At 37.5% G+C, this 62300-nt stretch overlaps 3 protein-coding genes and 1 pseudogene across 3 annotated transcripts; 1 reads left to right on the forward strand and 3 right to left on the reverse strand.

The window, feature by feature from the left end:
• Positions 1 to 867: 867 nt before the first annotated feature.
• Positions 868 to 15827, reverse strand: LOC127176981 (alpha-2-macroglobulin-like; annotated as a pseudogene).
• Positions 15828 to 19061: 3234 nt separating this feature from the next.
• Positions 19062 to 24117, forward strand: LOC127176977 (tripartite motif-containing protein 16-like). Its single transcript, XM_051128891.1, has 6 exons — positions 19062 to 19661; positions 20080 to 20175; positions 20270 to 20503; positions 22359 to 22515; positions 22618 to 22665; positions 22889 to 24117. Exons 1-6 carry the CDS (start codon positions 19089 to 19091, stop codon positions 23401 to 23403), a joined length of 1623 nt encoding a protein of 540 aa, XP_050984848.1. The 5' UTR covers positions 19062 to 19088; the 3' UTR covers positions 23404 to 24117.
• Positions 24118 to 26378: 2261 nt separating this feature from the next.
• On the reverse strand, positions 26379 to 34761 carry LOC127176973 (alpha-2-macroglobulin-like). The gene is given in 36 exon segments (XM_051128888.1): positions 26379 to 26540; positions 26637 to 26742; positions 26816 to 26899; positions 26973 to 27054; positions 27204 to 27328; positions 27412 to 27624; positions 27705 to 27898; positions 27983 to 28145; positions 28227 to 28301; positions 28394 to 28550; positions 28684 to 28759; positions 28837 to 29013; positions 29098 to 29181; positions 29260 to 29311; positions 29416 to 29537; positions 29609 to 29735; positions 29806 to 30031; positions 30178 to 30325; positions 30582 to 30672; positions 30788 to 30904; positions 31097 to 31206; positions 31209 to 31245; positions 31334 to 31546; positions 31633 to 31854; positions 31938 to 32108; positions 32198 to 32307; positions 32578 to 32698; positions 32783 to 32897; positions 32986 to 33070; positions 33164 to 33329; positions 33461 to 33481; positions 33610 to 33662; positions 33752 to 33908; positions 33986 to 34166; positions 34529 to 34660; positions 34743 to 34761. Coding segments are annotated over 35 exon segments (4305 nt in total). The 5' UTR covers positions 34612 to 34660; positions 34743 to 34761; the 3' UTR covers positions 26379 to 26499.
• Positions 34762 to 48572: 13811 nt separating this feature from the next.
• Positions 48573 to 60012, reverse strand: LOC127176979 (alpha-2-macroglobulin). The gene is given in 34 exon segments (XM_053825510.1): positions 48573 to 48797; positions 48889 to 48981; positions 49146 to 49227; positions 49449 to 49567; positions 49690 to 49902; positions 49984 to 50177; positions 50260 to 50422; positions 50499 to 50573; positions 50673 to 50829; positions 50987 to 51062; positions 51183 to 51359; positions 51446 to 51529; positions 51610 to 51661; positions 51749 to 51870; positions 51945 to 52071; positions 52145 to 52370; positions 52681 to 52804; positions 53019 to 53076; positions 53078 to 53122; positions 53273 to 53398; positions 53674 to 53823; positions 53911 to 54120; positions 54236 to 54469; positions 54553 to 54723; positions 54814 to 54923; positions 55021 to 55141; positions 55250 to 55367; positions 55502 to 55574; positions 55694 to 55850; positions 56045 to 56065; positions 56176 to 56239; positions 59313 to 59473; positions 59578 to 59758; positions 59916 to 60012. Coding segments are annotated over 34 exon segments (4380 nt in total). The 5' UTR covers positions 60002 to 60012; the 3' UTR covers positions 48573 to 48587.
• Positions 60013 to 62300: the final 2288 nt, after the last annotated feature.

The following is a 62300-nucleotide window of genomic DNA, read 5'->3' on the forward strand; positions in this document are numbered from 1 at the left end:
TTATTTCTGCAAAGATAAGTATATTAATTACTTAATATATTCATCCTATTAATTAACATTTGCAACTGCTTTTTATCACTTACTTAGAAGAACCACAACTGTCATTTGTTATAGAGACCACTGTACAGATGTTTAGAAGTTTATTTTTGAAGTTGAAACTAAAAATAAATCTCTGCAAACATTTGCATTTTACAACACTATAAGTCCCATCAGGTAATGAAATGTTCACTTGTGGTCTTCATGCCCACTTGAACACTTGGGCCAAATACAGGAAATACATCATATACATATAAGTAGTCAAGTGCAAAGACTGCAAGTGTGGGTATTGGACAGAAATAGAATAAAATACAAACATTATATGGAAAACTAATAAAATAATATATCCTCATATAAGTGTGTGTATATATATATATATGTATATATATATATATATATATATATATATATATATATATATATATATATATATATATATATATATATATATATACTGTATATATATATATATATGTGTATATATATATGAGTGAGGATATATATGAAGAGTTCAGATGCAAAAACCAGCTAAAAGCCATCTTGGTCAAAAATGAAATAATGATACTGAGTGAATGCTCCTGACACATAGTATATGTCCATCAAATACTTTTACTTCAAACTCACTAAATTCCAGCCTCAGCCCAATCAGAAGTACCAGTACTTACATAGAAACCTATACAAAGTAGCCAGAAAGAAATGCTCATTTTAAAGAAATATATCAGATCTGAACTCTTCATATACGTACATATATATATATACACTTTTCACAGTCTATATTTGTTCTTTTCATGAATAAAGAGTTGTCTATTCACAATTAATACAGAATAGGCAAACAGTAATCAATGCATTTTATTTGCTATGAAGTGTTATTGCATGTTAACAAGTAATTTCTCTAAAATAATAGCCGATATGAACAAAAGCTTATGTGCATCTCAATCTTAATGTGGTTTATAATGATAAAACACAAATGAAGAGAACATGAATGGCAGAAATGGCAACCTACAAGACAATAAGAAAATTAAAGCCTTCAGCTGCATAATTGTTTACGCTAATCCAATATAATAACACAGAGTTATATGCTGAATTTATGTGAAGACATCTGTTGTTTCTTCTGCAGCATCACTCTTTAGGAACAGCGATTAAAGTATTCTGCTTCAGACCGTTCACCTGCACATAAGATTGAAACAAGCTATAAAGGTGCCAAGACTTTAATGTGTAGAAATAAGTGTGTGCCGAGTAATTTAGTCTTACTGGTCTGGTAGTAATCGTAGACTTTTATAACAGCTGGCTTGAGGTTTTTAACAGAGAATATCTGTTTAATACGTAGTGTCTGGCGGAAGACCTTGGTCTTTTGAACCTGTAATGCATAAATGCATTCATAATAAGTTAGATTAATCAGTGCTATGCTATTAGGTTTTAAAACAGATTTTATAGTTAATTGTCATTTTAACCGTCTGTCATTATTAAGCACACATGTTATCATTCCCACCTCTTGAAGATACATGATCACGTGGTCGTTGTTGGATTGGACTATTTCTTTAGCTGTGGAAATAAAAAAAAAAAAACATTTTTTAGCACAAACTAAAATAAAAGTAAAACGAAAATTGAAATTAATGTGGATGCTGATTCAAACTGCCTTACCGCATCCAGAGAAGAGGGCTCTAGTTTGAAACCAGACAAGAGTTTCATATCTACAATGACCATGTTAGAACTGTCTTGTGTCCCGGTATACCTGAACAGATAAAAGTATAAACACAGAGATATACAATAATCAAGTAAAGAATTACATTCCAGCACTGCAGGTGTAAATCAGAATCTCTTCTAACATAACGTCTAATATGACATCCAGAATTTGTCCGGTCATTCTCTGACACACTTCTCCAGTCCTAACAAATATTTGTAATGCCTTAGACTCCCTGGGAGTGGGGATGTTGTAGAAAAGAGACATCTAGAAGAGAGTCACAGATAATAAGAAGTTTTCTTTAAGCAGGATGTGATTTTAATTTGCTTTGCTGCACTTCACAAACCTGCACAGACACACAGGTTGATCCCTTCACTTCAATGCTGTATTTGGCTGGAACATTCTGCAGCTGCTTCTCCTGGTACAGTAACTTGTTGTCCTGATTGACATCAAAGTGGTGAGTGTCTCCTGCTGACTGTACAGTCACTGTGCTGGAGTCGTCAGAGCTGAACACTTTGGTGGCTTACAAAGACAGAGCCTGAAGAGCCACCACTGTGTCCTGAGAAATAAATGTGTTCAGTAATGTGACTTTAACCCATTATTCATCAATCATATGTTTGATTTGAGTAGTTTGAGTCACCTGTGTGGAGGAGAATCCTCCATAGGCATTCTGCTGCTCCACAAGCCAGCTGACAATCCTGTTAGCAAAACCCAGATCAGCTGGAGTGACTGGATCTGTAGTGAGAACAGCTAGCAGCACATATGAGCTGATCTCCACTGCCAGAGAATCAAAGTCATCAGCAGATCCAGACTGAGACCAGTGGAGACGAGACCCTTAAAAAAATTTGGGAACCATTATAAATTACATCTACAGTTCAAAGTGTGACAAGCACAGCTTATTACAGAGCTCTTACCTTCTGAAATCCCAATGTCCATGAGCTTTTTTAAAAGGTAGTCTCGAGTCACTTTGTCTTTAGCCAGACTGAAAGTATAGGCGAGCAAAGCAGTGGTGTAAGTGTTTCGGTTATTGCCAACAAAACGCTTTAAGTATGAGAGACCTTTGCTCAAAGCAGGATCCTGCGACAAACACAGTGTAGGTGACAAATATATAATAGCCTTATAAGATGCAGTTTGTGCTTTATAACATTGAGACCGTACTGACTGTAACTGATGTGTCCAGCTCGTGTAGTGATGCAGTTATATAGGCAGTGATGGTCACATCATCACTTACACCCCCCTAAAATACACAGATAGCAAATAAAGGCATGTATTATGAACATGCAATTTTGGCATTTTGTGACAAGACAAATGAACTTAAGAAGCAAAATTGCTCATTTCAGGCAGTACATTTTATTATTTTATGTTATGTTTTTTAAAACTATTTTGCTCTGCTTTATACTATGCAGTAAGTATGAATAAATACACTTCGTTAAAAACAGCTTATATTAACAATTTGTATATCAAATAAATATATCGTGTTTTAAGAATGTTTAGATATTTGTGATGGTCAACCTGTTAGGATTTTATTTTTTTCACAGAAAACAAATGTTTAGTGATTTTTATCAACATTTCTTATATACTTTGCAATATTTTTACCTTTACCTGTTATTGAAGAGTTTTCCCCTGCTCTCATATGAACCATCTGCTCTTTGGTGGCGAATCAGCCATTGCTTTGAATTCTGAATTTTTTGGGGGTCAATAAAGATGTAACGCTGTGCTTTCCCGAAAGTCCTCAGCACAAATGCAGTCAGCCTGTTAGTTAAATTCAATTTAATTTCATTCACATCTGGAGATGTGGTTTTTAAGATATTACTATCTTTTCATTTGAAACAATATTCATTGCTGGACATTTGGTTTTTGTGCAATCGTTAATTTATGAGGTAAAAACAGCAGTTCATACCATGTATTTCCTTCTCCATTTCCAAATGTAGTATATGAGCCATCTGAATTCTCATAGTTGAGTTGCCTTTGATACCCTTTTCAATATTTCGGTTCGGATTATTTTTCTTAAATGCACTGAAAATCATTGTAAGCAGAATAAAATGATTTTGAATGGCATCTCACCGTTTTTCAGGAAGCCGATGGCTCTTCCTCGGGTGACTGAGGTGAGCTGCTCCGTGTTTTCCAGATACTGCAGAATGTAAATATTGGGAGAAAGAACAGCAATGTTTTGTTCTCCACAGCCGTACGGCATTTGTAATAATCCGTCAAGATTCCTCAGTGCACGACCCAATATGTCTCCTACAAGAGAACATGTGATTATACATTTCTACATTAAAAATATTCACAAGACGGTATTGATGTGAAGGTATGACTTTTTTTTCTTCTTCACCAAGCACTGAAACAGTAGCTCTTCCTGATCCTGCTATCATATTTGTGGGAAACAATACATCTACGTCCTCCAAGAGGTTTTGCCCTGTAGATGAAGGCACAAGAGCAATTCAAGTATTGGAAGCAGATTTAAAGCTCTCTTAAAGTAATCTTTTTGAAGCATTGTATATGGCATAAAAGTGCATAGCCACAACCTTTGGGGCAAAGGAGCCAGCTGTGGGTGTTAGTCTTTTCGACTCCTTCAGCCTGAGGGACACAGGTTAATGTTAGCACAATTTAGCTTTTTTGGTCTTTTGATTGCAATGTAAAGGTAGAGTTTTAACATAACTTGCATTAATGCATTGTATTTGCATAATATGTTTTTACTCACATTTACACGCAAGCTTCGTGTGACTGTGTCAATGCATCCTCTTTCTGGCACACTCACAATCTCATTGTCACACACAGTCTGGGACGCCTCTGCCTCTGCACTGACTGTAATATTCAAGACTCCTACAACACAAGACATGTACGTTAAGATACAACAGAGACTGAGAAACAATGATTCAGACTGGAAAACTCACCAAGAACAGAAGGAGTGAGGATCCATTTAAAGGTTTTTCTTCCATTAGCACACAGACAGGATAAATACTGATCATCAGAGGAGGCTTTGAGAGTGTAGTCTGAGGAAGGAGCTGGAGTCACTTTAACCTGTCAGTCAAACACACATGATTAGTGGCAAATTTCATGTGACTAGATTAGAGGAGTTGTCTGAAATCTCACCATGATGCACTTGGACAGATAGTTGAAGACAGTGGCCTTCAGCTCAAAGATCTCCCCACGGATGATGGAGTACGGCAGAGAGAGCTCCAGGAAGAAGGGCTGGAAAACTGTCAGCTGAGCAGGAGGAGCCAGACCCAGACCTTTGGAGGACAGACAGAAGGCCTCCGTCTCCCAAGAGGTGATGGTGTCAGGAACTGTGACAGGAACCTGAGCTGATCCAGAGTCCCTGAAGAGAAATTTTAACAAATTGCATTTATTACGCCATTTACCAAATGAATACCAAAAATATTTTATGTTGGTGGGTAGCACCTTTAGACTTTTTAACTCATCATTCACTCACCCAACCTCAACAAGTTCCCAGATCCAAGTTTCTGGGAAGAAAGTGCGAATGGTTTCTTCGGGAATGAGAGGTGCATTCTCAGTTCCTGTACCTGACCACCAAAAAAAAAAAAAACTGAACCACCCCATACTGAACTGTAAAATAAAAAGTATTTATTATTATTGTTATCAATAAGATGCAAGAGAGTGAGGGAGGGATTGGGAAAGGTCCTCAAGCCAGGATTCAAACTCAGGACACCTTTAGCACAACGGCGCTTCATGTTGGCATGCTGCCCACAAGGCTATTGCTGCCGACTATGCTACAATTCTAAACTAAAGGGGTCTGCTCTGCTCCACACACTAGCTGTAGAAATCAGATTTCACTGATCACAGGTCCAAAAATAAGAAGAGATGACTGACAAGACCATGGTGGAGGATTTGCTGCTCAAAAGACCCTGTGTTCACTGGTAAATGTCATGTAAAATGTGCTCCCTTTACACAGAGTACACAAGATTGTGAAACTGAATATGAAAATGAGCACTCATTGCAGTGAGCACTCATTTAAAAGTGATTTCAGTACCATACATATTGATAGAGGCTTTGTGATGCACGAAAATTATATACAATATTATACAATATTAGAATGTTTGCGGGTGATGGCACAAAAACAGTCCTGTGCAGGGATCATAAGCTGCTTGTGGGTAATTGAAAACAGTGCTATGCAGCACATCAGAGTATGTATATTTATGTATATTTATGCAAATAAAATGAAGCCCTTGCAATTTCACAATTGCCCCAACTAGTAAAGTCAAAGGTCTGTTGACGGCCAATCCAATCCAACATGGTGAATCAGTGTCAGGGCATTCGGTGAGAGTGAGAACTTTGATGTTCAGTTTAGCAAAGGAATCAGTGCACTAGAATTAAAGCAAAAGAAATGAAAGAGACCAAGCAAGTCAAGACAGTACAGACAGAAAGGTGTACTTCTAATCCCTCACCAAAAAGAAATATACTTTAAGTTTATTTAATTAAGTAAAATTCACTACAGACTACTTTGGCCTACTTTCTAGTATGTAAAATATACATTTAAGTATAAACACTTATAAACACTTGAATGTGGGTAAGTTTCATAAATAATAATAATAATAATAATAATCTCAACTATACATTTATGCTGTGTTTTATGAATATTTGGTAGTTGCTTACCTATTTACTGCACAATTACTCAACTACGCCATGAAAAATTATTTTTTTATGAAAAAATCACTTAAATTATGACTTAAGTCCAAGTCTATGACTTAAGTCTGTTTCAAGTGTATTTTTCTTGATTTTTCAACTTCCTGCAATTTGATGATTCTGTTACAGAGCGACAGAGGAATGAAGCGGGTGGATCCAAATGCATAGCTTTATTCACAGACACGGTCTGTAACAGGCAAGGTCAAACACCAGCAAACAGATATAGCACAGGCAAAACGCAAGAGTAGTCCGCTAAACAGGGGTGGGTCAATTGATGGTGAACATAATCTAAGGAGCAAGGCAAATGGGTAATTCCAAACAGACAAACTGTAGTTCAGACGAGGGGCAACCAGAGTCAGAAACAGCAAGACAAACGAAATCCAGGGCAAGCAGAGAAACAGACAGGACGAAATAAACCCAGCTGGGATTGAAACACGGATGAAACAGACTCTAGATTAGACTAAGAAACTAGGACGGGAACTGGCGCCATAATGTTGCTATCGCTATTAGAGAGATAACTGCAATCAATACTCGGCGATCTGAGAAGGATCTGTTATGTGGGTGTTACGTTGCGTTCAAGGCATGTCAGAGAGATCATATTTACGAGTTAAACGCACATGAACGCCACCACAAAGTCGTTATTACGAGTGGGAAACTTGACATTTAATTTACGCCCAGAATTTCTGAGTTTGGGGCGTGTCAGTGAAAAAACATGTGGGATGCAATAGACGGCAGCAAAGACAATAGATATGCAGTGTCCCCTGATAGCACATGTACATCTCAGAGACGTCTATTTGACGTCTGCATTTACATCTGCAAGATATCTGCAAGACGTAGTTTGCTCATCCACAATACGTCTAGTGGACATATTAAAAATCTATATTTAAATCTATATTAATACCGGGTTTACTACTTTTTTTTTTTTTTTTGACAGAAAAAAACAAAAAACACTTTTCCCATTCATTCACTTTTCCCATTAATTTGTAATGTACCCCAAGGACCTTAAACTGTAATTTTTTTTTTACACACGCAATTCTTTAGGTGTTTGCTCATCTGCAATACGTCTATAGGACATTTCTTTTTAGATGTCAAATAGACGTTTATTAGATGTCTTTAAGATGTTTATGATTTAGCATGTATGTAAAACTGACATCTTACAGATGTCTGTCAGATGTTTGTACACAGAAGATTTTTTCCAGATCATGTGATCTTTAACAGACATTGTGCAGACATACATGTGCTATTTGGGGTGCATTGTGTTCAGGCACAGCCTCATGAGCCTCATATGGAAGAATCATTTTCCTGACCTCCTACATCTCCAGCTCCTCCAACTAAACCTTCTGAACCCATTGGACCCATTGGACCTACTGGACCTGGTTGACCTCGTACACCTGGTTGACCTGGTGGACTGGGCAGACACGTCTTACCTGGTGGAGCTTGTGGGAAAACAAAATCCATAGGAACACAGCATGGATTTCAACAGGACACTATTACAGTTTATTTTTAGAACATGTGCATGTAATACATATATATATATATATATATATATATATATCTATAAAGAGAGAGAGAGAGAGAGAGAGAGAGAGAGAGAAACAGATGTCTTACCCATACTCTGACAAGTCGGCAGTCTAATAAATAAATTTGTCACCACCTTCAACCCAATGTCCTTATCCAGATAAAAATATAAAAAGATTAGAGACAAAGTCTGTTGTTAAAAAATATGCATCTAACTGCATTTTTTTTGTCTCAAAACACTAATCAATCAAACATTAATCCTCAAACCCAAAATATTTTAAATACTTACCCTGAAACGATAATAGACTGCATCTCCTCGTATCCTTGAAGGGTAAGGGTTGAACCCACATGGATTATATGGAAACGTAGGAGGGAGAAATCGACGACTTCTTGTGGATCTAATATCGATGCAATCCTCTTCATATTCAGTGTCATATGGAAAAAACCTGCCTGGCAACATGTTAAAAACCTACAGAAGGATGGCAGAAATGCAGTGATTTTGTAATTTCAGCGTGAAAATTGTCATTGAAGTAACAGAAGACAGGTCTGAAATATATATTACTTTGTCAGCATCTAGACGTTTTCCAGACTCCAGGATTAAGATGCTCTGATCTACAGCACTGAGGCCACACAGCGAACCAGGCTGAGCTGAGATCCGGAGAGTGTTTTCTTCACCAGGAACAGCCGTAGTCGAAGAAAACTGCAGTGACACCTGTGACACACAGTGGTCCAATCTTTAATTTTAAAACAAAGTCAAAGTATTATAAAAAAACTATGACTAAGTACTACACAGCTGTTTCATCTATCAACACGAAATCCATAAATCCAGCATACACTGTAAAAAATAAAAAACACAATTCGTTGAGTCAGCTTAAAATAATTTGTTACCCTGCTGCCTTAAAATTTTAAGTTCAGTCAACTAAAATAAGTTTAGTCAACTTGAAATGTTAAGTTGTACTAAGTGACAACTTAGATATTTGTGTTTGCTAAAACTTAACAGATGGGTAAGTAACCCAGTTGCCTTAAAATTTTAAGTTGATTTAACTCAAATATCTAAGTTGTCACTTAGTATAATTAAACATTTCAAGTTGAATAAACTTTTTTTGAGTTGACTGAACTTAAAATTTTAAGGCAGCCAGGTTACAAATTATTTGAAGTTGACTCAACAAAGTTTATTTATTTATTTATTTTTTAATTAAGACAGGACAGGAAAGCACAGGGTGGAGAGAGGGAAGTGGAATTTGCAAAGGACCTCGAAATGGGAATCACTCTGCCGCCATGATAATTATTATTCATTATAATTTTTGAGCAAAAGGTGGAGCAGCCCCAAACTTAAAAGTAACTTCAGGGCATAGTGCTGATGACACATATAAAGTTTGTAAGGATAAAATATAATATAGCAATTTTAATATAGCATGACAAAATTAACAACCCAAAATGGCTGACATGAAAAAAAAATGGATATTGTTTGACTCGTTTGACGAATCATGTTGCACTAAATCTTAAGAGAGTGGTCTTGTGATTTTTGGCCAAACCACTTGCTGAAAAAAAAAAAAAACATCTAAAACCAGCCTAAGCTGGTTGACTGGTCTTAGCTGGTTGTCCCAGCTGGTCTCCCAGCCTGATCAGCTAGGAAAGTGGCCAAAATGCCTCTAAAACAAGCCTGCTGACCAGCTATGACCAGCTAAAAAAGAGCCAACCAGCTTAGGCTGATTTTAGCTGTTGTTTTTTTTTTTTTTTCTAGCAGGATTTAATATAGGTTTAAAAATAGCCATCTCTCCAGGAGCAGGGTTGGAGACCTCTGTGGTTAAGCATCGCAGAGATATAGCCTTGTGTCCATTTTGGCGTGCTCTTCCTCAGATCCATTCATGTGTTATTTGAGAGCGCTTTGACTAATCAATTTGAATTTCATAAATTTTTGCCAGCATGTTCTGAAGATGATCTGAGCATGAATGAATTTTGTAATTGAAATAATTTTATAATTATCATTTATATTTTGTATAATTTTATAACTGAAATTGTGAAAAGTCTTGACCAATGGAAATTTATTTAACTTGGTATGAGTCAAGGTATGAGTACCTGCCTGAACTGTTTTTTTTTTTTTTTTTTTTTCAGTTTATGACAGTTAGGGTATGGCGAACAACTCCCATCTCATGTTCTCCCTCAACTACAAAATCGTCCGATATCACTGTTTTTTTGTTTGTTTGTTTGTTTGTTTTTTACCTTTTTTGTTAAGGGTGTTTGATCTTCTTTGCATGTTTACTTTGCAAAGACTGGGTCGGTACTTCTGCAGCGATGTAGGATGATTTTGAAATGATTGTTGAAGTTGAGGGAGAAAATACGATTGGAGTTTTTTGACATACCCTAAATGTCTTGAGCCAGAATACACAGAGTTCAGGGAGAGAAAGACAAGACGAGCGTTTGAGAATAAAAAGTATTTAATTGTATTTTTTAAATGAAAATAGCCGATTGTTTCGCTAGATAAGACCCTACTTCTCGACTGGGATCGTTTGAGGCCGCATTCAAACTGCATTTTGGAAGTTCAGAATCAGGGCATCATATCAGTCCATTATATGAAGAAAAATGCTGAAATGTTTTCGTCAAAAAAACATAATTTCTTTACGATTGAAGAAAGAAAGACATGAACATCTTGGATGACAAGGGGGTGAGTACATTATATGTGAATCTTTGTTTTGGAAGTGGACTTCTCTTTTAAGACGGTCTTCTTTCTGTGTGCTAAATTTCATAACATTACTATATGGCTCTATGGGATGCCTTAGATTTCAAGAGTGAAAGAAGAAAAAGAAAAAGAAGAAGAAGAGAAAGAACACTAACTGATACAATAGGTGCCTACAGACCTTCAGTGCTTGGCCCCTAATAACTGAACATCAGTATTATTACTGTAAAATTTTTGCAGTGTTTGTCCTGTTGCTACATTGATTGTTTTGTACATTATAATGATTTTTTTTTTTTTTTAAATAATGGAAACAATAACATATATATAAAATCACAGAAGTACATTTCACGTCACCACATATAATTATTTGGTGAGTAGCCATGATGTAGAGGCAGCAGGTCATTATCACAAAATAAACTCTAGACTGTACTGAACATTATGTTTAACACCATTATCACCATATTGTAATGGACTCATACCTTGTTTTCAAAACATTTCTCAATTTGAAATGTTCTGGAAGCAGCTAGTATAATCTCACTGGGTGGCACACAGTGAGAAACCCCATCTTAGGAGCCATCTGAGCATGAACAGGGACTTTAAACATCACTTCTCCCTCCACGGCTCCATCAGAGCCTTTCACATTGATGTTCTTATAGCCATGATGTACTATCTCTTCTCCAGATGAAACCTGAAACAAAGTGAAAAGCACAGTAAATAAAATAGCTAAATGAAAAAAGAAAAGTCTGTGCAGACTTTAGCTTATTATTTGCACCCACCAGGTAGACTATGGTAACAGAACCACTTTCAATTGTCTCTCCAGCAATAGTATACTGCACGGTTACTGAGATCTCCTCCTCGCACTTCAGCGGTTCCTCTGGAGCCTTTATAACCAGTTGACTCACTTTTGTTGGGATTTCGTTGGATTTTATTAGCAGACTTTTGAATGCAGATTCAAAACGGAATGGAGTACTAAACTGGTTGTTTGATGATGCTTGTGCCTGTCAGGAGCAGATCAATAAAACACAAGGTCAGAAAAAACAGCTGCAACTGACTAAAATAATTGCTTAAATAACTGACTACTTACAGGAGAACTCCACTTCCAGAACAACAATTTCCAAATAATTTACTCACCTCCTTGTCATCCACATTATTTGAGTACATTATTTGTAAATTGGTGTTCTGGAAGTGGAGTTCTCCTTTAAGGATTTGCATATTTGAATGAACATCATCACTACTGCAAGCATAAGTGAAGCAATTATTTAAGGAGTACTATGCTTAAATTCATTCATTATGGATCATTTTGAATGGAAAGTGTCTGCTAAAATACACACACATGCAAATGAAAAGCTCACCGATACATAAATAGATGTACTTGTCGTAAGGGACGTATCAATAGTGAAACGGGCCAACCCACTGATGTCTGTGGTAAGTTCTTGAGGCTAAGACAGGGCATGTTGAACAACAACCTTAAAGTAAGGAAATGGGCTTCCATTGAAAAACTCAGCTTTAACCTGGTGGGAAAACAGAACCTCATCATAGATTTAGGGTAGGCAGAGATAATGATTATTAACAAAACAACCACCTATTTTTATTAAGTTAATTGATATGTTATTTTATTCGTATATGTTATTTATTCTAATAAAATGCAATTAATAATATTTGCAAATAATAATATATGCAGTTAAAATTCAACTGAACAGTGCACCTTTGCTTGTATGACTGATCCGTTTTCAAAGAACTCTGGCAGGTTAATCAGTTTAATTCTACCAATAGTATAGGTCAAAATCACTTTTTCAGTCTTTTCCATTGAGATGTCTGGAAAAGAAAAAAGGTGGAATAGTAGAATCTTAGGAACAAACCATCAAGTATGCACAATTGTATTTTGATTTATCAGTGATCGAGTTATTTTGTTTTCGTGCCTGTTACACCACACACCTGTCCCTTCCTCAGTTACTGATGCAGTAAAATCAAGAGACTGTTGCCAGTAATACCTCTCAGATCTTTCGATAAAGACTGACATGGTAAACATCTCAGAGGCACAGCCAGTCTCATTCAGCTAGGAAAAAAAAAAAAAAAACAAACAAAACCAAACAAAACAAAACAAAACAAAAAAACATTCAGAAATAATTACTAGTAGTTTTTAATTAAAAAAACAATAACAAAACAAAAACCTTAAGTCATACTTACTACTGCTGACCTATTAACACAAAGTGGAGTTTGATACTGGCTGGCATAAAATGGAATGGATTTGCAGAGCCCCATCTTCACAGTACCCTGAACAGGATGTCCATGGGTGTATCTGTTGAACACATACTGTATATTAACTGATCTTCCTGCTTAACATATGTATTAATACATAATGTTCAAATCGCCTCACCTCCCACAAACCCCCAGATTTACTTCCTCTTCATTTGCTCTCACTGTCTCTGGCTTGTGTAATTTCACTTTGAATTTCGGTAGAACTAAACCACAAAGAAAGTTGTAATGTTATCCACACTGTAAAATAAAATGTTGTTTCAACTTAAAAAAAATTGTTACCACACTGACTTAAATTTTTTAGTTTAGTCAACTAAAATAATCCAGTTGTCACTTAAATTAACATTAAGTAACTTAAAATTTTAAGTTGGCTAAACTAAAAATTTTAAGTCAGTGAGGTTACAAATTATATGAAACTATTCAGGAAGTAATAGGTAGTACTATATTAACACTGAGCTTAATACTACTAACTAATATGGACACAAGATGAACTAAGTAGTAAGTAATAGCACATTTAGGACAAAGGTAGTTCCTTATTAGGTATTCAGTAATTACCAAATAAAAATATCCTAATTAAGAACTGCATGCTAACTATGATCAATTAATACAGAATAACCAATTAATTAGTCACAACAGTAACATCTAAAAACCTATTAAGTTATTTGTGAAATTGATGTCGAGGGGTTGACATTGACTTCACATGTAATGTATTAAATAATGTAACATATTTTATATCTGACATATACTGTACAGCCATACATTTCTGAGGCCCTAGTGATATTCTAACCTAACAGATATTCTAATCTGGAAGATGTTGTTTTGTGCTGTTGCAATGCTTAACACAATGCAGTCAATGTCTGTATTACAAATGCAAACTGTTTTTTGATAAGAGACCATTGTTTATTTTCATATCCTAAAGAGAAGTCTTTCCCAGGATACTGTCACTATCTAGGTGTTTTGGAGTCGGAGACATATTGAACTAACACTGAATAATAGTGAACTAATCCAATCATGGGCTTGTCAGCATCTCTTCATAGTTATTTAAAATTTTAAATGAATTATTATCATTATTATTATTATTATTCTATGTTTAAGTTTGAATAAACTACTTTTTGGTAAGAGTATAGTAGTCACAGTCTCAGTCTGTAGCCAATTTACTTATAGAATAGAATAGAATATTCATAAATTAGTCTCCACAAAGAGCTTCTGTGGTTCAAGCTTCTGAAAAAGGCATTTTATGTAGTTTACTTTTAGACATGTTACAGTTGTGATTAGTAATTAAGTGGTTATTCTTTATTTTAATTGATAAAAAAAAAAAAAAAATAAAATAAATAAATAAATAATTTAAAAAAGACAAGAAAACTGACCCAGAGTAATATACTCTTAAAAATAAAGTTTTTTTCTCCCTGGAGCTCTTGTGGTGTGTATGGTTATGCTTTAAAATGTTAAAAAAACAATAAAATGCATTGCCATCGGTTGGAATCAAGTGGTCTGCTGTTCAATGGCATTGCTTTGAAAACCCCCTTTTAAAACTTTTATTTCTATAAGTGTAATCTAAAAAGTACAGTAAGCTAATACTTACCATACTCTTTAACCTGGAAGTGTTCTTTAATCGTTTGTTTGCCAGTTTCTACAAGCAGCTCATATGAACCAACATGAGCCTCTGGATTCAGTGTATGGGAAAGTTGCAGAATCTTTCCATGGGTAGATGTTGCATTAATCCACTGATTGATTCTGTTCATTCGATTGTCCTGTTTATATGAGAAGGCATTGAAGACAAACAAAATAGCAGTAACAGGAACATTTATGCAGGAAAAATGTGTCTGTGAAGAAATGACGTTTGCCTGCACTGTTATGAGTTTGTACTGTGGATGAAAACAGATAACATTACGTCTGGTTTGTATAAGACTCATTGATCAGAAATAATTGAATTTCAACACACAGCTGTTTACTCTGAGGTCCAAGTCTGAAAGGGCATTTCAAGTATATTTGTGCACAAACTGATATGCAAACATGACCAATAAGGTCAGCTAAACATTCAACCAATATCATGCCATATTTACCCACAATTAAAAACTTAAAAAATTTTTAACCTACTGTTTCATCAACTGGTTTAAAGTTTAGGTCCACAGTGAAAATCCTGAACTGAACTGAAAAATTGAGGAAGACGAAAACATCATAGCAAAGTGCATGACAACAGACTGGGATCCGAGCACAATGAGGCTGAATATAAAGCAAAAATACCAGTTTGTCCAGGATTGTAGAATTGTTTATCTGTTTTAATTATTGTAAGCGGATTATATGTCATGAATCTGACTTTTTTCCTTTCAATCATTTGCGTGTTTTTCCCTTGAGCTTCCACTTGGATGTCCTGCACTGAGTCAAACTCGGGAGCCTGTTGGACATGCGCAGTTATATTACAAATCAGTATCATCTCTTAAGTTAATGTTATATATTTTATATTAAAATATTTAACTTATAAAATATTCTTGAACTGTTGTTTTGCCAGTCCCTATAGGATTTTTTTTTTTCAATGAACAATATATATGTAATAACAGGCCTGAAAGTCAAGGAAACGGTGGAATTCCCTCTCAGTTCTCTCCTGTAGAAGTGTTCTCTTCTGTTTATAGTAAACCAGAGAAATAGTAAGCTGCAGATTTTCTTCTGGTTTTAGAAGGCTCACACATAGTTTAGCCTCCGAGCCTGATCTTATAACACCTGGAAATGTCACCATGAAAATCCTGCAAAAAGAAAGTGCATGTGCTTAATAACCCCCTTTCAGTGTGTGAAGCTAATGATTAGTTACTCTGAGATAGGAGCACACATACAAACAAACATGAAAGGACATACAAATGAAGATAGACTACAGTAAACAAAAAACAGGTTCTAACACTTACGGCTTAGAGGTTCCTTGATAGACAGAAATCAATAAAACACATGTTATTAATATTCCTCTTTTAAGTAATGCAAGAGAAAAAGCCATCATGAAGGGATGTGAAGAACAAGAAGTGTGTGCAAGTGTCTAAACCTTTTATAAACAGTTTTTGTTTATTTGGCTGGTCACATGACCTCAGTGATGATTAACTGTTCAATTGTGCATCATATAATACATGGTAAGTTTAGTATATTAGATAGACAGATAAATAGATAGACCTCACAAGAGTATAAAATAATAATATTTAATAATGCAGACTTTAGACTGTAAAAAGGAGTGACTTTTTGATGAAGCGTTAAACCAGCCCCTTTAAAAAGGAGCATCCTTCAGATGAGGCATTAAACTGGCCTCTTGACTTTCTGTGGTCATTAATTATGGTGGTAGCTCTGGTGCATTCTGATGGCTGTATTGAGCTTGTCAGGATGTGCTACCCCTCTATTAGAACAGCTTTATTAAGGCACCGCGACCACATTTAGCTGTTGCATGCAGTAGCCAGAGTATAGTTCCTTGCTTAATAAGGTGGTAGCGCATTCTAATGGTTGCACCGGTGTTGATGTCATAGGCTGCCGCCTGCCAATATTAAGTGTCACGGGGGCGGAGCAAAGCGACAGACACAGTGGGCGTGACGTCAGGCCTCGGAGAGGCTTTTATTAAACAATAAAACAAAGTGTCCAAAAAAGGGGGAAAAAGTGTCCAAAACAAAAGGGGGATCTGGTGTCCTCGAAGTGACGGGGTTCCGTGAAGGAGGGGTAGTGTTCCAAAAGGGAAGGGTCCAGGTAAGGGGCGGAGTCCGGCGGCCGCACGCGCTCCCCGCTCAGGTCCGGGGTGCGAGGGGCGGCGGCTTCTCTAGCGGCATCGTCCTCCTCCACCTACGCGGCGCTTCTGGGGGATAACACGGCCCGGCATCCTGGCCCGTCAGCCGTTACGGGTGCGGTCCTCATCCGGACCCGCGGGGTCCGGCAACTCGTCCTGCGGCGCTGGTTCCCTCTTCACCCCTTCCTGGACCCACGAGGACACCAGCGTGCATGCACGGGGAAGAGACCGGTCTCCTGAGGAGAGGCGCGCTCGGCATTTTAACAGCGGCGGTGATGAGGCTTCATTCACATCAGGTGTGCCTCATCACACGCCGCCAGACCTGGATGTTTCGGCGCCCCTCCTCCTCCCACACGCCCACTCCCGTCGGGAGCCTGGTGAAGGGCGGCGATTACCGACGGGGTGCAGCTGACAATAAGGGGGGGAGGCAGTCGACTCGTCACATCCCCCCCAAGCGACATCCCCGTCATCCGGTCGCCGCCCACGCAGGAGTGCTACCTTCCTCAACCAGGCTCCAGCGGTCGGAGTGGGCGGGGATTCCTCTCCGGGCGACTCCCTCTCGCAACGCCACCGGACCGGGGACAGAGAAACCGGAATTTAGTCGACAGCCTCAACCAACCGCAGGGTAAGTGATATTAAATGAAACAAGTCACTTACCCCTTTAGCGGCTGGGAGGCCGTCACCGTCGTCTCTCCGTCCTCCGGGTCCGAATCTCCATTGACTTCTTTTGCGAGCGAGAGGGGATGACGTCACCAGGTGATTCCCACTGCGCTGCCTAAGCTCCGCCCACGCCTGCATTCTCCACCACTTGTCACGGGGGCGGAGCAAAGCGACAGACACAGTGGGCGTGACGTCAGGCCTCGGAGAGGCTTTTATTAAACAATAAAACAAAGTGTCCAAAAAAGGGGGAAAAAGTGTCCAAAACAAAAGGGGGATCTGGTGTCCTCGAAGTGACGGGGTTCCGTGAAGGAGGGGTAGTGTTCCAAAAGGGAAGGGTCCAGGTAAGGGGCGGAGTCCGGCGGCCGCACGCGCTCCCCGCTCAGGTCCGGGGTGCGAGGGGCGGCGGCTTCTCTAGCGGCATCGTCCTCCTCCACCTACGCGGCGCTTCTGGGGGATAACACGGCCCGGCATCCTGGCCCGTCAGCCGTTACGGGTGCGGTCCTCATCCGGACCCGCGGGGTCCGGCAACTCGTCCTGCGGCGCTGGTTCCCTCTTCACCCCTTCCTGGACCCACGAGGACACCAGCGTGCATGCACGGGGAAGAGACCGGTCTCCTGAGGAGAGGCGCGCTCGGCATTTTAACAGCGGCGGTGATGAGGCTTCATTCACATCAGGTGTGCCTCATCACACGCCGCCAGACCTGGATGTTTCGGCGCCCCTCCTCCTCCCACACGCCCACTCCCGTCGGGAGCCTGGTGAAGGGCGGCGATTACCGACGGGGTGCAGCTGACAATAAGGGGGGGAGGCAGTCGACTCGTCACATAAGTTTATTGTTGTGTTTAGACCAGGGGGCTCAAACTCAGTCCTGGAGGGCTGGTGTCCTGCAGAGTTTAACTCCAACTTGCCTCAACACACCTGCCGGGAAGTTTTTAGTATACTTAGTAGTTTTGTTTGCTTAATTGGCATTGGAGCTAAACTTTGCAGGACACCAGCCCTCCAGGACTGAGTTTGGGGACCCCTAGTTTAGACTCATGCTTTTCCTAAATGTGAACTGAAGTCAGTGGAGTGTAGAATCCTGCATAAAAGTAAAGCCATTTGACCTCTTAAATCGGGGTAAAGCTCCTTAGGACGTGTATTATGTAGTGCTGTCGCACTGATTTATTGTGATTAGTCGATTTGACAGAACTAAAAACAATAGATTCATAAGAATATTAGCAATAATAAAATGATTTGTTTCTTGCAGTGAGAGGGAATGCATTATAGGCCTAAACTCGTATGGCGGCTAGCTGGACAAAACTGGCGGTACAAACAGTAACAGTCAGACAAATAAATACGTTAAGTAAAAGTATTGTGTAAATCTATCTTCATTACCTAACTGGCTGGATGGCAGGTAAGCTGATGGTGGCAGGTCATGTGATCTATCAGTGGTGATTCCTGGCTGAAGATGGAGAAAACAGATCCATCAGTGTGATCATGAAGGAACTGTAATGACACAGTTCTCAGTCCTGCAGTTCAAGTGTACTAATTATGATACAGTATTACAGCTGTTGTTCTGCTTCTCTATAACTTGCATTCTTTGAGTGTTTGTCTGAGACTGACATCTAGTAGACATTCCAAGTCCAGGAGAGTCAGTTTCACCCAAAGTTTTAATTTGAGCTGCAATTTAAAAATGCACCTGAATCAACTTGTCAAGGTCAGGCAAGTCAAAACTAAACTCAGCAGGAATGAGGAACCTCTTCACAGACACACAGACGAAACTGTTTTACACACATCACACAAACACAGAACCAGGAAACTAGTTTATCTAGTTTAAACTGAGAGTGTGATTGAGCTGTTGTGTGTTTGTGTCTCTGTATTCATGCAGTAAAATGGCGGAAGCCAGAATTTCTCAGGATGAGTTAACGTGTGCAGTGTGTCTGGATCTCCTGAAGGATCCAGTGGTCATTCCCTGTGGACACAGTTACTGTAAGAGCTGTATTACAGACTTCTGGAATCAGGAGGATCAGATGAGAGTCTACAGCTGCCCTCAGTGCAGGCAGACCTTCAGTCCAAGACCTGCTTTAGCTAGAAACACCATGCTGGCTGAAGTGGTAGAGAAACTGAAGAAGACCAAACTTCCTGCTGACCGTTACGCTGGAGCTGGAGATGTGCAGTGTGACGTCTGTACTGGAAGAAAATACAAAGCAGTCAAGTCCTGTCTGATGTGTCTGGAATCTTACTGTCAAAATCATTTTGAGCGTCATGAGGAGTTTCATTCACGTAAGCCACACAAAGTGACTGATGCCACTGGACGACTGCAGGAGATGATCTGCCAGAAACATGAGAGGCTCCTTGAGGTTTTCTGTCGCACTGACCAGAAATGTATATGTGTGCTTTGTACAATGGATGAGCATAGAAACCACGACACTGTATCAGCTGCAGCACAGAGGACAGAGAAACAGGTATTTAAAACTAGACACTGATGAAATATTGCTGCCACTCGTTCTATATTTTTATATTGGTACCCATATTAACAGCTTACAGCATTCACACTGCACACGACAGCAGAAATGAACAGCAGCTACAAGAAGAGTTTCACTGTTGGTTGAAAATACACTGTAAGCCTTTATCAACAGAATCTTTCTATGATAAAGTTAATAGTCAGTATAGTAGTTCAATAATCTGTTTATTTTCTGTTGTTATTTGCTTGTAGTGTGAAACAGGTCTTAATCATCATGTTAATTTACATATAATGGTGTTAAACTATCAAACGTACAGCCGTTGGTTATCAGTTCCACATTTACTGGATTCGTCTGTTTGCATGATGATTTATTGCCAGTAGTTTTCTGTGATATTTCCTATCATCTGTTTGTCATGCAGATGCAGCTGAAGGAGACGCAGAAGATGTTCCAGCAGAGAGTCCAGCAGAAAGAGAAAGATCTTCAGTGGCTGAGAGAGACTGTGGAGTCTCTTAAGGTGAGCCTCTGGCGAAGAGAAGTTTGCCTCAGTCTCAGCTCAGACTCTCTTCTTTCAGTTCCACTGAAGCCTGAATCACTGTGTGTCCTAACAGCGCTCTGCACAGACAGCAGTGGAGGACATTGAGAGGACCTTTGCTGAGCTCATCCGCTCCATTGAGAGAAGCTGCTCTGAGCTGATACGGTTGATCAGAGATCAGGAAAAGCCTACAGTAAGTCGAGCTGAACGACAGCTGGAGACACTGGAGAAGGAGATCATCGATCTGAGGAAGAGAGATGCTGAGCTGGAACAGCTTTCACAAACGAAGGATCACATCCAGTTTCTGCAGGTAACAGAGATCTAGAAGAACAGGGTCATAGTGGACTTAAGCCAGATCCTGGTGTGACAGGAGACATTTCAACCCTACGGTGACATTCCATTCATGTGTTTGAGCTGTTAGATGGACATTTATGTTCTTACATTGCAAAAAAGGCTTATCTTACTTAGTATTTTTGTCTTGTTTCCTGGGGGGAATTTTTTTAAATAAAGTGCATTTTGTATAAAATAAGTAAAATGATCTTATTTTAAGACTATTTTACTTACCCCACTGGCAGATTTTACTTCACTTCATACTTCATTTTGATTGTTTTTCCCCAGAAACAAGACTAAATATCTTTGCTTATGTAGTAAATTCATTTGATTTAAGATTTTTTAGATATTTTGACTAGAAACAAGACAAACATACTAAGTACGATTGTTACTGTGCAGTGTATACTAAATGTACGGAGAAGATGAATAACAGTAAACAGTCTTTTAGTAAAAAGTTAATCCATATAGAGGTAATCCACATAAAGCAGGCAGGAAACACACACACAAAACAATGTTAATGCTGGACAAAGAAGAAAGAGGGCAACTTAAATACACGGGTATATGAGGATAATTAACTGGACACAGGTGAACAGAATAACATAATCAAGGAGACAGAAACTAGATCAGGGAACACGTGAAGTGAAAAACACACCAAAAAGGTCTATAAGGGTGACATATCGCCCCCTCCCGGAAGGCGTGAAGACGCGCCGATTAAATAACAAAATAAAGGGACCGATGGTGAGGAGTGGATGTGGCATGGTAAAAGGTGACTGGTGGAGGTTTTGGAGGAGGACGGACAGGAGGAGGATGATTCCAGGGTGGAGACGGTGGAGGTAGGAGCCATGGAGGAATCAGGAAGAGACAAGGCAGATCAGACGGAGGGAGGAGTCAGTATGGACACAGGAAGAGCCAAGGCAGAGACAGAGACGGGGATATGAGGGCTTTGGAGCAGGAGGAGCCAGGCGAGACCCAGACCACAGCCATGAAGGCGACCTATGGTGGAGCCGACGGAGGAATGAAAGGCTGACTACTCCAAGGGGCTGACTGATGGTGGCCAAATAGGTGGGAGAAAAGCCCAGGGTGGAAACGGAGAGCCGATAAGCCAGGGGATGCACAACCAAGCGGAGGTGGGGATCCAGAAGGCCGTGGTGGAGTTGGTGCAACAGAGGACTAAGGTGAATGTGGAGGGAAGGAGTCCCAAGGCAGGAATGAGCAACGGGCATGTCTGCATAAAAATCTCAGTCAGAGTCAATAAAGTCCTCAGAGTCCTGTGGCAGCTCACCCTCAGCAGTGGTGCAGTGGGTGAGGTTTTCCTTAAGCCCTCGTGCTCCCTTGCTTTAACCACCAGCACATGCTTAGTTACCGGCTCTCGCACTTGGTCAGACAAATCCTTGGCTCTGTCACTCTCTCTGGTGACTGGTGTGCCTTATACTAAACACACAAAGATTAATAACGCTGGACAAAGAATAACGCTAGACTCAGGTGAACAAAAACACACAATCAGGAATCAGAAACTGGGTCAGGGAACATGTGGAGTGAAAAACACAACAAAAAGGTCCATAAGAGTGACGAAGTTTTTTTTTATTATTTATTTTTTTTTTTTTCATTGTAGTAGATATTTTATCATCCAAACTATTTTCTAGAAAGTTCACATAGAATGTAAGTGGAAAATACTAGAATCTGTAGCTCTGATGTGATATAATGAACATGAAAAGAATGAAGCTGATGAAAGTGTTGGATTAAGTTACTAAAGATCAACCAAGTCAAATCTAATGTTTGTGCAAGTTGTTGGATGAAGTGTGGAGCTGATGAGTTTTGATTTCTGTTTTCCATAGAGTTTCCAGTCTTTCTCATCGTCTAAATCTACAAACATAAATGGCGATCCCTTAATTTCTCTCGTCTCTTTTGATGGCCTGAGAGAATCTGTCCATCAGCTGAGAAACAAACTGGAGAATTTCTGCAAAGAGGAGCTCAAGAAGGTTTCAGACAGAGGTGAAGTCCTGGAGATGCATCATATCATCAAAAACATCTTATTAGAAATTTTTGAGGAATAGATGCAGGATCATGAGAATTACACTGTTCATGTTTCCACAGTTACATTCACCAAGATTGTTCTCTGGACCAGAAACGACTTCCTACAATGTAAGTCAGTAAGAAAACAAGCAGAAAAACTCACTGAGTGTGTTCATGTTCTTCCTGTAGAAGGCGAAAGAAGAGTTTTGTAACTGATGATGTAAATGACGATTTGCACAGGATACCTGTTCATCTGTACTGAAACACTAATGATACACTGAACATGAAGAGTTCAGCTATATGAAAAGATCAAAAAGAAGATAATTTCTGCTTCTGTTTTTATCTCCATCAGATTCCCATCAGCTCACTCTGGATCCGAACACAGCATTTAAACACTTCAGTCTATCTGAGAACAACAGAAGGGTTACTGCCACTGACACAGTCCAGCCATATCCTGATCATACAGACAGATTTGATCATTGGCCTCAAGTGTTGTGTAGAGAGAGTGTGTGTGGACGCTGTTACTGGGAGGTGGAGTGGAGTGGCGTTGCTGTGTCTATAGCAGTGTCATATAATAGCATTAACAGGAAGGGAGGGGATTTTAAGTATTTGCTTGGACGTAATGCTCAGTCCTGGTGTTTGTACTTCTCTCCCTCCAGTTGCATATTCTTACACAATAACATACAGACTAATCTCCCTGTAAAGCCCATCAGTAGAATAGGAGTGTATGTGGACCACAGTGCAGGAACTTTGTCCTTCTACAGCGTCTCTGACACAATGAGCCTCATCCACACGGTCCAGACTACATTCACTCAGCCACTCTATCCTGGGTTTTATATTCATGAATCATCAGTGAAACTGTGTTGACGAATCAGCACAGATTGATGAGAGATTCTACTCATAATGCTTTGAGCTGCATGATGAATCACTAACATTTAGATGTTATAGAGTCTCTTATTGACATTAATAGACTTGACATTAATAGAGTTCACCAAAGTCGAGTCTGAGTCTTTAACCAATTGAGTCCAAGATGAGTCCGAGTCCAAAATGGGCCGAGTCGGACTCAAGTCCGAGTCCCAAAAGGCAGAGTCCGAGTCGAGTCTGAGTCCAAAGAAACACTACTGTTTGTCAGTATCTTAACATTGTTTTAACCCAGGGGTGCCCAGACTTGGTCCTGGAGGGCCGGTGTCCTACAGAGTTTAGCTCCAGCCCCAAATAGACACACCTGAACCAGCTAATCAAGCTCTTAATAGGCATACTAGAAACCACCTGGCAGGCATGTTGAGGCAAGTTGGAGCTAAACCAAGGACCAGGACCGAGTTTGGGCACCCATGTTTTTAACCTTTAACTAGAAAAATGCAATGTCAATTGAAATGTAAGAAAAGCAAACCTCTAGTGGATCTTTTTGATTTTTGATTTCACAACATCTCATAATTAATGTCCATGCTCTGCTTAGCAAACTTAAAGTCATGTAACAGAAGTTATGGCTGACTTATGACTTATTGAGTGAAACAGGTTTTAGAATGTGGCTCCGTGTGTTTTGGGTTTTATATGACTTTATTTTTCTTGGATGAAAATGAGGCTGTGAGGGATAAACCTATAGTGTTTACAGTGGTACACACTGTGTATAAAGCCCTACATATACTTTCCATAAGTCACAGCAAACTCACACTTGTTTTATTTTTGAATGCATTTATAGTTGCATTAATTACAATAAATTACATTATATAAAGAAAAATTGATGTGCCATTGACTTCTTGGAAAATTGTGCACAACCAAAGTGAGTTTGGACCCATTAAAACTATTGCTGCAAAGATGTTAGAAAAAAAAATATTTTTTTGAAGCTAGAAACTGACATCATGTTTAAAAAAAATAATAATTTTAATACAGCAAAAACTAATCAAGTAATGTAAGTAAAACATTCTCAAGCTTACTGAAGGCAAGTAAACACTCCAAGTAGGCCTATTACTTACAGACGGTTACAAAAGGATAAATAAATATATTAAAAATACAAATTATATTAATTGAATAGAATCTTTGCAAAAGTAGAACTTTTAGTTTTTATTTATTTATTTTTTAGGTAGGTCCATCTAAAAGCTATTACAGAAACAACATTTCTTAAAGTAATAAATGTTAAAATAAAACTGAAAAATCTCCACTGTTACATTATGATTCTTATTAAAATTAATAAGTGATTCAGTCAAGAAAAGTGAGTGATTTTATATTTTTCTTTTGTTGTTTGATTAATATTTATGACGCGGTTGGTGCCTGCAGGTTTACACTGCTGTCGCTTTAAGATCTGACGCACAGATCAAATATTTTGACGTAAACCCGTCAGCTTTAAAGTAACCTACTGGACAAGACACATGCAAATACTGAATATCACTTTCGTGATAATGCATTGAGTCAGTGACATTTCCGTCAACTGTCTCTGGACTCTACACGAATACAACAGCTGAACATCTGTCACTGAAATAACATGTCAGAATAAAAATAACAAATGCTCATATAGACAGTAAGATCAGTGTGTATAAGAGTCCTGCTGAGTGACCATGTGTTTCTGTGCTTTTCTCTGTGTTGATGGAAATCAAGTTTTTAATGTAGTGTCACAAATCATTTTTTATTATTACTATCTATCAAAATTACCTTTCAATTCAATTGATCACACATTAAATAAATAAATTTCATTATTAAATAGTATTTTTTTTAATTGCTTACATACAATTTCTGAAACTATGACCACTAACACTTCCACTCTAACACTTTTTTTTTTTTTTAAATGACCCTCTAACACTAGCATTCTATTCATTTTCTTTTCATTTATTAATAAAAAAAAATAAACTTGCTATGTGTACTACGTTAGACTAATCAAGACTGATCACAGTACTTACAAATTATTGTTCTTTAGTTGATTTGATTGCTTCTGTTGTCCTCATTTGTAAGTGAGGTTTATTGCAAATGCAAATGCAGCAGCCAGAGTCTTGTTCCTCATTTATCAAGACGGTAGTGTATTCTGATGGCTGCATTGAGCCTATAAGGATGCGCTACTCCTCTATTAGAGCAGCACTATTAAGGAAATGCAACCAAAAGTAGTTGTTGCATGCATTAGCCAGAGACTGGTTCTTCTCTAAAGCTAAGCAGATTTGAGCCTGGTCAGTACACTGGTGGAGACCTTTTGAAAAAAACTAGCTTGCTGCAGAACACAGTTTTAGTGAGGCCAGCAGGGGTCGCTCATAGTACAGCGATTCCCGATTCCAGCCCTCAGCTGTTGCATGCAGTAGCCAGAGTCTGGTTCCTCATTTATTAAGGTGGTAGCACATTCTGATGGCCGTATTGAGCTTGTCAGGATGCGCTACCCCTCTTTTAGAGCAGCTTTATTAAGGCACAGCAACCAAATGCAGCTGTTGCATGTAGTAGCCAGAGTCTGATTCCTCACTAAAGCTAAGCAGGTCTGAGCCTGGTCAGTACACTGGTGGGAGGCAAGTGTTTTTGAGAAAAACTAGCTTGCTGCTGAACAAAGTTTTAGTGAGGCCAGCAGGAGGTGCTCATTCCCTGACATGTACTGTATGGGTCAAAAAGTCCAAGGATATTGATGCAGACTTTAGACTCTAAAAAGGAGCAACTTTTCGCATCAAACCGCCCCCTGTATGTAGCATCCTTCAGATGAGGCATTAAACTTGTCTCCTGACTTAATTTTGAATTTGACCTCATTTATTAAGGTGGTAGCACATTTTTGTCAAGATGTGCTACCTCTCTAGAGCAGCTTTGTTAACAGCCACCATTTTAAGGAAGGGGGCAACAGTTTAAATTCTGTGAAAATAAGCATTTTTTGTTCAATCAGATTGATTGTTTGACAGCACATTTATTAATTTAACACTACAAAAAAATATGCAGAAAAACATTTAAAGAATTTAGTAGCAAGGCCATGAATGGTGTTTTACAAACAGCTCTGAAAACAGACACTCAAGTGCAGGGGGAGGAGTACGCCGTCTCAGTCTGGTCACCTTAACGAGGAAAGGAAATTAATTCAGTGGTTTGTTGTACAGTGAAATCAACTAGTTTAAAGAATGTCAGAATCATGAGGCTGGATACAACCGTACTTGTCTGATAATAGTCATAGACTCTGATCACAGCTGGTCGTAGACCTCTCACATGAAAACCTTGCTTTAGCTGTAGCCTGTAGCTCATTGGAATATTTTTTGGCACCTGCAAGAACCAGAGAACATCAATTTGAGCATAAAAATACAATCTCAATCTATGAATGTTACTATTCTCTCACCTCTTTCAAATACACAATGACATGATCGCCTTCAGAGTCAACCCGCTCCACAAGTGGCGCGTATGTATGTGGTGAACTTCCAAGCTGAAAAGTTTTCAAAACAAGTTATACTAACAGAAGTGGCACTTTACATGTCAAATAAAATGACTAAACTAACCATTGATGTGTCCGCTGTGAATCCTGACAGGAGTTTAATATCTGCAATAACCATGTTAGTACTTGCTTGAGTCCCATTGTATCTGTAAGAAAAAAAAAAGATGAGCTCAAATCGTTTGTTCTCACTATAAGTGATTAACATGTGCCACTAACAGCATCCATTTTAAGAAAGAAAGAAAGAAAGAAAGAAAAAAAAAATGATGTGGCCTTACAATGAAAATAAACTACTTACGTGACAGTGAAGTTCATCATGAGATTTTGACCTGCAGATCTGAGACAATCTCCTGTAACCCTAGCTTCTACACTCAATGTTTTAATGGTCTGAGGTGGTGGTGGGATGTTGTACAACATTGTGATCTGTGACAGTGCAAACAGTACAAATCAGAACAGGAGCAAAATTAATAAGTGGCAATATAAAGCACCTGGTAAACAGCATAGACCTGCACAGACACACAGGTTGAGCCCTTCACTTCAATGCTGTATTTGGCTGGAACGTTCTGCAGCTGCTTCTCCTGGTACAGTAACTTGTTGTCCTGATTGACATCAAAGTAATGAGTGTCTCCTGCTGACTGTACAGTCACTGTGCTGGAGCCTTCAGAGCTGAACACTTTGGTGGCGTACAAAGACAGAGCCTGAAGAGCCACCACTGTGTCCTGAGAAATAAATGTGTTCAGTGATGTGACTTTAACCCTTATTCAGCAATCATGTGTTTGATTTGAGTAGTTTGAGTCACCTGTGTGGAGGAGAATCCTCCATAGGCATTCTGCTGCTTCACAAGCCAGCTGACAATCCTGTTAGCAAAGCCCAGATCAGCTGGAGTGACTGAATCTGTAGTGAGAACAGCTAGCAGCACATATGAGCTGATCTCCACTGCCAGAGAATCAGAGTCATCAGCAGATCCAGACTGAGACCAGTGGAGATGAGACCCTTTAGGACACATGGACAAAAGAGACACCAGTAACTCAAAGAGCATAGAAAGACAATTTTTTACAAACAAAACAAATTTTTTACCATCTGAAATAGCAACATCCTCCAGTTTCTTGAAAAGCTGCTGTCGAGTGTCCGTGTCTCTAGCCAGACTGAAAGCGTAGGCGAGCAGAGCAATGGTGTAAATGTTTTTGACATCCTCAATGACGGACCTCAAGCATGACAAACTTTTAGTGACGACAGGATCCTGAGACAAAAACAGAGAAACAGCCACTGTGAGTGTAATTTTTCTATGCATTTATACAGTGTTTCCTGTAGATGAACTTACTGTAACTGGAGTTTCCAGTTCAAGCAGTGATGCAGTAATGTAGGCAGTCATGGTCACATTATCATTCACTCCACCCTGGAATATAAATTAGTGGAACATAAAGTAAAATATTTTTGGTGATAGATAGACATTGTTTGTATGATAATGTTTAGTGACAAATAACACACCTTCATTTTGTTGTTGAACAGTGTTCCTTGTTGAATAAAACAACCGTCTGAATCCCGTCTGATTATTAACCATTCCTCTGCACTCTGAATAATTTGTGGATCAATAAATATGTATTTCTGTGCTTTGCCAAAAGACCTCAGGACAAAGGCAGTCAACCTGGTGGTGTACAGTTTCAATTTAATTAATTGTAAATAAATCTGTAATTAAATGAATTGTAATTAAACTAAATACCATATTTTGACTTTATTTTTTGGAAAAAGTGAAAGAGTGAAAAGTTGCAAATAATTACCATGTATTCTCATCACCGTGTCCAAATGTGCTGTATGCACCACTGTTATGTCTGTAGTTCAGTTGTCTCTGGTATCCTGTTGAGATTGACAATTATTAAAAGTGTCCTGACTTATTTTCTCAGTATTTTCTTGACCTGATTGATTTCTCTCACCATTTTTAAGGAAATCAGTCGCTCTCTCTCGGATGGCTGAGGTGAGCTGCTCTGTGTTTTCCAGATACTGCAGAATGTAAATATTGGGAGAAAGAATAGCCATGTTTTGTTCTCCACAGCCGTACGGCATCTGTAATAATCCGTGAAGATTCCTCAGTGCACGACCCAATATGTCTCCTACAAACCAAACACAAATGAACCACTATATTTTAGAAATCCAAACACAAACTCCTCATTTCTGCTTGTGTATGTAAATGTTACCAATGACTGAAACAGAGGATCTGGCTGATCCCTCTATCACATCTTTAGGAAGAGTCAGATCCACTTCCTCTGAGAGACTGTCACCTATGAAACACAGAGACAAAAACACATCAGTGATCAGCAGAGAAATGCTATGATGATAAATATTGTCTGCATACAAACCCTTTGGACACAGTAACCAGCTGTAGGTCTTTGTCTTTTCAGTTCCTTCAGCCTGCAGCATAAAACAATAACATCAACACATCATACTGACATAAGCAGCATTAGGATCATGGACATGGATAAATGACGTCTGAGAGATGTTTGATGTGCGCTGACCTGTACAAGCAGACTTTGTGTGACTGTGTCAATGCGTCCTCTCTCTGGCACACTCACAATCTCATTGTCACACAGGGTCTGGGACGCCTCTGCCTCTGCACTGACTGTAATATTCAAGACTCCTACAACACAAGACATGTATGTTAAGATACAACAGAGACTAAGAAACAATGATTCAGACTGGAAAACTCACCAAGAACAGAAGGAGTGAGGATCCATTTAAAGGTTTTTCTTCCATTAGCACACAGACAGGATGAATACTGATCATCAGAGGAGGCTTTAAGAGTGTAGTCTGAGGAAGGAGCTGGAGTCACTTTAACCTGTCAGTCAAACACATATGATTAGTGGCATATTTGATAAGACTGGATAAGAATGAGTCTGAAATCTCACCATGATGCATTTGGACAGATAGTTGAAGACAGTGGCCTTCAGCTCAAAGATCTCCCCACGGATGATGGAGTACGGCAGAGAGAGCTCCAGGAAGAAGGGCTGGAAAACTGTCAGCTGAGCAGGAGGAGCCAGACCCAGACCTTTGGAGGACAGACAGAAGGCCTCCGTCTCCCAAGAGGTGATGGTGTCAGGAACCGTGACAGGAACCTGAGCTGATCCAGAGTCCCTGTTTTAAAAAAAGTGATTATGATGGCACCTACAGATTATGAACTTGAGCACAAAAAGCCTATGCTGCGTAACATGATTTCCATTTTGTCCAAAACTGAAGTTATATAAAAAAAACACACACACAGTAAAATTATCTTTACAAACCCCACTTCAGCAAGCTGCCAGATCCATGTTTCTGGAAAAACAGTCCGAATGGTTACATCAGAAGGAGAATTAACTTCAACCAAGTCAGGTCCATCAACTTCTAGTCGTGCAGACCTCATCCCAAACGCTGGTACATCGTAATAGATCCCTTAAAACAAAGAAAAGAGCAGAACTATTGTTGTATGTAAACATGACAACTATTTTTAGAATGTGGCAAGCTTCTCATTGATTTTCTTAATCCATATAAACTTTATATCATTACTGACATGGTCATAATACAGACACCAAATGATCATGATGGGACCAGAATTGAATTACCTTATCTCTTTCAATAACTCCAAAATATTAGTATTTAATTCTACTTATGGCCAAATAGAAAAAAAGAAAAGCAAAAAATGCCATACCATCAAGAGAATTAACATAATTAATGTGTCTGTCTGACAGATACTGAGGTTCTCGAATAGCCAAATTTGTTGCCATTTTCAGCCCCACGCACTGTCAAACAACAACATATGCAAAAGTGAATGAACAGTAACCGATTACTTTCACACAAGGCAAAACATTAAAAAGATTTTTTTCCCACTCCTTACAAAACTGACCCTCTTTGTACCTTTAAGGATTTATAGATGTTGTCTTTCCATACACCTTGATAGCATCCCACATGCAGATACTCCTGCTCATCATAAGGATAATCTAACACAGACTGCACTGGCAGCAGGTTGAAGATCTGTGGTGGTGATTAAAGGAAGACCAGTTGGAGTCATAGGACTCACCCAGGTTAAAACCAAAACATAGGTATGTAGGAAGGTGGCTAAGAAAATAGCTTGACACATGTATACAGTACAGTTTATGACAGGTTATAATAAATAAACTATAATAAAACCAAGTTTCAAAATGTAGTACAACATTAATTCTACACCTTGTCAGTATCCAGATGTTTTCCTGACTCCAGGATCAGGACGCTCTGATCTACAGCACTGAGGCCACACAGTGAACCAGGCTGAGCTGAGATCTGGAGAGTGTTTTTTCACCAGGAACTGCTTTAGCAGGAGAAAACTGCAGAGAAACCTGTGATGACAACACAAGGATGTGTCATTTTAGATCTGATATACAAATAAAGCTTGAATGGCTATTATATGGCTAGTTTTGAGCATACCTTGTTTTCAAAACACTTTTCAGTTTTAAATTCTGTGCTATGAGCAACAACATTTTCATTGGGCAGAACACAGTATGCCAGAATCTGCACTGCAGGAGCCAGATTTACACCAACAGACAGTTTGAATGACACTGTGCCATTTGCTGCTCCATTAAAAGACTTCACTTCAACCTTCTCATATCCATGATGAACGATTACTCTTTTGGACAAGACCTGAAACAAACAGAAACCAGTTAATACTGCTAACAAACAATGAAGACATCAGTGTAAGAATGTACATATACTGCACATGTTCTCACCATATAGACAATGTCAGTTTTGAAGTCTTCAACAGTCTCTCCAATAAAATAATACTTGATGGTCACTGTAAACTCAGCATCACACTTTAATGGTTGCTCAATATTCTCTATATTCAGTTCACTTAGTGTTGGGTTGTCGGGCCGGAGAAGTCGAACTATTTTTTCATCTGTAGTAAAATATGGAGTATTGTAGCCATAGTGGACCACTGAGGTTACACTTGCCTGGATAAAAATGAATGAAAAGTGTTTTTTTAACAGAACAAAGCTTTTAAATTTATTTTGTAAATACTGAACTTAAATCCCACCATCAGATGAATATCACTGTTAGGAAGACTAGCTGTATCAAGGGAGAAGGTGGCCAGTCCATTACTGTCTGTAGTAAGATTCTGGAGCAGTCTAGGAGACCAACTTTGACCTTCCAAGAGATAAACTGCTTTGCTATGAATCGGTGTCCCGTTAAAATGGGCAACTTTGATCTGAGTAGAAGAGGTGAAGAAAGTAAGTGGTCACACTATTGATTTTGACAGTCATTTAAATTAATAAATGAAATCTAAATTACACTTACTGTTCCTTCTATAACTGTTCCATGTTCAAACAAATCAGGAAGATTAGCAAATGTGACCTTCCCAATTTCATATGTTAGAGATATGATTTCAGATTTCGTCAAGACTGTGTCTGGGAGAAATAAAAATGTGTAATATTTAGGGCCTGATTTACGAAGGAGGGTAAATTAGCGCTAGAGTGCAATTCCATAAAAATGCTGGTGGGAGGGGAAAATTCTGCGAGTGATTTACTGACAATGCACAAATTAAAGATCACAGATGCAGCTAGATCATTCTTCACTCTGCATCTTTAGTAAATCCTGACAGTACTAGACAGTTTGCGCTGACATTCTAAACTCCATAAAACTGAAAAATACTAAAGCATGTCAACGCCACAGCTCACCTGTTCCCTCTTCGGTGACATTTGCTTTAACTTCAAGAGAATATTGCAGAAAATTCTTAAATTCGGGGTTCAGAAAAGCTGATGTATTGAAGATATAAGAGGCACAGCCAGTCTCATTCATCTAAGAGAGGAACATTTAAAAAATCTTACTAAATTGAAAAACCTAAGAACAAGTGCTTTACTGCAATATAGTGCAGTCACTCACCTGAGCAGTTTTATTCAAACAAGGACAAATAGCATCAGGAAAATAATAATGTTCAAAACCATGACAGCATACTTCCACCCATGCATTACCAGGAACAGGTTGGCCGTATGTGTACCTGGAATTTTTTTACAAGCAACAAAGTCAAAAACTGACAATGGCAGAAAAAAAAATATTTTGTAAAAAGAAGAAAAAAGGTCACTCACTTCCCACAAACCTCAATTTTCATTTCCACATCACCAATGCTCTGTGTCTTTGGTGCTTTTAAAGTGACCTCAAACTTGGGCAAAACTAATTAGTAGCACAAAAAGGAGCAGCAAATAAATCTAAGATAAGACTCTTGCTGAAATTGGACTTTTAGTGTGACACGATAAACGGACTTACCATACTTTTTTACTTCAAAATCATGCGTGATCATCCTTTCACCAATAAAAGCCTTCAGTTTGTACACGCCTTGATGGGCCTCTGGGTTCAACTCATGAGAAAGCTGCAATATCCACTTTGTTGAGGAAATATTTGTCCACTGACCAATCCGGTTAGCTTGACTGTCCTAATTAGAATAAATAATAAAAAAAAATGAACACATGAGTGACTCACCATTTCACATATAGTTAATATGAAATAATAAATATTAAATTAAATTGCTCTGTACAGTATAAGTGAACAGGAGCAATTTCTTACCTCCACCACTACCATACTGTACTGTAAGAAGATAAGAACTTCATTTAATTTCAGTGTTTAGAAAGTCACAGTAGCTATTAGACAGTTTTATTTGTCTACTATTGTTTGTCTTAAAAATAATAATAATAATAGAAAAAGAAAACGCTAACCATCTGATCAAGAGGCACAAAACTGGCATCCATGGTGACGACTCTAAAAAACACTGTTAAAAAAAAAAAAAAAAAAACCTGAAATGAATGACTTATTTCTGTCTTTATGCAAAACATTTACATATGAATTTGCTGAGCACACCTGTCTGTCCTGGTATATAGATGGGTTTATCAGTCTGGATAAAAGTCAAAGGGTTGTAACGTCTGAACGTGACTTTTCTCTCTTCAGTCATCTTGAAGTTCTTTCCCTGAAGTTCCACCTTCACTGTCTGCACTGATTCTGCTTCTACCTGAGGAGTCTGTTGAGTCACATGTTATTTAAACAACCTTCAAAATGTTCAATGATGTGTAAATGCACATTTCTTGTTTGGCAAACCTGAAAGTTAAAGCAGCGGTGAAACTCTTTCTCAGCTTTCTCCTGTAGCAGTAAAGTGCTCTGGTCACCATCAACCAGATAAATGCTCATTAAAAGGCTTTCATTGGGCTTGAGAAGACTTGCACACAGTTTGGCCTCAAATCCTGACTCTATCACATTAGGAAACATCACTATGAAAGATCTGTTGGGAGACAACAATACATGGGGATGACATTACTTGCCTCTCCATAAACAACTAACATAAATTAACATCATAATAATAAATGTACATATTTATAAATTATAAAAAAAAAAAAAAGTTTAAGTTTTGTAAAAAGTAATGTAACAAACATTGTGCCATTTACAGTTAATATACTGTCCATGTTTTAAGTTATTACATGGAGTAGTGTATTATTAGGAAGAAAAAATGCATTTGTATTAGATGTAATTTAAATGTTAAAATGAGGGCTAAGTTAGCACTTCTAAAACACACGTTTTAGGCACACATAAAAACAACATTCTGCATCAGAACACAGAACACACACACACACAAAAGTAACCTACGGTTCTGAGGTTTCTCCGTTAATACAGCAGAGGACAAAGGCTAAAACGAGCCCTTTCCAAACCCAAAGCTCCTTGACAAGCATAATGAAGAGCGACCAAACAGGACAGAAGAGTTATTTCAGCCCGCGAGTCCTGCAAAATATTGTTATTGAGCTGATGTTCACTAGCCTCACACAACCGAGACAAACATACAAAACAAGTCTTGGGAAATGACCTGAACGACTCAGTTATGGGAAGCGCTGACTGTCCCCACCCTGTCCCTTCCTTTCAATGGACCAAATACTCACACTTGCAGTCTTTGCCCTCGACCACTTCTGCTTGCATGAAGCATTATCTGTCTCATTTGGCAAGTGCGAGTGAAGACACCCCTATCTCCTGAATGTGATCTATTTCGAAAGCGAAAGTGAAAGCAAGAAAGTAGTGCGCATGTGAACAAGCGTCAGTGTTAGATTATATATTGAACTCTCTGCCAGATATTACTCTGAGTCTTCCTGTTTGTGCTTTCTCTCTCCCTCCTATCTACTGTACTCCCCCTCCCTATACCTCTTTGTTTTTAAAGTATATATATAGTTTGAATAACAGGATGAATTTAGGAAGAGGTTATTGTACACCCAGATCTAAATCTGATATTTCATTATATGCACAATAAGGTCTTTGTTTTGTATGACGCGTAAACCACCCCCTCTGACAATCTAATGTGGGAGAATAAACTTGGAAAGAAGATTGTGAACATACAACTGGCTTCATGTTCATAATTCTTTCCATGGGCCCATGCAAGGACTGAGAATAGTCGGACGGCATCGAAAGATAAAGAGCTGTGATATTTATTAACAGTCAGTGACTGCACGCTTTCCATCCGAATCCTTTTGGAGCTGTATTCGAGAGACCGCGGTCAAGTGAGCCGCCATGTGGATTTGCTGCACGTCTATTAGGTACGGAGACACGAAGCGGCCAAAAAGCTGACGAACATCTATAATTCAGCGGTTAAAATTTAAATGTGCTAGAAAAAGTATTTACAAAACATATACATATATATATATATATATTGTTCATTATAGAAGATTCAATTATATTACTTTCGAATACATTATACTGTGAAGTTTTCTGAAAAAATAAAGTTTGTTAAAATACATTCTAACACTTAATGTTTGCTCCTTTTTTTCTACATGCATTATTAAAATTTCTTCAGAGTTACCATGAACATTTCAATAAATTCTTTTTCTGAACAACCATGTCTCTATCTGTGTTCACGATGTTTTAGTGTAGGATTTGTACAGAAAATGAATGGCAGTCTGTCACAGTGCATTATATTTCACATTTATACATGCATTATTTAAATTCCTTCAAACCTCACAGCAAGATTTCTATTCATACTTCTTCAGAATGCCCAAGACTCTGTCTGTATCAAGTTTCACAAGATTTCAGTGAAGATTTGTACCGAAAATGAATGGCAAAGTCTGTGACATTGCACTGACCACTCTTTCACATTTATACATGCATTTATTTAAATTAATTCAAATCTGACAGCAAGATTTCTATTCATACTTCTTCAGAATGCCCAAGACTCTGTCTGTATCAAGTTTCACAAGATTTCAGTGAAGATTTGTACCGAAAATGAATGGCAAAGTCTGTGACATTGCGCTGACCACTCTTTCACATTTATACATGCATTTATTTCAATTAATTCAAATCTGACAGCAAGATTTCTATTCATACTCCTTCAGAATGCCCAAGACTCTGTCTGTATCAAGTTTCATGAGATTTCAGAGAAGATTTGTACAGAAAATGAATGGCAATTTGTCACAATGCATTATATAGCATATATATTTTTATTCTCATATATCCTTCAAAGATGTTGATGCAGATAGCTTTGTGGGCAGCACTGTCTTGGGTTCGAATCCCTACTCGGGGCCTTTCCTGATCCCACCCCCATGTCACTTCTTTTCATTTCTGATGTGTCCTTTCATAATAATAATAATAATGATAAAAGGCAAAATGTCTTTTATTATTTATCAAAAAAAAAAAAAAAAAGTCTTTAGAGTTAACAGGAAAATTGTAGAATTTGACAGAAAATGAAAAGCAAATCTTGGTAACACTTTACAATATGTGTACAAAAATATGCATTAATTCATGCTTAATTAATGCACAGATAATCACGAGTTAATGTATAATTCATGATGAACTAAAGCATGTATTAATGATTCCTTCATCAGCAAAAATTGAACATTCTATATGATTCATAGATTAAGTAATCATTAAATTGTTATTAGTTAAATGTGTCATAATGTATTAATTTCCTTTATCACTTATTTTATTAACTAATGATGTAAATTCATATGTTAATTACCACAGTGTGCAAAGTTGTGTACTTCAACTTCCAGTTGTCTGCTTTAAATACTCATTAGTTAATGATTTGCAAATGTATCATTATATTGTGACTTTACTTGTTGAGGCACATGACTAACTAACTAATTGTAAATCTATAACCACAATGACATATTACTTAACAATTAGTTAATAGTTCTGTGCCTCAACAAGTAAAGTCATAACATAATGATATCTTTGCAAATCATTAGTGGTAATGATCACATTAATTTACACTATTAGTTAAAATAAGTGATAAGGGGAATTAATACATTATGACACATTTAACTAATAAAAATGTATTGATTACTTAATCTATGAATCATATAGAATGTTCATTAGTTGCTGATGAAGTGATCATTAATAAATGGTTTAGTTCTTCATGAGTTATTAACTTGTGATTATCTCTGCATTAGTTCAGCATGAATTACTGCATATTTGTGTACACAAATTGTAAAGTGTTACCCAAATCTTCTTAACTACTGTTCTGACCATTTTCTATATCAATAAGGCAAGAGGCTAAAAGTCTTTTGAAAATGTATTTATTGTAAGAAAGGTCAACAGTCATACAGATTGGCTGAAGAAAACGACAAGCACTTTGATTTTGTATAGAATCATAATGCATCATCAACCCTTTTAAGATATCTATCTATCTCCTCAAAAGAGATTGAGGCAGGCTCACAGCCCAGTATTTAGAGTGAAAATGTACATTTTAAAGTAACAAAATCCCTCATCCAACCAATGAAGTGGTTGTATTACATAACCCCATGCTAACACTTGCTAAACCATTGATGTCTCAAGGCTTGTTCATTCCTGGTACACAGTCCCTCTAAGATGTTCGCTTACCAATGTAGCAGTCACCTATAGAAATCCTTTCACTCTAACACAATATCCCAACCACTGTGCTGCTTACTAGCTAATGATTATACTTCAAAAGATAATTGTTAGGAAGGTTTATGCTACTTAAATGTATTTAAGTATATTAATGTAATCAATGTGTTATATGTAATATACGTAATTAGTAGATGTTAAAAAAATTAAATTACACTCCTCTTTTTTGATTATTCTTTGATAACTTGTAGTCAATAATATGTAAATGATAAAAATATATGCCCTTATAACTAAAATCAAGTGTGTAAATTCACTAAGATTCAAAACACACCATCACTCTCATAAGGGTGAAAAAGAAGCATTTGCCATAATAAATATTCTTAGCATAAGCAAATATTTAAAAAAAAATAGCTATATAAAAAACAATGAAAGTCATACTTGATCTTAAGTACAATTTTCACTGTGATGTTCAAACAGAAGAAGCTTTCTTTTCTTTCAGGTTGCATTATCTCGTAACACGGACAATGGCCTGCTTTAAACCCTTTTTTATGCAATGCTTACTTATTACTCTTCTTCACTTGAAGTACTACATGACTCAGTTTTCAGCATCTTGTTAAATTCATAGTTTAAATCAAAAAATTTACGCTTGTTCCTGCCCCAGACATTACGCAGTACCTTCTGGTGAGTCACAGATTTCATGGTTGCATTCACAGCTCTCCTGATCATACTTATTCACACAAGGCCACACACATAGCAAAAGGAGAATCATAGCCAGTGCTGAAAAAGCAATTAACACAATGTATTCTGCTTTCTGCAACAAACCTTTAAACCAACCCCATCCCCATACATCATCAGCATTAATTTCCCTTGCGGTCAATCTTGTTATTGCTTTAGTCATGTTCTGGATACCTTGGTCTATCATATGCCCATCTGCATCGTTGTCTGGAATATATGTACAACATGCAGTTCCCACGATTGCACACACCCCCCCCCAAAAGAGGCAGTGATCTGGTCCAGGACAAGTCGGTTTTGCAGCGTAGTCAGCCTCAGTCCTCGCAGCTCTTCCTTGATGCCCTCCATCATCATTTTCATGGTATTCATGAAACTTATCAGCTCATACCTTGTCACTTCAACCTCATTCTGAAGAAAGGATACACCAAGCGATGGAATCAGGGATTGGAAGAATTTTTCAGCTCCGTTCCACAGTCGATGTTCTCTTGGAACATAGTTGTCTCTTGCCAAGTTTGATTGTTTGTCACGATCTTGTAGTGAGGTCAATCTCATGCCGATTTCTCTTTTTACCTTGGTCAGACGATGTTCTGGCTTGTTGTCGTGAAGCTGTTCAGGCAGTCTAACTGCAACTGTTGCTCCATACAGCTGTACTATGGCACATGTGCCAGTCCAGCTTCGGGGTAGTGAAGTATACACTACATGTCCACATAACCAATACCATTCCTCAACTATACCGGTACCTTCATTGTCAGGCATGTGGACTGTTGTACAGTCTTTTTTGCATCTTGCCTGGTCTGAGGTGCTGACAAAGGAAAGATAATATCGAGCTATCATAAATTGTGGCACATTTCCAAGACTTTCTACTGGCCTCATAGTCTTCAGTAGACAGGCCATGCACCTGCGCTTGGTTCCACTGTTTATCGTGGGGGCCATGTAGAGCTTTCTACAGTAGCTGGCTGGTATGTCCCCTATAGACTCTAGGTCCCCGTCATTCTGATAACAGGTCAAGTTTATGGGTATTTCTTTCACAGTTGCAACACTTCCAGCTACTCTTTTCACAGTTCTGACCGTTGTCCATTCAGTTCTGTTCAAGTTCTCTGTGTTCCACAAGGTGTTGTTATCAGGCATGCCTGCTGCTGCTACAGCGATTGTTGTTAGATATTGTCTGGATCAGGATCTGGACAAGGCCACCAGTCTCCCCCTGTTATACTTTGTGGAAGTTGTTCACACACGTAACAGTCACTCAGTCCATTTACTTTTGCAGTGTGGTTCATCAGTCTCCACCACATGTTGTTAGCATAGGAATCAAAACCATCTCTGGTGGTCCAGCCAGCTCGTCTCCTGATACTTTACTTAAAAAGCAGATACTTGCCTCAGAAGGTTTTGGTTGATTGGATCAGTATGTTGGGTGGCTAGATACATTCCAACAGACAGAGCCAGAGTAACAGTGAGCAGTATCAGAAGGATCATATTCGCTACCATTTTCCATAGACTCGGGTCAGTCTCTGAAGATAGTTTTGGTTTTCTCATATTCCTGTTTGTTCACCTTGTCCTTGACTTGCTGAGATACCTGAGAGAGAACAAGACACAAATTTCAACAGTCATTTAGCATGTCATATTCACACAAGGCTGTAGAAGGCAGTGGTTGTGGCTCTCAAAACCATCTCTGTTCAAACATCTCATCTCTTCCAAATGATACATGTGTTGAGCAATGTAAAAAGCAGATAAATACCCAGTCTGCACATTAAATCTCTTCCCAATAAATTTTGAGGGTAGTTTTCTGATAAGAGAAAACTGTGAGAAAACTCATGCCATTCTCATCCTCACATCCTTTTTTTGAATTGTAAAAAGTCATTTAGATCTTAAGACAATTTGAGTTTCAAAATCAGTCTCACCGTTTCTTTGCAGGCTTGCTTAGGTTCGTCGAGATCCGGCGATGAAAGTCCTGGGCCCTCAGATGTCAACTCCCTTATCCCTGAAGCAAAGGGGGTTAGGGCTAAATCTTTTGGATTTAGGGTGATCAGCTAAGCTAACGCCCTCAGGTCTGAGTCAAAACCCTCTTTCGGCCTGAGCAAACAATGGCTTACATCCCACTTCCCTGGTGCACTGTTATGTGTTAGTATCAAAAAGATAGGAGCGAGGTCAGACTTGCATTCCTCATTGGTTATTTTGCTTACACAGTAAGACAACAATAAAAACCTCAAACTATTACAAGCTTATATGTTTCCACATTGAATTATAAGTTCACGTGAAATTTTATATCAGTTATTCCTCAGAATGATCATGACTCTTCGAAAATAACTTTTTTCAATTAAGAATTAGATTAGCTGATGCTTTCTGCATAGCTACTGCTTGGATGTTTTTGCAGAATTTTATTCAAACAGTCTCCTAGTGTCACTGGCTTACATTTTTGAGATGAGACAACATAGCCGCCTTTACTCAGTACCATCTCCAAAAGCTTGAAGGTATGTGCAGACCAGACTGCCACAAGACTTGATGGAAAACTGGAAGGAAAGCGTCAGCTCACAGCTGGTGAGTCTTATTTGTGAATATACTGCTGCTTGATCTGCTATACAGAGCCTACAGAAACAAGAAATAATTAATGAAGTGTGCTACCTATGTGAAAGGGAGAGAGACCCAAATATACCCAAAATGTACTTTTGTATCTTTCCAAACTATTTATAAATTATTTATTTATCAACTTACAAGTGTAGGCTGTGGGTTTATTTATGCAGGAATATGTGGATTTACATGGTCTTGTTTTTTAAATTATTATTAATCTTATTTTTTAAAGGTATTCATGCTTGTGCAGGTTTTATCCTGATTTGAATCCCAGGATGAGTACAAACAGGTCAGCATCCATTCAACCAAACAATCTAAAATGCTGTGACATGATATACAGGTGAAGTGTCCAAATAGGACAATGACTGGCTGCTGTGATTTGTGCAGTAAATCTGATTTGATACAAAGCCACTTTCGCACAGTTTTAGTAGCTATTCAGAAGATATGACACTACATAATCCAAAACATTTTAAATATCCATGATTACAGAATGATTACACAATATTTATAATATACAGATTTATTTTTTCAAATACAACTTTTCATAGTTTGGTCCTAATGTATTGTTTTTGTACAAATCATACTCTGTGGCTACCACTGTTGAACAATGACACTTTAAATAACAGTAAATACGTTATTATGGCATAATATTTTTCAGTTTAGCAGAAACGTTGACAGGCAATTGGAGAGAGAGATGCAGAGCAGGGTTATGTGAGACATGGTGATGCATTGCCATGTGGATACAATTTAATTTTCAGTGTATTTTGATTTCAGAGTCAGCACTTTCAAAACATTTGGAAAGGCAAGTGTTACAGAAAACCCACTTTACAAACATTGCATTTCCCTGTATGAAATTATTGTATTACACATGCACATAACATATTCATGAAACACCCTTTTCTGATGAAGCATGATATATTGCCTAAAAGCATAGTGTCTTTCATTTATTTATTTATTTATTTATTTATTGTTTCTTTTCAAAGGGACGGAGGACTTCTAAAACTCTGGAAGAAATGACATTAGCTATTACAAAATTTGCTGGACCTGCAACTAATATAAAGGAGTACAGTGTTCGCAATCCTGATGGGTTTTGGAGCAATGTCTGTAAAGATTTGCAAGTGCCAAATACATTCATAAATCGCAAGAAAATTCTTCAGGAATGCCAATTTAAATTCAAGGTAATTTTTCAATTGTATAGACTTGAAAGTGTCTCTACAAACTGTCTTTCTGTAGTTTACAATTGTTACTGCCATTAAAATTGAAGCTATTGTTAGGCCACAGATTAACCTGGATTAAACAAATTCATTCATTTGACATGAATTTTACTTTGGAGATTTTTCAAACAATTACAAACCTTCCAATTTTCTGAAAATAATGAAGTTGTTACTTTAGACATTTCACCAATACCTATTAAATTGCAGTTCTTGGTACTTTTCTTGATTTCACCATTTCTATCCAAAGTTATTTTCCTTTTGAAAAAAAAAAAAAAAAAAAAAAAAAAAAAAAATCGACAGGACTGTCCAAGTTAACATTCATAAAGGAATATTTGCATGCACTAACACTGATTGTAACCTTTCAGTAATATTTATTCGCTGATATTATCATAGCTGTTGATTCCAGTGTGAGTATCCTTTCTGGGGTTTTGCTTCTCATATCATTATGTTTAACCATTAATGCCAAATGTAATTGTTATTGCCTGTGCAATTCTTTGCATTTTTGGGGAAATTATATACCCAGTGAATTTTTTTTTCAACAACTTTCAAATACTTAGGACAGTCATTTGCCTCCATGCCGCAAAGAAGAGCCTGAATGTCCATCTTTCAATCTGGTGACTTTTTATCTTTAATTTGCTTGCCATTTGGTGTGCAACACAGACTTTGTTTGAGAAATGACCCCACCCTCTCTGTCTTTCCAGGATGTGCAGGACACAAAGGCTGACAGTGATGTAATCTCTAGTCCTGTAACAGATAAGTTGGATTCAAATTGTGCTTCCGTAAGTGAAAAGTTTACCCATACTTATTCTATTAAACGTAACAAATAATAAACTCTGAATACAATGCCAAATACAATTAAGTAAATACTTAAGCATGTCTGAAGCAAGCCATTTATCCACTGCATATGAATTGTAATGTAAGGAATATATCTTAGAATAATGTTTACATGGCTACTGTAGAAAAAACATCTTCTTTGTTGTTTTAATATAATTACTGTAATGTAATCTGTGTTAGCATTCATGGGAACATTAATTGACCTTTTTAACACATAGCCTGTTACTTATCTCTGAAGGGCTTAATGTTCCAACTCACATTAATTTATTTTGGAGTTTGGCTGTTACAAGACATTTGTGATATTAAGATATGGAATGTCACCTAATAAACAGGGAAAAAAGTAAAGACATAAAGCAAAGGATAGTTGAAAGTAAAAGAAATTCTATGACAGATGTAGGGTTAAGATATTCCAATGTAAAACTATCTTTAAATTAAAAACTTTTAAGTATTATGACATTAATGACAAATTACAGTAATTCACATCTTTTATACAGAAAAACTGCTGTATTTTTATACAGTATGTTTTCTGTTTTCTTAAATTACAAACAAATAATGTAAAATTACAAAAAAAAAAAAAAAAAAATCTGTAATTAATACAATAACAAATCCGTTAGATGATAAAACGGTCAAATGACTGGCACTAAAGTAAAATCTCCTTTTTTTAAATAAGCTGACAAACACTGTTATTTCACACGTATTTCCTGAATTTAATGATCAAGCACCTTGACTGTATAACAAAAGACAAAAAAACGGTCAAATGACTGGCAGCACAGGGTGCCAAACAAAAACCTTAAAATTAGTCAAATGTCTTTATATAAATAAGATAACAACACTGTTAATTTACAGGCATTTCCTAAATTATTACAAACAAACACCTTCACTGTAAAATTAACTCATTAACTAATTAATTAATTACTTAAACATCACATGACTGACAGAACATGAACATGAACATGAACAGAACATGAAACACTAACAGATCTCTCTAGATCTCAGCATCTAGTCTGACTTTATTTCTTTCATACAAAACTTCTTATTGAGAGTTAACAGATGTTTATATGTCAGTTTTTATTGAATAAGTTTGATGTCACCATTGTGGAGATAAGCATTTGCTTTAGTTGGGCTCTTGACCTTTGACTTTATAAGTTCTGGTTTTCTTTGGTTGCTATAACTATGTGTTTTTAAGGCACTTTTGTTAGAGCAAAAACTGATTGAGGTGAGCTAGTCAGACAAAGCTGGTTATTTATGGTTAACAGTTTATTGATCATAGTAACCTGACTCTCAGAGCAGATCAAGAATGCTATTGCTGAATGTGTTGGCTCATTAACTCAGTTTTTGTAAGCTTTGTGATTGACAATCTTATGATATGATAATCAAGTTTTTTAGTTTTCTTTATCATACATTTTTAAGTGTTTTGATTGGAGACTTTTTGACACACACAAACATCAAGAATTAGCACATGAATCTCAACAATGGTGACAATCAACAAAAAGCTTGTTTTGTGATGATCAGGGCTAATATTAGTATTTTGTCAATTGTCACCGTTGTTGAGATTCTTATCCAGCTCTTGATGTCTGTGACTCTACCTATCCTTGCCTTTTTTTTTTTTTTTTTTTTTTTTTTTACAAGTAGTAAAGTGATGTATTGTGTGATTGTGACAAAAAACTAATTAACATGCTCTGAAATTTGATTTCTGCTGAGATCAGTGAATCAAGCCTCTATATGATGACAAGGTTATGCATAGTACATAACCAGCTTTGTCTGATGAACTGTTACTTTTTTGCTGGTCTTTCTACAACAAATGTGCTTTTAAAATGCACAGTTATAGAAACCAAGGAAGAAAATAAAAGCTATTAAGAAAATCAAGAGCACAACAAATGCAAATGCTTATCTCCACAACGGTGACTTCAGACTTTATTAATTTCAATTAAACATCAACATCTAAACCTCAGTTAATTCTCAATAAGAAGTTTTGTATGAAAGAAACAAAGTCAGACTGGTTTGTATTAAGTGAAGATGCTGAGATCTAGACAGATCTGTTAGTTTAATGTTCTTGTGGGATTTAAAGGGTTTCTGTTGTCCGATTTTAGTGGGTTACCATTGTGCTGAAGAGTAGAGTGTGTGCTTTAGTCTAGGAGAACACAATAGACTGTTGATGTTATGCTGCATGTCATTTTATTTAAAGGCTGTAGTTGTTGATGCAGTGATAGTTAGTTTTTGCATGTGTGTTGTTACTAGCTAGTGGTTAACTGCAAAAAAAACTTATTTTCACAGAGAATGTTTCATGATGATAATCCAGACAACACCTGTAAATAATGATTTTAAAAAAGAAAAAAATATTTAAGAAAATTTTGGATATTTGACTTTAATTTTACAATTTTTCTTTGGACGCTGCTTCTGCCAGTCATTGACAGTTTTTAAAAAAATGGTCTTTAACCATTATTTCCATTAATGGTAAACGTTTGGCACCCTGTGCTGCCAGGCATTTCACTGTTTTTTTATGTTTAAATTTTTCACAGTGTAGCCTTTATCTATTAATTTGTAAATGTTTTTCTTTTTTACATATTACAGACGTCTGACACGGATATAGACAAAAATAATTCTCCGTACATCTCTACACAGAGCAGTGAGGAAGAGATTAAATTCTTCATATGTTCTTTGCCACGTCAGCCATGTTTCTTTTTCATTGAGCGCAAAGACTGGCAAGAGCTAAGACAACACCAGAAAGACAGACTTTTTCAAGGACTCCAATGGACAAATGTCATTGCCAAGGGAATCAAATCCATTCATCCATACTGCAGCTTTGCTTTTAAGCGACACAGAGTGAAAACCCTGGGGTCACAAACACAGGCTCCAGTTTTTACATGTGAGGGGTACTGTTGTTTTGAAGACTGTCCAGTGGAAGTAAAAGTTGAAGTTGCTGATGAGAGCACCCTGAAAGCAGCAGTAGTTTTGTTTAGTCAAGGTACAAATGGTTCTGAGGTTGATAATTGTTTAGCCGTTTGTTGATGTGTAAACAAGTTTCATGGTATGTACATGATGAAGCAAAACAAAAAATAATGTCAATGATAAATATTTATTAACTGAAGTAATTTGTGTGTTGATATCATATAATGAAAGTAATTTTTCATGTGTTAACTTTGCCAACTACAAAGCCATTGTGTCCTTTGTTAACATTAAAGAAGTACACTGGAAATTTCTGGTTAGTTTTTTTTTTTTTTTTTTTTTTTTTTAATTTAGCACTTTACTGTATATTGATGTCCATTTCCCATGTTTCTTTTGTTGTGGTAAATATTTGTAGAATAATGTCATTTTTCTTCTTGTTACAGTACATCAATGCAGTAGAACGCAGAGTGTATTTGGTGGATCCTTTAAGCAACCCCGCAGAGCAGGCAGAATCAGAAGCTGCTGCCCAAAAGTTCTGGTACTTATGCAATTTACTTTATTCAATCTAATCATCTATGTAATTATGTCTAAATTGTAGCATTTCTGCACATATATAAATAAGAATTATATTCTGACATTTCATTGTCGTACAGTGAATACTTAATTCACTTAACAGTGACTATCTGCCACCGTGAGAGAGAGTGGGCAGATGTTAAGTTCAAAGGAGCTGTTATGAAACACCCAGTTCAGCAAGATGGATATAACTGTGGTGTGATAGTCATTATGGTACAGTAACATAGATGTGTACTTACATTCTTGAGCTCTGACAATGTTTTTATTATTATTATTATTTGCGTGCATGTGCTATCTCCATATTTGGAGGATAGCTATTTTACAGTAGGCAATATACTGTACATGTTACTGTACAGTTCATCAGACATGGCACTGGAAATACTTCAAGCTTCAGGTATGTTTATTTTTTTGTTTGTTTGTTTTTTGTTTTACTTTTTTTTTTTTTTTTACATTTACATTACATTATTAAGTATAAAATGTCAATTTTGTTTTCCTTTAGTGTTTGATGCAGAGAACAATTGTTCCATGTGTTCAAAACGCAACCCACCATGTCCAGGGCCTTCCATTAAATGGGTAAGCTGTTGTTTTCAGTTGCTCTGTTTTGTGCAGTTTGCTGGATGAAAGTGTTTGCATTTAATGGCTTGAATAGAAAGTACATATCTGCTACACACCAAGGATACAGCTCTTTTCCTTGAACTTGGCCTTTGGTATCTATCAAGTTCCTATTAAAAACTACTCCGCCAACTACTGTAAATAAGAAAGGACAATTTGTAACCCTGACAGTAGCATTTTTGGTGACATAATGTTAAAGTTTGGACGTCATTTTAAAAATATATTTTATTTTATTATTAAGGTTTTATTAAGGTATTTTTATTATTATTTTTATTATTATTATTATTATTATTTTTTTTTAGTTGTATTTGTTATATTTACAGATTCAGTGCGACAGCTGTAACCGATGGTTCCATGATCAGTGTGTGCAGAGGGACACACCACATCTTGAAGATGCACAAAATGCACCCTGGGATTGCTGTTTCTGCAAATCTTAATCCAGAAATTAGAGGTGGAGGGCTGGATTCTGAAATACACTGCTACTTCAAATATATATATATATATATATATATATATATTTCAAATGGTTTATGAAGTTGTTCATTGATATTATTCTGTGAAATCTGAAATGATTTAAAATGAGTTGAATAGCATAGAATTATATCTGGAATGTGATTGGTCCTTGGTTGGAGTAAAGCACTCAACGTGTTAAAACATACATTTACTCTTCTTTGACAGTTTAGGTCCTCTTATGTACATGACCAATTTACTGTTTACTTTATTTGTCACATTTAAACAATAGAAAATAATGAAAACTTTTGTCTGAAACCTGTAGAACAATAATAGTAATGCATATGTGGATGTTTGGAGAAAGTTCCTGATTTCAGCTTGTGTTTGAACAATAATGCCAGCATAAACGTCAGAGAATGGTCAGTGCTTGCATTGTTCTACACTAAAACCTCGTGAAAGTTGACAGATAGAGACATGGTCGTTTAGAAAAAGAATTTATAGAAATGTTCATGGTAAAATAATGCATGTAGAAAAAAGGAGAAAATATTCAGTGTTAGAATGTATTTTAACAGTCTTTATTTTTCCAGAAAACTCCACAGTATAATATATTCGAATGCAATATAACTTTTAATACAGCAATCAACACTTACTTAATTTTCACTAGTTTCATTTTTCAAATATAGTTAGTAAATGTTTTAGTTATAGTACAAGTTTGTCTTAGCTTTATGAATAGATTTTAAGAGAAAACTCTTATCTAAAAACTTTTACTGCTATGTAGGAGAACTTTAGTGGTAAGATAAAATGTTTTGTGAATACAGGCCCAGATCTCTGTGCAGCACTGGCTGTTGCCAGACTCATTATGCATACAAAAATCTCAAAAATCTTTATTTTCTATAATACTGATCACCTGAAGGAAGAAGGTAACATCAAGACGCAAGTTAATAGAAGCTCTGATCTGGGTCACTGTACAGTAGTAAAGCTCACTGTAGTAAAGTAAGTCTTCACATGCATGATTGCAACAGATTTTTTTTTATAGTGCATGGATTTGTAAATGGCATTAACTGTGTACATTCACATTTTTTTGAATGTTGAATTAAAATCTTACTTGTTTGGTAGTAATCATACACTTTGACCACGGCTGGCTTGAGATTCTTCACTGGAAGAACCTGTTTCATTTGTATCTGGTAATTCTTTGGAATATTTTTGGGGATCTGCAGGAAGAAATAAACTCATCAGACATTATGGATAAAATATTTATGACCTAAATGAGATAAAATCATATGAATGTTGCTGTTCTCTCACCTCCTTCAAATACACAATGACATGATCATCTTTAGTATCAACCCGCTCCACATACATCTGAGCAGCTACTGCTGAACCAACTGTCTTTCGAAGCTATAGAGAAAATGTGATTATTAATATGAAAATATGATAATGTTGATTATTTTATTTATTTTTATTTTTTCAAAGTTTTTGCAAACATGCAAGAAAAAAACAATAGTAAAAATTGGTCTTAATCCTAATCTTAATACACAATTACTTTATTAACTCAAACACACCATTGATGTATCAGCTGTGAATCCAGATAAGAGTTTAATATCCACAATGACCATGTTAGTCCTTTCCTGGGGACCATCATATCTTAAAAAGAGAAAATTAACAGGCCTGATTTAATGCTAAAAACTAGCAAATTTAAAAGCATCATGAATGTTATCTTTAATTATGCATTTGATACTATGAGAAACATGCCTTATTTGTTTAATTTTTATTCACCAAAGAACTATGAGATGCATTCTTCAAAACTTCATATATTGATAATGACTAAATGTGAAAGTCTAAAATATGTTCAAGTCTGGTCTTACTTGACAGTGAAGTTCAAAATGAAATTTTGTCCCAATGTTTTGCAGTCTCCCTCAATCTTAGCATCAATGCTCAATGTTTTAGCTTCAGTAGGAGTGGGAATGTTGTAGAACTGAGCCACCTGAGTCAAGAGTCAACACATTCAAAAACCAACACATTTATAAAACATTTCACAAAAAAATAATCACAAAATAACAAGAAAGAAAGTGAGTGTGAGTCAGTGAAGCTGAAAGCACTACAGACCTGCACAGACACACAGGTTGAGCCCTTCACTTCAATGCTGTATTTGGCTGGAACGTTCTGCAGCTGCTTCTCCTGGTACAGTAACTTGTTGTCCTGATTGACATCAAAGTGGTGAGTGTCTCCTGCTGACTGTACAGTCACTGTGCTGGAGCCGTCAGAGCTGAACACTTTGGTGGCGTACAAAGACAGAGCCTGAAGAGCCACCACTGTGTCCTGAGAAATAAATGTGTTCAGTAATGTGACTTTTACCCATTATTCAGCAATCATGTGTTTGATTTGAGTAGTTTGAGTCACCTGTGTGGAGGAGAATCCTCCATAGGCATTCTGCTGCTTCACAAGCCAGCTGACAATCCTGTTAGCAAAGCCCAGATCAGCTGGAGTGACTGAATCTGTAGTGAGAACAGCTAGCAGCACATATGAGCTGATCTCCACTGCCAGAGAATCAGAGTCATCAGCAGATCCAGACTGAGACCAGTGGAGATGAGACCCTTTAGGACACATGGACAAAAGAGACACCAGTAACTCAGTGAGCTTGACAAAAAAAAAAGTCATCAGAAACAAATCTCTTACCATCTGAAATAGCAACATCCTCCAGTTTCTTGAAAAGCTGCTGTCGAGTGTCCGTGTCTCTAGCCAGACTGAAAGTGTAGGCGAGCAGAGCAGTGGTGTAAGTGTTTTTGACATCCTCAATGACGGACCTCAAGCATGACAAACCTTTAGTGACGACAGGATCCTGAGACAAAAACACAGAAACCACTGTGAGCATCATTTTTCTGAGGTTATACTGTGTTTCCTGTCAATGAACTTACTGTGACTGGAGTTTCCATTTCAAGCAATGATGCAGTAATGTAGGCAGTCATGGTCACATTATCATTCACTCCACCCTGGAATATATAATAGAGGAACATAAAGTAAAACACTTTTGTTATACATAGATAGGCAGTGATTTTACGATAATGTTTAGTGACCAAAAAGTTACACACCTTTATTCTGTTGTTGAACAGTTTTCCCTGTTGGATAAAACAACCGTCTGAATCCCGTCTGCTTATTAACCATTCCTTTGCACTCTGAATAATTTGTGGATCAATAAATATGTATTTCTGTGCTTTGCCAAAAGACCTCAGGACAAAGGCAGTCAACCTGGTGTTTTAAAGTTATAATTTTAATGTCATTAGTAGTTTCAGTTGATTAAATCTGTACATAAAAGACTGAAGCTAAATACCATTATCTTCTTACTATTTTAACTTTATAACTATTTGTGGAAAAATTGTGAGAGTGAAAAGTTACAAATATTTACCATGTATTCTCATCACCATGCCCAAATGTACTGTATGCACCACTGTTATGTCTGTAGTTCAGTTGTCTCTGGTATCCTGTTGAGTTTGACAATGATTAAATGTTTTCAGTTAATCAAGTGTGTCAGAAATCAAAAATGTCATGACTGATAATGGTTAATATCTCAGTATTTTCTTGACACGACTGTTTTCTCTCACCGCTCTTAAGGAAGCCAGTGGCTCTCTCTCGGATGGCTGAGGTGAGCTGCTCTGTGTTTTCCAGATACTGCAGAATGTAAATATTGGGAGAAAGAATAGCCATGTTTTGTTCTCCACAGCCGTACGGCATCTGTAATAATCCGTGAAGATTCCTCAGTGCACGACCCAATATGTCTCCTACAAACCAAACACAAATGAAACACTATACATTTTAGAAACCCAAACACAAACTCCTCATTTCTGCTTGTGTATGTAAATGTTACCAATGACTGAAACAGAGGATCTGGCTGATCCCTTTATCACATCTTTAGGAAGAGTCAGATCCACTTCCTCTGAGAGACTGTCACCTATGAACCAGAGAAACAGAAACACATATCAGTGATCAGCAGAGAAACACTATTATGCTAAATATTGTCTGGAGACAAACCCTTTGGACACAGTAACCAGCTGTAGGTCTCTGTCTTTTCAGTTCCTTCAGCCTGCAGCATAAAACAATAACATCAACACATCATACTGACATAAGCAGCATTAGAATCATGGGTAAATGATGTTTGACATGCGCTGACCTGTACAAGCAGACTTCGTGTGACTGTGTCAATGCGTCCTCTCTCTGGCACACTCACAATCTCATTGTCACACACAGTCTGGGACGCCTCTGCCTCTGCACTGACTGTAATATTCAAGACTCCTACAACACAAGACATGTATGTTAAGATACAGACACAAACACTGAGAAACAATGATTCAGACTGGAAAACTCACCAAGAACAGAAGGAGTGAGGATCCATTTAAAGGTTTTTCTTCCATTAGCACACAGACAGGATGAATACTGATCATCAGAGGAGGCTTTGAGAGTGTAGTCTGAGGAAGGAGCTGGAGTCACTTTAACCTGTCAGTCAAACACACATGATTAGTGGCATATTTCATATGATTGGATTGGACGACTGGGTCTGAAGTCTCACCATGATGCACTTGGACAGATAGTTGAAGACAGTGGCCTTCAGCTCAAAGATCTCCCCACGGATGATGGAGTACGGCAGAGAGAGCTCCAGGAAGAAGGGCTGGAAAACTGTCAGCTGAGCAGGAGGAGCCAGACCCAGACCTTTGGAGGACAGACAGAAGGCCTCCGTCTCCCAAGAGGTGATGGTGTCAGGAACTGTGACAGGAACCTGAGCTGATCCAGAGTCCCTTGTGTTGAAATTACAACAGTATTTGATTAGACTGTTAGGATGCTGTTTTGCTTTTATAACATTCAGCACAGATAAAACACTGATTATTTGATTCACAGTAGGTGTGTCTAATCTTAATCAATCCGAATGAATCCAATAAAGTTCATATGAACCCTAAACTTTGGAATCTAATTCACATATTCATTTACATCGCGCATTTGTGTATTCTGAACAGAATCTCATTGCATGCACCGTGCCAAGAGACACATTACAGTTATTTTGTTTTTAATATGATGTTAGATGATGTTGACAACAATATTATCACTAACCCAACTGCAGCAAGCTGCCAAATCCATGTCTCAGGAAAGACAGTACGAACTGTCACTTCAACTGAAGAGCCAACTGAATTCAAATCCAGTGGTGCACCACCTAATTGACCATATTTAGAGCTGCCTGATATACTGATACATAATTTTACCAAAAAAAATGATTTGATTTAGATTTTGTTAACAACCATAATAATTATTCAAAATCAAGTTATTTCACAGTGCCATCATGAAAAAGTGCTTAATAATGGTGAATTCTAGTCTTTATTGAACAAATCATAGCAAATGTAATCATTAACAAACTACATATTTAAGAATGACAGAATGAATTATAATAATACTACATGTACCCATACCATGGTATCTGTGATAAGTCAAGCCCCTGTATGACAGACACTCGAGGGACTTGCACAGCCAAATTTGTTGCCATCTTCAATCCCACTCTCTGTCAAACAGCAACAAAATGGCACTTTTAACTGTCAGAACAATCAAGAGGGATTTTTTGTGCATTTACTTATGGATGTAGGGAATATACCCAATCAATATCTTCCATTCTTTATCTACTGCACTGTCAGTCATATAATCCACCTGTTACCTTTAAGGATTCATAGGTGTTGTCTGTTGGCACAGCTCGACGGGATCTCACATGCAGACATCCCTGCTCATCTTCAACATTGTAAGGATAATCTGACACTGATTGCACTGGCAGCAGGTTGAAGATCTGTGATGAGACCAAATTCACACTGACTTTAAATAATTTCTACAATTTCAACTCTAAATAATAAATGCTGTGGGGAAAAAAAAAAGACGTTCATATATTTTACAGCAAAACTTTTTTTGATTTTGGTTAGAAAGAATGAAGATTAATGTTCAATCTCCTGAAATCGGGATGTCATCATAAATATTAACAGATCATAGTATAGATATTCTAAGGGATAGTCTGACCCCTACACTGAAAACACAGGTAATCAATTCTGAATCTTAAAGCATTTACACCTTGTCAGTATCCAGACGTTTTCCTGACTCCAGGATCAGGACGCTCTGATCTACAGCACTGAGGCCACACAGTGAACCAGGCTGAGCTGAGATCTGGAGAGTGTTTTTCTCACCAGGAACTGCTTTAGCAGGAGAAAACTGCAGAGAAACCTGTAATGACAGTAAATGTGTCATTATAGTACTGAACCAGAATACATTTTAAATGATTGGCTAAATTTCTCAAGATTTTTTACATACCTTGTTTTTAAACATTTTTCAGTTAAATTTTGTGCTTCCAGCAGCAACATTTCCACTGGGCAGAACACAGTAGGCCAGAATCTGCACTGCAGGAGCCAGATCTGCACCAACAGACAGTTTGAATGACACTGTGCCACTTGCTGCTCCATTAGAAGACTTCACTTCAACCTTCTCATATCCATGATGAACAATCACTCCTCTGGACAAGACCTGAAACAGACAGATGACACTCCAATGACAAACTGACCAGTGCAGCCAGTTAATGCTGTTAACAAACAATGAAGACATCAGTGTAAGAATGTCCATATACTGCGCATGTTCTCACCATATAGACAATGTCAGTTTTGAATTCTTCAACAGTCTCTCCAATAAAATAATACTTGATGGTCACTGTAAACTCAGCATCACACTTTAATGGTTGCTCAATATTCTCTATAATCAGTTCACTTAATGTTGGGGTGTATGGAGTGGCAGGCTGGAAAAGCTGAACTGTTTTTCTATCCATAGAGAAGTGAGGTGTTTTGTAACTCTGATAATGAAGCCCTGGATACACACTTGCCTGAAAAACAAAGAAACTAAAATTACTCAACCAACTGAACCCCTCAGGAAATACAAAAAACATTTAAATAGCAGTGATCATACCATCAGAGTAATATCCCTTTCAGGAAGACTAGACGTATTAAGAGAGAAGCTGGCCAGTCCATCACTGTCAGTAGTGAGATTTAAGAGCAGTTTTGAGGACCAAGTTTCAACCTCCAAAAGATAAACCACTTTGTTTTGAATTGGTGCATCTTTGAAATTTGAGAGTTTGATCTGTTAAAAATAAGATTTTCAAGGAACAAATGATGAAATAATTCTGTACATATCAGTGCTGTTAAACAGAGAAACTGATTTTAGACTTACTTTTCCTTCTATAACTGATCCATGTTTATATGTTTTGGGCAGATCCATGAGTGTGACTTTTCCAATTTCATAAGTGAGAGATATAGTTTCAGATTTTGTCATGGTGATCTCTGCAAAACACAAATAGATGTTAAAACAAAATAAAACATTGCATTTTATTGAAATCAAGATGTTTAAAACTGTTATTTGACCAAATTAGCAGCTCACCTGTTCCTTCTTCTGTAATCACTGCTTCAACACGAAGAGAATTTAGCAGACTATACTTTAGTGTGGAGTTCAAAAAGGCTGATACATCTAAGGTATGGATGGCACAGCCTGTCTTTTTTATCTAATTGAAATAAATGAACACAAACATAAACTAAAAGTGACATAATAGGCTGGATGTAGAAAAAAAATATCACATGCCAGTTTTGGTACAGCACTGAAACAGACAAACCTCAGTGGTTTCATTCATACATATTGGACTGTGTTCGTCACGCCTGTAAGAGTAGCGTTGAATATCACGACACACTTTCACCCATGATTTACCAGGTACAGGCTGCCCGTAAGTGTATCTGTGAAAAAGGTACAAGCAACAAAGATGTACAGCCCAGCGTTAAGTGAAGAAACTAACATTAGGATGGGGGTTTTAAGTAATAAGTTAAATAAGAAAACATGCTACTCACTTTCAGGAAATAAAATAAACCACTCACTTTCCATAAACTCATCATCTATGCTCACTGTCTTTGGTGCTGTCACAGTAACTTCAAACTTAGGCAAAACTACAAGTCAGGAGGCAGAAATTAGACTTATTAGTAGTCAAATTAGAAATTAATATACAGAGATGTTACTGAAATTCATCCCATGCAAATACTGCAAATGATTTGTTTTTATGACTTACCATATTTTTTCACCTCAAAATCATGTGAGATCATCCTGTCACCAATATAAGCCTTCAGTTTGTAAATGCCTTCACGGGCCTCTGGGTTTAATTCATAAGAACGCTGCAAAATCCAGTTTGTTGAAGAAACATTTGTCCACTGACCAATTCTGTTACTCTTGACTGTCCTATTTAAAACCAAAGAAACAGTTCAGATATTGTGTTACAGTCAGCCATATCCTGACCATTAATTAAGAAATACATAATTAATGAAAATACAATAATTGCAAATCCAACAGAACATCAGTCAGTGTTACGATTTTATTTTATTTGTTTGTTATGACTGTACAGAAGGAGGTTTTGTGTTCTTACCTCAAGCACCACTGAACTATACTGCAAAAAAGCAAAAAATAATTAAATAATCTGGTACAATTAAAAGCCAAACACATTTGTGCTGAACATATTTAAAAATAAAGAATATAGATAAATAACACATGCCAGACCTGTTGATCAAGGGGTGAGAAGTTTGTATCCATGGTGTTTTTGTATTCTGTTTGTATTCTGTATCTCAGTTTGTAGCTGTAGCTATTTCTGACTGTATATCATCCAGTTTGTCCTGAATAGAATATGAGTTATCTTGCTTCACATTTTACGAGATTAACAACTATGACCCTGGACCACAAAAGCAGTCATAATTGTATTTTGACCCATACATTGTATGGGCGATTTTCTCAAAAAAGGGCGATTTTCTCAATATTTGGATTTTTTTGCACCCTCAGATTCTAGATTCTCAAATAGTTGTATCTCGGCCAAATATTGTTCTATCCTAAGAAACCATAAATCAGTGGAAAGCTTATTTACTCAGCTCATTTTAAAAACCTTATTTGACCCTTATGAATGGTTTCCGCTATGAAAAAGAAGTTTATTCAAGTGTGCTATTAGTATACTTCTTTTAAACTAAAAACAGGAAAGTATACTTTCAGTGTACTTTTTATGTCCTTCTCTGAAATATACTTAAAATGACATTTAAGTATACGTGACTTACACTTACAAATAGTCTAAATATATTTGAGCTACATTGTTCTCAGAGAATCCATGTTTTTACTGTTATATGGTATGGAATAAAATGTGACCTATGAAGAGGTAATAATGACTGTCAGGTTTTGGGGTGTTGATCAACTCCATCTACGTATTGATTATCACTCTGAATCCAATTCATAGTCTTTTTTCAGCTTTTTGTTCAAAGTGTTGAGAAAAGGCCAATGAAATTAGGTGTGCAGATTTTCCATAGCTAGCCGCACCTCGGACATCCGGGAATAAATAGGGCAGCACAGGATCTGCTCACTCGTTCTGTTCTGAGGAGTTGAGGAGCGTCTCAACCCACTCAGAGGCAGTCTGGAGCATGAAGGACACAATGTCTCTGTTCCCTCCATCAGGGAACGAGGTTCCCATACGTAACCGAGACGTTCCCTATCTGTCGTTCACTCAAACGTTGTGTCGAGTGTATGACACTAGGGGTCCCTATACTAAACGCTACAGCTCCGACTGCTTCACGAGTGATCAGGCGCAGATAATAACAAGCCAACGTGTTAAAATAAATGCAGCTCACCTCTTCATGACTTTCCAACATCTAAGAACTTGGGTACGCAGGGTACGTACTGGGCATAACAAGGATAGGTTGGGGTCACCTTCCTGGGAAGGGATAGCTTGCAAGGTTACCACCTGATCTCTGAAGGGAGTGGTGGGCACCTTGGGCATGTATCCAGGACGGGGTCTCAGGACAACGTGAGAGTCTGCCGGCCGAATTCTAAGCACGAATCGTTGAAGGAGAGGGCTTGAAGATCTCCCACTCTTTTAACAGAAGTGAGCACAGTCAGGAGGGCCGTCTTCATAGAGACGACACTGAGATCGACTGACTGAAGGGGCTCAAATAGATCTTGCTGTAAGGCCTGAAGGACCACAGTGATATCCCAAAAGGGGATGAGGTGCAGCCTGGGCGGGTTCAATCTCCGGACACCTCTGAAATCTAATAACCAAAACGTGCTTTCCCACCGATCTGCCTTCCACCAAGTTGTGACTGGCTGATATAGCCGCCACATAAACCTGCTGAGGCAGACAGGTGCCTATCCAGGCCTCTGTGAAGGAAGGATAGCACAGATTCGATCCCACATATTCGGGGGTCCTTCCCACGGGAAGAATACCAATTCACAAAAATTCGCCATTTTAGGTCACACAGCCGCCTAGTGGAGGGGGCTCTGGCTTGTTTAAGGGTGTTTACCACCGCAGATGGAAGGCCTCTGAAGTCCTCCTGGTCGCGTCCAGGGACCCAAGATGCAGTTCCTGCAGCAGCTCTCAGTCGCAGAATGGAGTTCCTGCAGCATCTCTGGGTCGGGAACACCCTCGTGCAGATTTTTCAATACCTTGGCTTGGTAGACCTGAAGGATTGCCATGGCATGTAGGCCGGACACAGCTTGTCCAGAAGCTGTGTAAGAGAGATACATCGCAACCACTCTCTCCACCTAGAGAACCTCCGTGTACCCCCTCGCCAGACCGCCTTCGAGGGTGGCGAGGGAGGAAGAGTTGGTGTATCACATTCTGGCCGAGAAAGGGGCCTTCCACGATTTTGTCACCTCCTCGTGCACTTCAGGGAAGAAAGGCACTGGAAACAAATGCAGCTTTTGAGCGGTGCGTGCTCAAGGACATGTACTTGCAAGCCTGAAGAGGTGAATGATGCTGCTTCTCACACAGAGACACTGCTTTCAGCTCTGAAAAACAGAACGAGTGAGCAGATCCCGTGCTGCCCTATTTATACCCGGATGTCTGGGGTGTGGCCAGCTATGCAAAATCTGCACACCCAATTTCATCTGCCTTTTCTCAATGTTGTCAGAGGTGTTGGACTCCCAAAAGCAACCCCTAGTGTCGTACACTCGACGCAACGTTGGAGTGAACGACATTTTACTACAGTTATACTATAGTAACTTATACTTACAGTATACTTAAAAGTATACTACTAGTACACATTTGTATACTTACTACATTAAGTATACTTAACAATATACTTGAATATAATAATAAAATAAACTTGAAATATACTTCTTTTCGGTAAGGGTTTGTGGTCCTGAGTCACAATTAGGTATTCTTTACCTGACGTTTCACACTTCCTAATCCATGGCTTTAATGTTCTATTTGCATATTTGCGTTGTCAGTGTCATTGACTGCACGAACGTACTAACATGGCGACTTGTTTACATTACGGCTTCAGCATTGCGCATCCTCTTTTCATTGCAGGCTGTACTATCGGTTAAATGTCTGAATGGACATTTAGGTGGACTAAAAAGATAAGAATAAAACATTCTCTTCCTCGCATGTTTTCCGTCAACATTTGACATTTTTAATCTCAAAACCTAAAACGACTGTTTATACAACGAGTACTTCTATGACTGTCCTTTAATATGAGGCAGAGACGCATCTAACCGTGACATATGTATCCACAACACGTTTGACATCGCAATAGCAGGTCAATACCAAACTGTGATACTCGATATGTTGTTTTCTAAAATGTAGCTTTGTCAAGGAGGGGGTATATGCTTGATGACACCCGCAGAATTTACTGTTGTTTAACCTTTGAAACATTAACAGCTTACCTGTCTGTCCTGGAGTATAGATGGGTTTATCAGTCTGGATAAAGGTCAGAGGATAGTAAGGTCTGAACATGACTTTTCTCTCTTCAGTCATCTTGAAAGACTCTCCCTGGAGTTCTACCTTAATTCTCTGCACTGATTGTGCTTCTACCAAAGGAGCCTGATGAGAAATAATATCCTACATTCACAACCTCTGCAAACACCTAGATGAATTATGATGAAACTAACGTTTTTGATTATACATTCAGTGTGCCGATGACAGACCTCGAAGTTGAAGCAGCAGTGAAACTCTTCCTCAGCTCTCTCCTGTAGCAGCAAAGTGCTCTGGTCACCATGAACTACATAAATGTTCATGACAAGGCTCTCATTGGGCTTGAGAAGACTTGCACACAGTTTGGCTTCAGATCCCGACTCGATCACTGCAGGAAACGTCACCATGAAATATCTGTCAAAAGACAATAAGCCATTTGAGTGGTTAGAAACTTTTTTGGTTAATGTGTAAATGTGTTGATCTGGGTGTCTATTTATTTATTTTTTTCTAAATTGGGAAAAAAGCAACAGACAATTTAGGTATTAAAACAAACCATCTTTATGTTACTTACGGCCCTGATGTTTGTCCATTGACACAGACAAGAAGGAAAGAAAACAGAAGGAGCCCTTTCCAACAGCAGATAATGTTCAGATCCATGATGACCAGTGATCATTCAGGTCTTGACATGAACTGGACTGTCTCTTATAAAGGGAGTCTCATGCTAAAGGAGGTCATTTAGAAAAAATTGTATTGATCATCTGATTAATGATTCAACCATGTAGGCAATGCAGTTTGTAAACCTGCACAATATTAGCACTACTAAAGTCTTAAAAATACATCTGTGCTAAATATTAAAAGTATTGTTTATGCAGTAAAATATAGATGACACATTATGTAATAATTACTTATACAGATATTTACAAAACATATTTTACAGTTTAACAACTCAAAATTTACAATGAACTTATGCTGCCATTATACAATGAAATGTATATTTATTTTATAGTCATTCACACAACCCATGGAAAATGGTAAAATATACACATTTTCATCTGAACACACTATACAAACAAAAAATAACCAAAGGCCTACTGGCCTCTTTCCAATATCAACAAACAATACTGAAATCAAGGTTCAAAAATCACCAACACCCATTCAGAGTAAATGTTTATTTATATCTGGAAATCCTTCGACCCCTTCTAATATGGCCTCTGAAAGCTCAGCTCTAAATCTGTTAATACTCGAGATTCTACACCATGACGAAGGTTTGTTTAATTGTTTTCTGGGATCTTATATGCAACATTGGGATGGAAATGCAGATTGGCAGATGCTACACAAACACAAGAAAGGCACAAGGTTTGACAAAGTTTCTCATATAATATTGTGAGTTCTTCTGTTTTTTAGTAATAATAGTATTCCCCTTATTAACTGACAGTGATGGAATAAAGTTTCTGTGGAACTTGCATTTGTGAGAGAAAAGTCAGAATTGTGGGATCAAAATTCACCTTTTTCTTTCTGCTAAAAAATGAGACAACAATGTTTCAAGAGTTTAGGACACAGAATAGGACACGTGTTTAATTGCTAACTGTTTTAATTCCTTTTTGAGTGTATGTAAATGGTTCATTTTTTAAATTACATTTTTATATCCAAGGCATTGTTAGATGCACTAAAGATTTGATTTAAACAATATTTAAACAATGATTTTAACAGTATCATAGCTATTTAACTGTATTTTGTTGCTTTTTAAAATCTGTATTTAACATCAGGATGATCTCAGTGTAAAAAGAGGTGCTAAAGTCTTTAAAATTAAATGATTAAAGTGATGAAGTCCAATTAACGTGATTTAAAAAGTCCAACAGTAATCAGTGTTGAGTACTATCCTGCCTGCTTTAAATGTCTAAAAAATTATTAACAGTTTAAAAAAAAAAAAAAAAAAAAAAAAAAATATATATATATATATATACACACACACATTTAGAAAAGTAATCAAATGTAATCAGTTACAGTAATAAAACACTGAATGTTGCCATAGCAATATACATATACAATTTCAACCAGTTTTACCATAACTTCTTTTCAACACTTCTATTAATCATGTGTTGTATTTTCAAGAGATGTGACCAGAAAGTCAGATTTATGATTTTGTTCAAATTTGGGTTGATGGATTGGAAATAATTTTGCCTAAGATAAAGAATAAACATTAAAATATTAAAGTTTTGAGTGTTTAAACATTTTTATCCAAGCTAAACAGCTGATGTGATTCAGTTCTGCAGCTTCATTGACAGTGGAAGGAGTATTCGGTCTCTGACTGATCACCTGAAGGAAATGGAAATGAAGGAAATGTTAACATTCATACAACAATGGAAATCTGTACATGGCATAAATCTAAATAAACAATCTGCATCACATGATAAAACTGGTATATAAAATCTTACTTGTTTGGTAGTAATCATACACTTTGACCACAGCTGGTTTGAGATTCTTCACTGGAAGAACCTGTTTCATTCTTATCTGATAACTCATTGGAATATTGTTGGGGATCTGCAAGAAGAAACAGTCATGGACATTATGAATAAAATGTTTGTGAATCGTCCTAAATTACATCTAATGTTCTCTCACCTCCTTTAAATACACAATGACATGATCATCTTTAGTATCAACCCGCTCTACAAGAGATCCGTACATTTCAGAAGTTGTTTCAAGCTGTGTGTAAAAAGTGCTGGTTAATTTCTAAATACTGACACTCAAGAAATTTTACAAGTTTGTTTGATAAAATACTGAAATTCACCATTGATGTATCAGCTGTGAATCCAGATAAGAGTTTAATATCCACAATGGCCATGTTAGTCATTTTCTGTAGACCATCATATCTGGAAAAGAGCAAATAGAAAGAAAAGATTTTCTAAATGAGTGAGAAATGACTGTGAAAAAGCCTAATATAGCACATGCATTTTAC

The sequence above is a fragment of the Labeo rohita genome, chromosome 15, assembly GCF_022985175.1.
Source record: "Labeo rohita strain BAU-BD-2019 chromosome 15, IGBB_LRoh.1.0, whole genome shotgun sequence".
In the NCBI taxonomy this organism is placed as follows: domain Eukaryota; kingdom Metazoa; phylum Chordata; class Actinopteri; order Cypriniformes; family Cyprinidae; genus Labeo; species Labeo rohita.

Coding starts and splice junctions, on each gene's coding strand:
- LOC127176977 (XM_051128891.1), top strand. CDS start 19,089: ATGGCGGAAGCCAGAATTTCTCAGGATGAGTTAACGTGTGCAGTGTGT. Junction 19,662..20,079: donor CACAGAGGACAGAGAAACAG/GTATTTAAAACT, acceptor TTTGTCATGCAG/ATGCAGCTGAAGGAGACGCA. Junction 20,504..22,358: donor ATCACATCCAGTTTCTGCAG/GTAACAGAGATC, acceptor TGTTTTCCATAG/AGTTTCCAGTCTTTCTCATC.